The following is a 72,089-nucleotide window of genomic DNA, read 5'->3' as shown; positions in this document are numbered from 1 at the left end:
GTACCATTTTACCCACAAAAAAGGAAGTCATAGGCTTCATTTCCACATTCTGGCTGTGGTCAGTAGCTGCATCTAAGAAAGACACCATATGGAGGCTGCACATTCTGCATCAGGGCAAATTTCCCCTGACGAAATAAAAAGCTATTCCTGAATCGGTCAGAGGCCAGGCTGTACTGTCAGTCCCCATGAGGACTGAAGGAGAAATCAGTCATCTACAGTGGAGCTGTATGAAGGTGAAGACGGTAAACTTAAGGAAAGAAGCCACTTTTTTTTTTTTTTTTTTTTTTTCCTTTACTCCTGATGGAAGCAATGCAGCAGCCAGGGACTCTGAGAGGAAGAGGGACACAAAATGCTCATTATAGGTGACCGGCAATCTTACTTGCCTCCTTTCCAATGGAGCATTGCAACTTCTTTTGTCTCTTGCACATCAGATCAGGTAAACCAAAGAGTGGTGTCTATATGCCGCTGCAGAGAAACATGAAAAATAACCTACAGCCTCACGTTATCTGGAGCCTTTGCTACGGGCCCACCCCATAATTTGGCAGCCAGGCAGAGTAGGGCTGTACCCACCCATGCCAGGGGCACAGTTTTGCCATTATGGCTCTGTAGTTGAGATGTAAGCATGTTTCCTAGATTCCTCCTATTGATAGCAGCAAGATCTCTGAAGCTTTACAGGATCTAACTGATACTTCAGTAGACTGCCGCTCACACGAGGGCATGTCTCTTCATCCCTGGCTCTTCCAATATTTTCTGCTTTCTCCTGGATTTTGCCCTTTAAACCACTTCTGTATTTTTGTCGTTTTCTGAGTGACAGCTGCGTGTTTGCCTTCTGAAGAAATGGCATATATGATCTAAGTGCAAAAGTCTCACAGTGTAAGTCAGTCTCATGATTTTCAGGAGTGCGCAGTTTTGGCAGTATTGATGATTATGGGAGAGATCAGAGACTTCCCAAGACTTTAATATACGACTGCTAATTAGATTCTGCTGCAATTAAATCTAAATAAAGATTTGCTGCCTAAGCTATTTAGCTCTGTTAAGACAGTTAGCCATCTTTGGTGTTAAACCCAAGCAGCCCGTATTGCAAAGATGAAGGAACGCTTGTAGAGTCGTTGTTTCAGCTTTACATCTGAAAAATAAATCTAAATGTGCGCTATTCATCCTGCTGTGGTCAAATCATCATGAGCCTGGGCAGGCAGTACATCTCAGGAACAAGAGCTGAATATTTCTTTTCCACATTTAACAGCACTTCAGGCAGAAGTCATTTTTTAGGCAGATAGTTGCAACGAGAAGCGAGAAACACGAGATGATGATTAAGGCTGGCTGCACGGTAAGAACAAGCACGCTGTCACACTGCTCCTCAGGCACCCCAGAAATAGCCCCCATTCAGATATTTTCAGAGCATAAATATCATGTGCGCGCTCTATTAGGTCCACTAATTTGGTCTAAGTTAGGAGCGTTCATTATTTGTCGATGTGGGCCAGTAGTTCTGACATCCGCTGCAGTTTCCTCCGTGTCCTTGTGACCATCATCTTTCGCCTAGTGAACCGCCTCGAAACTGAAGTGTTGCGAGCCAGTGCTAACCCAAGAATATATAAATATAAAGAAATGTGACATTTCCTGACAAGTTTTGGCAAAGTTTGCTTTTACAAGTTGCTGTGAGAATTCAAGCATTTAGGAGATGAGCCCATTTTCTTGTTACCAGCTGTCAACGTTTTATCTTTAGTCTTGCACCACGTTTTTTCTTTTCCCCCATAAAACCCTCAAGATTGAGATTATGCAAGAATTCCACCTTTTATTTTCTTTGCTGTTAATAATTCCTGTGGTTATGAGGTAACTCTAATGGTTATCTCATGATAGCTCTCAAGAAAAAGAAGAAATTGTACCCCACAAAACATTGGAATTTAGAAAATTAATCAATGCTTAAAGTAAAGTTGTCTTAGCTTTTGGTTTAGAGAGGCCCGGCTTACAGTGACTGCTCACTCTAGCCAGTGCGGCACGTGTCTGCACAGGCACTAAGATGGCAAAGAAGTCATGCAAGGAAGGAAGTTTGCTAGTAAATTTTACAACAGCTTCCAGTGTTTATATTCCTCTATATGCATTTTTTATAATAGCTGTCACTAATTCGTAGGTTAAAGTAAAGTGGTTGGATAACCACGTTCCCAGGAGTTCAGTAGAAGGTTTGTTTGGCATTTCAAGTCACTCCTCTCACAAGCACTCACCTGTGACAGATCACTATGACTACTAATTTATGCCTTCAGCCTGTTTTACATTAGCTTGTCCTTTCCTGACTCCAATAATGATTGTTTATCTAGCTTGTGGCAGATGTGCCAAGTTTGAGGATTAACAAAAAAAAGAAAAAGCTGAAGTCTCCCCCTGCACGCACACACCCCCGGTCAGGTGCCCATGCTGTGGTTATTTATTCTAAGCAACATTGTTCAGTTCTTTTATTTGCTTTCTGCTTTCCGAGCTTGAGGGTGGACTTGACTCATATTTTCCAAGCACTATGTGAGCTGTAGGGCCTGTGTTTTTAGGGTTTCGTTGTTATTGTTGTTTCTTTTTTTTTTCTTTTGGAGAGTTCTGTTCTATTGCAATCCTTTGATTCCTGCAACACAAATCTCGAGAAGAAAAATCCAGTATAAAATGAACTGCAACAAACCCCGCCGAGCTGGCACCTCGTAACTTCATCAAGACGGAGAGCCCAGAAGCAGTATGTGGTGTTCTGCTTGTTGCAGATGAGCACAGCGGCTGTCCGTATTAGCTGCTGTATCGAAATATTACATTCTAGCCAGAAGTAAGAAATTTTTGTTATCGTGTGATTCCAGTTATCACATGAACTCTGGAAAAAACAAGCCTGTACTACTCTATGACCAAGCCAACAGTTCTCCAAGAGCAATTTACGAAGAGAGCAGGCCAAGAAGGCTACCAGCATCCAACCCAAACCCACCGCTCATGCAGAAAAAGCCTCGCAGAAGATGAAGGTAGCTGTCTAATCCTAAATATTTACAGCTCCTGCTTGTTTTAGATCTCCGAAGTGTGACTCCCCAGCTCACTGATGCCTTCCCTGCCCTGGGATGCTCCTTGCGTGCTGTGCCCTCCTCCCCAGCCAGTCTGACGAGGCAGCACAATCGCCTCCAGTCAGCTCCTCCAGCCCGACCGGCCTCATTTATTCAGTAACTGTCACAGTTACTGCCCTTACAGTTCTGGCTGCAAAGCCATTATTCTGTGAAGAATTCGAGAGTAAAAACTTTGATCCAAGTTTACTCAGTGAATTTCCACTCCCTCAGATGAAATAGCCTGGGGGGATTCGTTCCCTCCCTTTCCTTGAGGTGCAAAGGGGAAAAATATATTGCAACCTCTTGCGTTCAGGAAAATTGCTGGAGAAGGTAGCAATTTTCCCTCAACCTGATCCCAGCTACATTTATTTTATATTTTAAATATGACCTTGTATTCTCATAGCACTTCCAGTGCTTAGAGTGCTCTGCCACGGTCCAGAAAAGAGCCAAGTTTTTATGTCCAACTCCATTTTGTGAGACTGACAGCCTTACATATTGGCCCGATTTTTACATGGTGTCAGACACTGAGAGTCTGAAAAAGAAGGCAGCGTTCAAAACCAAGTGAAAGGAGTGAAGCATACATTATATTTGCTACTGTCACAACTGGTGCAGAAAGAAATTGCAGAAATCTTGCAGCTGCACTAGACATGTATGGTTTTAAAGCACCTGACATAGACCAAAACTTGTGGGCACTGAACCCAAAGCATTGAACCATTAAAAACCCATTAGAAGAGAAAGTTTGGGGATGTAGCTGTCATTGCTAAATCAGTTCTTGTTTTCAGTTTTGTTTCAGGTATCATTTGTTATTCTCCTGTATAAAGGCACATTAAAACAGACAAAATACAGCAACAAAACCTATATGTACTGGTCTACACTTAACAGAATCCTAGGACCATCTCAGTTGGAAAAGACCTTCAAGATCACCAAGTCCAGCCATGAACCTGGTGTACTGAGTCCCTTCACTAAACCATGTCCCTTTGTGCCATGTCCACACGTCTCTTAAATACCTCCAGGGATGGGAACTCCGCCACTCCCCAGCACAGCCACGCGGTTATGCCGCACAGCCATGGCATGAGGCATGTGAGCCCATTCGGCATTTCAAGCAGGACCACCATGCCCTGTGGAAAGGGGTGGAAAGTAAAGATTGGCAAAGCTGGAATGTAAATTGTGTCCGTGTCTGCTTGCAGAAACATAAACCAAGTACAATACTGAGCACTGATTACAAAAATCCTTACAACTGGCCTGGGTATGGCCAACCTTCTTGACCTTCTCAGACACTATACTAAAATCTTGAATTACTGCTGGGTTGGGTGGATTAAAACCGATAAAACATGTTACCAAAGACATTTTCCTCTGTTGCTTTTTTTTTTTTTTTCTTTCAGGGCAAAGTTTCTGCCTCTCATTTTCCACCTTTCCCAAAGATCATACACCCCAAGTGTTCTGGTAGAGCCATACTCTTAAAGAGGAGCTGCCAGTTTTAACATCATATGTCACCTTTGTGAGCCCTTTGAGACCTTCAGAAAACCCACGGAGATTCAGATGTCCTCCAGGAAAATATCAGTCATTTAAATTGTTCAGAGGTTAAAACAGTATTTTAGCACACTGTGATGCTGACTTTTTTTTAGTACTGAAAACACTTGCTTGAATAAACAAATAGTGAAAGCAGTGAACTGTGCAGATGAGTGAAAAATTAAGAAAAGAGAAATTATTAATATTCTAAAATACAGCAACAGAGCACATCAAGTAGTTTAAATGTCTGTCAATGTTAACAGATGATAAACAAGATGCAAATACATGGATTTATATTTATTTCTTTAGAAACAGAAGCAATAAATCTAGACCTGTGTGACAACACAAAGGGGAAAACAGAACAAGCTACTGCCTGCAAATCTGCCTTCTCTTCTCTTCCTAGTGCTAAAAGGATTTACCCATGCAGACACATACACACAGACGTGTATGGTGGCATGTTTACAGTGCCTGCGTGTTTAAGAAGTTAAGACCTTATTAGCTGAGTCATGATACCTGTGCATGCCTCTAAGCCATTGCAATAAAACGGAATGGGACTGAAGTATCACAGGATATAGCAGGATCCCCTCATTAACAGCTTAAAAGAGTCCTGTGATATTTGTGAATAGATTGCATTAACCTCTGCTGGGGGGTTGGACTGAGCAAGTCTTGTTGCAATGTATTTTGCCTACAGCGTGTGTAAGAGAGAATATTGGAAGCAATGACTTCTACACAAGCATGTTCACCCCAAAAAATTATGACCCACAGCTACCTCTCCGCTGGACTCAGCTGTGTCCTCCGCCACCCCCTGGGTGTGACTCAGGAGGACTCACCTCCAAGTCCCTTAGCACGGCCCGGGCAGATTGTGCCAGAGCCATGGGTAGAGCAGGGAGGCTCCTGGTTGCTAGTCTGATCTTGCTTATGCCCAGACCCAGTCTGCCCTGCCAAAGTGCCCTGCGATACACAACAGGGAAGCTCAGAAGGTTCCAGCATCATCTCACTGTGACACAGGTAAGGGCCTGGAGCACCACGAGCACTTCTTAATTCCTTTGTTAAGAGACCGGTATTTGCTCTGCACAACATTCCACAAGGGCCAACGTCAGTGTGCATTATAAACCTCGAGTGTTTCCCCTCCAGCAATTACAGCAATCCTCCTGTGGGCAAACAGAAGCCAGCAGGCCAAAGGTTCCTCGCTCTGGCTACCCGGAGCTGAAGTGTCACGGTGTAAGCAACGCAGCCTCATTTCTGAGCTCACTTGGCCGTGCTTCCTAAATGCCAATCCAATTTTGTCAAACACCCAACTTTGACAAAAACCAGTTATCTTTTATAAACTTTAAGCCTTCTCCAAAAGCAAGTCATTAGCTCATCAGCAGAGTCGATATTTTTCTTTGAGCTGGGGACAAGATCGTCAGCAGACAACAGTGCTGAACACAAATGGCACGCTGGTTTAAACTCACTGCTGTACTTTGTTTAACTCAGAAAATAAATTATAAAATTGAGGCTGAAGTTTAGAAGGAGTTTGTGGTGGAAATGACGACACTAGCCCTTTTTCAGTAAGTATACATAGGAAGCTCCAGTAAGTCAGTCGACTTTAATGTGTGTGCTTAACACATGCATAAATACCAGGAATATGGAGCCCTTCATCCTAATGTGGTGACAACCAGAGCCCTTTGCCGCTGCTGATACATCTTTATATCTATGTGATTGGGAAGAGAGAACAACATCATTTCAGAGACCAATATTTAAGACTATATTGCTATTTATAGTGCTATAACTAAACCTAAAAGTGCCCTATTAGCTTTCAAACTCCTTTGCTCCAATAAAGAAAGCATTGTTAAATGTTGAGAGACCCTTTTTTTTTTTTTTTTTTTTTTTTTTAACAAGCACTTGGCAGGTCATAAATAAAGTATGAGAACAACAAAGGAAGTAAAATTGTGCCAGCCCCCAACACACCTTAAGGTTCATTTAATTGTCGGAAGGATTTTCCCAGTGAAGGGATCTTGCTTGCATAAAGCAGGAGGCAGAGCAATTGATATTGGCAACATTCGATTTTCCAATGTATCTTATTCATTTTGTTTTATTCTACTGTTTCACTTTTTTTTTTTTTTTTTTTTTTTTTTTTTTTTTTAATAATGCTACCAGCTGCATACTGGTTAAATTCATATTAGGTTAGTAATGAACACATCCTCAGATATCCTACATTTTTTCCAGATGGAGGGACAAAAATGCATTATGACTGTAGATGTATTGGATAACTGAGCACTTCTAATAAATAAATACTAAAAAAATAGATGTTGCATAACATCCTTGGAGTTTGAAGTTAGGGAAACATACTTTTTTTTTGTGAGAGGGACTTACTGCTGCAATAAGAACTATTAAGAAACAGTGCTTCCCCAAGAGGAAAAAAATAGAATAAAACAAAACAAAACAAAGTTAAATTAAAATAAAACAAAATAAAACAAAAACAACTCTGAGAAACATTTCATAACAGACAATTTAGCCATTTCTGCATCTGTTAAATGTCTGGGTTTTTTATTCATTTTAATTTTACATAAATTCATCTGTTTAGTTTATTCAACCTTAAAGGGAAATACTCAATAAAAAAGATGCTTGTAATAGCCCATCTGTTATATATCACAGAATAATCCAGACTGGAAAAGACCTTCAGGATCATGAGGTCCAACCACCAACCTGATCTTCTGAGTCCCACCACTAAACCATGTACCTCAGTGCCACATCCACACGTCTCATAAATACCTCCAGGGATGGGGACTCCAGCACTTCCCTGGGCAGCCTGTTCCAATGCCTGACCACCCTCTTCATGAAGAAATTCTTCCAAACATCCAATCTAAACCTCCCCTGGTTAAGACTTTTCCCACATCCTGCCACATCCTGTTCAGCCTCCTCTTCTCCAGGCTAAGCAACCCCAATGCCCCCAGTTGCTCCTCATAAGTCTTGTTTTCTAGTGCCTTCATCAGCTTTGTTGTCCTTCTCTGCACAACCTTGGGCACCTCAATGTCCTTCTTGTACTGAGGAGCCCAAAACTGAGCACACTTCTCAAGGTATGGCCTTCACCCGGTGAACCACGCACCTGGTCAAGCCATGAGCAGACAGTTTCTCTGGGAGAATGCTGAAATAACAGTAGTGTCAAACACTTCACTAAAAAACAGGTAAACAACATCCACAGCCTTTCCTACATCTAGTAAGCAGGTCAGCCTGTTGTAGGAGATAACATTAGTCAGGCAGACCTGCATTTCAAAATGATCTGCTCCACAGCCTTCCCTGGTACCAAGGTTATGACAGGCCTGTAACTGCCTGGAGTTTCCCTTACTGAAGCCTGAAATCATATTCACTAACCTCCAGCCAACTGAGGCCTTCCCAGTTAGCTGGGACTGCTGGTAAACTATGCCTTGTAAAGCCCGATTTGGCAAAAATACCAACCTATTGAAAGCAGGCAAAGAACCCTCCATCGTTAGTCCCTGAAACAATGCAAAATGCTTTTGGAGAGTTAGTTTGCACATTTATTAATTTTACAGATTTATGACCCTGGATCCTCTGGACAAAGAATTGGAAATTCAGTTATATAGAACTAAAATCTATCCTCAGGCTACAGATACAAAATTTAGTGGATTTCAAGTGCAATTGAGAGTCAAACTAAAGACCCTAGCTTTAAGTCTGTTCTGTAGACTTGTCTTCTGGACATCTTTCTTACTGTGATGTTGGTGTGCCTTCATTCACCATCGGCTGCTCCACGTCTGCTGTGAGGTATCTGTGTGCTGTGTACCATATCTACTTGTGCAAGATTCAAACCAAAAAACGTGGTGGGACTTGATACCTGCTAATATATATTTTCCCTGTGAAGCCCTGAGATTTGTTTTTCCGACAGTGGAACAGAAATTAAATTAGAAAGAAATCTGAATCCCCGTAACCAACAGTTTTAGTTTCCAGTCTAGATCTCCTGCACACAAAACCTGACATTTTTGCACAGTCTTGGCAAAATCAGTGGGATTAGCTTAATAGGCCTTAAGTGCCTTCCTGCCTTTGAAAGACTGAAAGCGTAATAACAATTTCAATTTGAAAAGGAATGAAGAAAAAAAATTGTATGTATTTTTACAGTTGTAATTTGTTTTTATGACTGCACTGTTACAGACTGCAGTTTCTAGAAGAAATGTATGAGACTGTACATGTATAAGCTTCTTCATTAAGTGTTTTATGAGCAGGTATGACAGACTTGACAAGAAATTAATGGCTAAATATAATTTTATAGCTACATGTATTTTTATAGTTTCCTGAAAGTTAAGGTTTGTACGGACTTGCTTTAATTACATGATTATAAGACAATTCATAATGCCAGCCAGCTATCAGTTGACATTATCTGTGTATGTCAGCATCAGTTTGTTTTGCTGAGCTTTTGCTTAACTCATGACTCCCTTTAATTATTATACTCTGCGAATCTATCAAAGGTGAGTACAGCTTCTCACACTTGATAGATATTCTGATACTTTCTGCACATTATGATGTTAAGAATATAATTATAAGAAGCAGCCACTTCTAAAGAAATTCTTATCTAAAGAATTGGATTCCAATCTGAGGATTTCCTTGGCAGATTTAAGATCGCCCAGCTTTCCGTGGCTCTGTTTGCCATGGCTGACTCATACACTTGATACCTGAAAGTTGCCATACCACTTTGCTTTGTGAAATGGAGAATAAAGGACAGCGAGTCTTACCCTCTGACCCAATTAACGAACAAAAACCTGGAGTCCTTTGGATTGCTGAGATGACCGTCAACTGTCTTCTCTATGCATCCCTGTGCACTTGACAAATCCCATTTCCCTCAACAGAGAACCAGAGGAAGCATCGCAGTACATGCCAACGTTTAGCTGACAAAACACTATTTCCAGGCCATTTTCATGTTCACACACCCAGTGTTGCTCTAGGTTTTGACCAGGTTTCTCTTTTAGCTTTCAGCCTCTCTGCTGTTCCGCCTCATGAATTTTCAGAAAGGAATAGACATGTCAAATGGAAGTGTTGCCTGTTCGAATAAAAGGTAGGCATTTGCTCCAGATCAAGACACATAAATACATGCATCTACCCATCTAAATGGGGTCAGTAAGCCTATAGAGTGATTCTGTTTACCCTAAAAGAGACTCAATAATGTGTCAGCTAGATGGTTTCTAGCCTACATCTCAGCCTGAGCTTCCAATGCAGTGGGGGTAGTGACTAGCTCTCTACTGCGTCTAATGGACAGATACCTCACATATAGATACCTGCATTTTGTTCCTTGATGTCAAACCAAACTACAGCCTATGGTATCAATTCAGTATTTAGGGTCTCCAAAACATCCATGTAGGACTGGCAAATACAATGCAGGATCTTTGAGTCACACATGCTTCTTGACCAGAATTTGAAGGTCAGGTCAGATACCCTAAAACATCTGAAATACCCGTTTGGACAGCTGAACTGAGCAGTAACTCCACTTGAAAGGGTTTTCTTTTGTAGTCATTAAACAAAGTCCAAGTGCTTCCTGGGCTAAGTTCTTCTTGTTCTACAGTAGATGTATGGAACAGAAGAGATGAACGTAGACAACCAAGGTGAGGTGAGTCTCTGATGCTACCATAAATCCTGTACGTGCCTTCGTTTAGGTGGGAAAGCATGCCTGTGTTAAGGCTAGCGATTATTTATGAATGTTTCATATACGTCATCATAAATTAAGACTAGGAGCTGCATTCCCCAGTTCTGATTAAACTTCACTGTTTTAGTGAAGAGCATACGACAGCATGCAATTAGGTTTCTCTTCTTTTAATTAAACATGTTGCCTGCCTGCATACTTTTGCTTTGTTCAATTCACTTAAGCTGTTAAGAAGCTTGGTGTCCTCCCAGAAGTAAGTTTTGATGCCTCTTCTGACTGCACAAGTCAGAGAAAAACACAGCATTTTTATTCCTTTTTTTTATTTTATTTTATTTTTTTTTTTTTAGCAGCAGGCAGAAATAACATCCAGCTGAAACTTGGAAAGGGTGACAGCCATGCAAAGGTTTTAGGTACAGAAAATCAAACTGTCAAGTATTTAAATATAATCCTGCAGATAGCACCTACCTTTGACTGTCACAAAGGCATTTTAAAGGCATTTTTTAAGGATAAGTTTTGTTGTTAAGCTGTGAATATTAAGATCATTAAGTACAGAGAGGTGAAACTGTTTGAAAATAGCCTATCACAAGACAAAATATCAGAAGGCACTCAAAATTCTCTGGGTACTGTAAAACTAAGGCATGCCCTACTGGCTCAGATTGAAGCTGTATTCCTTGGTGTCATGCTCCCCAAAGGTGACCAAAGGCAGTTGCATAGATAGGAGTGCTAGAGCAATACAGCGTGCACCATAAAACCCTGAAATCAAATAGCATCTTGGGGACTGGAGAATCAGAGACAACACTGAACGTGAGGACCACAACAGCGTGATTCAACAATACAGTTTGCTTAAAAATCAATACTGGCACTTGGTAAAAATGTAGATTAAAGGTAAATGCAATCTTGCCAAGGTTTTTTATTTAGGAAAGAAAAAAAAAAAAAAAAAAAAGTGAAGGACAAAGTATTGGGTCTTGCTGCTACTTGACTTTGGTCAAGATTCCAGGCAAATCAAACCAAATGTGCTTACATCACCTCTTGACAAGGATAAAAAAAAATCTGAGGCAAATCTGAGGCAACACTTGAAAGGGAATGGTGGGCCTACAGGGAGATATTTCCTCTCTAAGAAAGAACTAATTGTTCAGTGAAAACTCACTCTTAAGAGTGACTTAAAAAGAAGGCTAACATTCTTTGACACATTCTAATTTAACTACAAACTCCATTGTGTTTTTACTCCTCTCCCTCTGATTTTCCAAAATGTTACTCAATATATAAATTAAAAAAGAGAATACTTTGTGCCAACCTAAAGAAAGCAGATTAAAATCTATGCAGCAGCTATCTGGATGATTGACTATTTTACACAATTGCAAATGGTAGGAAAGTTGTTGTTAATGGAAGATGTTACAAGGGTGGTGGTGGCTGATATTTCCATCCAAGACATTTCACAAAGAAAACAAATACCAGAGGCCCTGCAAGGACTACACAAAATCACTGACATCTTTTGGAAAAAGAAGCTAAGTGATATAAGCTCTGTACCAGAATGTAATTCCTAACTTTGACTTTCATAGCGTTTTATGAGTTGGAAATAGGATGCTCAGTTTGAGGTTTACCAGCCAACCTAATTAGAAAGCACATGGAGAGCAATGGCTTTCACTGCTGTGCTAGGTCTGGCTGGGATGGAGTCACCTTTCCCTGCAGCAGCCCACACAGTGCTGTGCTCTGCACGTGTAGCTAGAGCAGCGCTGGTATCACTCCAGGGTTGTGTCTGCTGTTGAGCAGTACTGGCACCGCATCAGGGCTCCCTCTAAGACCCCCAGAGCCAGCAGGCTGGGGGTGGGAAGAGGTGGGGAGGGGACATCATCAGGACAGCTGACCTAAAACAACCGAAGGGATATTCCTTAACACCTGATGTCACACTCAGCAATAAAAGTTGGAAAAGGGGAAGGCCAAGGGGTGCTCTTGTTATGAAGACATCTGTCCTTCCAAACAAACGTTACACGCACTGAGGCCCTGCTTCCCAGGATGTGGCTGAACACTGCTTGTTGATGGGAAGTAGAGATTTTTTTTTTTCTCTCTGTGCTTCCACATAGTCTTTTCTTTTTTTCCTTCTCCTTTTAATCAAATTATCCTTATCTCAACCCATGAACCATTTTTTTGTCTCTCCAGCATGTTTTCTTCTTCTCCTCTTCTCTTGAGGAGGGGGAGTGAGAGCAGTGGTGGAGCTCAGCTACTCAACAAGGTAAAACCACCACAACTGCCCCCTTTGACTGATTTCTTTAGCTACTTTTTTCCCCCACTAGATTTGTTGTTGTTGTGCATTTGCTTTGTATTATGGCCATTGCAAACTCTTAAGACTGTCAAGAAACACCCAAAGCTCCAGCTGACTTGAAGTAATAAGTGTTTAATTAGGAGTTCGGTATTTAAGTTTATACAGTCGATTTCTTTTGAATTAGCCAGTATTTTAGCATATTTAGAGTGATGAGTAGGAATGCATCAGACCCCAAATATTTACATAAATTAAGACCTAGATTTGTGAAAGAGCTCAAGATAAACATTCTGAAATAGTTAGGGCCTAAATGAATTGGGGTCTATAAACTGAACTCAAAATTCAGAAAGCAGTTGATTATGCTTCTTCAAATGAAAGAAGTAGCATTTTAAGAGGTTAAAATGAATGAACCAGAATTAAATATTTGTTTTGGACAGTTTGTTTTGAAATTTCCAACTGTGAAGTGTAATTGCTAAGAGCAGTAGGTCTGTGTAAGAGTGTACATGGCCAAACAAAACAACAATGGCACGTAATGAAGGGCTACCTGGTCAGAGGCCAAGCCATATCTAATTACATTAATTTGGAGTGAACTGTTGCAAAATCTTACAGGTCTATTAAAAAGCACTTAGACTTAAGTGTTAGAAAGCCACTACTAAGTGAAAGAGCTCAAGATCAGGGTTGCTTTTTCAGAACATCTCTTTGTAGGCCCTGTGCCTGGCCCTCACTACTTTAAGGTGATAGCTGCCTTTCACAGGCTTACAAGGGAATCACAAATTAAATTCTGTATGTTAAAAAAAAAGTTAATGGCACAAGCTGAAGCTGGGACTGAAATTCATCTCCTGCATTCATAGCAGGGGCCATTGCCAAGAAACAAAAGTACTGGTTGCCCCATTCAAGCAGAGCTCAGTCTCAGCCCCGTGTCTTTGGGAGGGCAGAGGCTGGTGAAGAGCTGTGAGGGGCACTCCCACAGTTACTTTCTGCTTGCACTTTCAGTCAAACCTGACAGATGGTGCACATCGGCTGGGGGGAAGACACCTCACAAATACACCAACCGAAGTGTTTTGTGTCATGTCACGCATGGCTATTAAAGTCTTGACCTACAGCTCTTGGTTTTTCTTTAAATTACACCAGCTGATGCTGTGCAGGTAGGAATAAACTCCGAACTTGGTCTGTTTTGAATGTTATGCCCCTAAAAATTGCCTCTTCCCCGCTCCTTCTCCCACCCTGACTAAAGGTGGCAGCCTGGCCAAAGGCACTGACTCGCTTCCTGCAGCTGGAGGCCTTCTGCCCTTGGTGAGAGGGGTGCGATCGCTCCCTGCTTTGCATTGTCACAGCACAATCAGCATCAGCCCCGGAAGGTGGCTGGGTTGTTGCCACACATTTAGAATATGTTTATAAAACTTGGTTGCACGCTTTGCATGATCACGCTTTGATTTATGAATATGGGAGTCATTATGACTGGTTTCCAAGCTAACCCTAGCCACGAGCACGTACAATTGTATTGTAAGACATTGTGTGCAAGAAAAACCAAGTATAGCTAGGTTTTTCATATTTGTTTTCCACTCTGAATAGGCTTCATAAATTTTGTCAGGCTCTCATTAATGTTTAACTTTTACAAACTTGATGAAGATTTGATCAGACTGAAGTAAGATTGCATTCAATGTTACTATGAACACAATGTGATGGAAAGATGGACAGGAGAATGTTTCTGAACAAGCTTTACCGTATATAAACATACTTTTTATGCCAGGTGACAATTTATCAGAATACCTACCATCGTTTATTTGTTCTAGGGCACCACCTTGCACCTCCCAGAACAGTAAGGAAAGCGTCCTCACTGGAGCAATGGTACTTTTCCCAGGGGAAAGAATATAAAAGCCAATGGCAACCTTGATTTCTTCAAGAGAAAATAAATAAAATTGATTCTGTGCAGGTTCAAATTCAGGGGCCTGAAAAGCTGCTGAGTTTCGGCACAGAGCTAAAGCAATGAGATTTACCATGCCAATGTTTCTGCCCACCTGCCCCAAACTGGTCTGTGACAAAGTAGGCACTCGAGTCACGTCTGACAGCTCACGTGTGTGCAAATCTCACCTGGGCGTTTCTTGCACAGCCAACAGAAGGAAAAAACAAAGCTGTGGTTTGCACCAAAATTAGGATAGCAGAGTGTAAGGAATTTGGTCCAATGTTCAGTCAGCACAATTTCAAGAAGTATTTAACACACAGTAGCAGACAATGGCTAAATAAGTATTTCCAGCATGGTGATAGCTGTTTCCTACTTGTCAGCCTTCTTCAGCAAGATGCTCAAACTGAACATTCATCAGTAGACAGGTTTGTGCCTCAAGATTTTCAGAGGAATATTGGGAGTCCCTAAGAGAGCAGAAGCATCACAATACCCTATGCATAGGAATGAATATGGAAAGCTCTAAGGCAGTGGCTGTCAGTTTTCCTCCTCTGTGATGTTAGAAAGAAGTCACATTAATCACATCCACAATTTCAGAGAGATAACGCTGAGATAACCATTGCCACTTGCTTTCCCCCCCCCCCCTCCCATCCTCTCCTTTCCTCCATTGTCTGTCTCCACTCCTGGAATAATAAAAAAAAAAAAAAAATCTTAAAAAAAAAAAAAATCAACATCAGGATATTGAAGCAAAACAAAGAAAATAGGTGAGAATGCAGGAGACTGCAGGGAGGAGAAATACCCTGCTCGTTCACAGCCTGTGCAACGTCTCTTTGCTCATCTTTTACAGCCTTAAGCACTGCCAGCCAGGAGGAAGCTCAGAGTTCTCTTTTAAAGCACGTTCATTCAGACAAAGCTGAGAAAAAAAAAAAAAAAGGACTAAAAAAAAAAAAAATGGGTTAGGATTGTTTTATGGTTTGCTGAGTCACAGCTATGTGAGAAAATGGGCATGGGTAGATTTTCAGAAAATTGTTGTTATTCTGAAAATAATGTCTGAGTACAGTAAGTTATAAACAAGCTAGAGCTGGGAGTAAAAGCAGACTTGTCCTTTTCACAGCATACATGCTGATTCTCTCATTATTTCTTTTAAACCATGATGACCTAAGAAGGTTGATTTGTACTTCACTTAGATTTAACAACAGTAGTAGCAAACTGATAAAGCTTAAGAGTAAAGTAGCTTATTAGCACTGGGAGCTTAGCAGGCAAACATCATAAAAAGGATTTAAATCAGAAATTTAATCCCCGACCCTTGCTCTTTAGCTGATAACAGCAGAAGATATGGGGTGTCAATAAATCTATCATATCAGTCACCAACTTCTCTAATAGCGATGAGAAGCAATGGTAGTACAGGCTTGACATAAAATCTGTAAAGTTGTAATCTGTCATCCGTATCACCTACATGACGTGATCTCTATTAAAGAGAAAGCTTGGTATCAAGCATAGAGAGCTGAGCATGCAGCACCTCTCATGACGCAGAGCTTACTGAGTGACTGAAGTCTCAACACTGTCATGCTCTTCCCAACTTTATTTCAGGAAGGGAGCGAATTAAGGAACACAAAGCTCCAAGGAACAACTCTCCCTGAGAGGAAGCAAGAGACCTGATGTACATGGGGGTTTGCTCCTCAGAGGGAATACTACAGCTCTACAGGAGGGGTGCGTTGCTGCCTCCTGGCAAAGAGCAGGCACCACCAGGCTGTTGGAAGAGCCCTTCATGCCACAAGGCCATTTGACAGTGCTTCCCATCTCGGTACCTCGATTTCCTCCACTTCACCTGCCCAAAAGATCTGCTGCACTTCTGTCAGACGAGTACACTGTGTCGTGTTTTATTCATAATTGCAGTTGTGCCTAAAGGCACGCATTTTGGCACAGAACCACCGGAGATTGCTTTCAGGCAGGGCTGATATTACATTAATATTAAACGCATTAATAAGCTATTGCTGGGGCCATCCTGAACACTGAGAGGTCAAATGTCCAGCAACAACCTTTTAGCACCTGAAAACCAGCGTGGCTTTCTTTTTTTCCCTAAGAAATTATTTACAGCATAAAATTCACCAAATGCAGTATGAGGAGACCGATGGTTGATTTGGGACAGAAAAGTCAGCTGAGAGGTGGAAAGCAGCTGCATTTCAAAGAGAGTTTCTGAGCTAGCCTCTGGACAGGAACAAAGGACAGCAACTTGAGGTTAAGCTTGCTTATCTGAAGAAACAACTGCGGGATGAAAGCCCCTGTTGCATGTGAAAAGGTACCGCGTATTTTATCTTTTTAATACCAATTGCATTAAACATAGGCTTCACCCAGGGTGTCTTCCATTTGAGTGGACTCTCAAAAGCAGAGTGGAAGCAGGTTTTTGTTTGGCTGTCTTTTCGTTCATTTGCTTTTAAAGTTTCAGATCTGGAATTTAAGTCGGGCGGTTTAAAAACAAAATCTGCCCCTCATTGCAACACCAGGTTGCAGGCAGAGCTACAGCGCAGCAACAAAGCTCTCGTGTACTGTTCGAAGAGAAGTGGGGTAAGCTCAGACTTGAAATATCTAAGCGCCCTAGCACAAAAGTTCAAATTCCATCAGGGCTGACTCAGTCCTTCCGCCTTCCAAAGTACATAAATCTAATTCCATGCAGTTTTACTCTGAAAGGAATTCTTAAAAGCAGGGGTTCTCCTCCCTGCTGTGTAGAAGCGAAGGATTCCCTCTCCTCTGATATTTGCAGTTGCTTCCTGCCGTTCTCAGGCGAGCTGACTGGCAGGCTCTGGGTCAGGTCTGGCAATCACGTGCTTACTTGCTGTCATTAAACACGTTGCTCTGAGAGCTCGGTATCAAGTTATAGAAACACAAACAACTTGCAGAATTTCACAATTAGTGCAATATGGTTCCAAATGCTGGCTACGTAAAACCCCCAAACTATATTTTAAGATATTTCCCCTAAAATGTTTTAAGAGTTGCTCAAGAAACCCAGCATCAAACTTAAATTAAAAGGGATCATTTCCTCCCAAGTTATTTATTAAGAACTGCAGCACGTTAGCCATCTTCAGCATTCAAAAGATCTGCGGATGATTTTCAGTGAGAGTTGTTTGGCCAGTGTTCAAGGCCACTATAAATATTTACTCTAACTTTTACTTCTGGTAGATATGGGGAAAGCAAATCATATTCATTAACGTGAGCAAAAGCGAGGCAGCATCACACACACACACACACAAAAACACCCCAAAACAAAACAAAAAAAAACACCCATCTAGCCCAGTGGGAGATAACATATGTTACAGAATATTATAATTCTATTCTTTAATTCTTCCTCGATGCAATCATATTATTTAAAGCAATGAAGTTTTGCAGCCATCAGCTCACATCAAGCATTACAGACCCAGTTCTCCCTAATTCCACTTCGGGTTCATCCTACAGAACTCCTTTCCAGAGCATTTGTCTCCATCTCCAGAGAGAAAGGAAGTATGTGGATCTAAATGGGCAATCGCTTTAGAGATAGCTAACAGAACGAGATAAAAAGAGATGGCTAGGAGCAAAACGGAAGAATTCCAACCTGTGAACAGAAATAAAAGTCTTCAGTGCAAGATAAACACATAGAAGTGTTTCTTAGAGAACAGTTGGTTGAGATTTTAGCCTGCGATGATAAAGAAATGAGTCATCATCCATCACAATGATGAGACTCTACAGTTAAACCATTTGATGTGGTAACATAAAACCACATTTAGTTTTAGATTCTTTTCAAAGTGTACATCAAAGAGGAGCCACCAATAATTCTCATTAGACGCCACAGATTTGCACTGGTGCTCCAATATTTGGGTTGTTAAGCAGTGTTATTCTCAGTACTCGAGAGCTTTATGAACAGAGACGACTGAGACACCGACAGCGCTGCAGAAAGACGTACGCAGGAGTGAAATAACTTCCCCAGGACTACCCAGCAGGCTACAGCACAAATGGACAATAAATGGGCTTTTAAGAAGCCCTGTCAAATACTGTAATCAGATCATACCATTTAGGCAGCTAATATTATTAAGGCAGTGCAAACAATGATAACTGCAGTTAAGTCCTGCATAGCGCTGCAATGAGATCCTATTTTTATTTACTGAAGTGGCGTACAAGCACCAAAACCAGCGTATCAGCTCGGACTAGTGGTTTCTTTATACTACTATTTAGGGTCCAAAACTAAAATGCTTCAGAGGAATGTACAAAACCAATTCCAGGGGGAAAGTCTGTTTCTAGTCTGAACACATGCCTTTCCTACAAGCTAACAATTTTTTCCCCATGCACGCATACACCGTGTACCATATCCTTTCCACGTCTTCCAGAAAGGGAAAAACAGCATTCCAGGAAGAACCCGGGGCAGAACAACAACACCTTCCAATGGAAAAAAAAAAAAAAAAAAAAAAAGTTATTCCCAGCTGCTTTGTGAACTTTATGTGTTTGTACCATGCTGTTTCTAAAATGTGAGTAGATGCTACGAAGTTGCAAATTATGTTAGAGGAATGAAGGTAAAAATGACCTGGGGGTTAAAACTCCAGTAGATTTGGAAGAAATAAGAGTTAAATATGGCAATGGTAACTTTTGCAAGCTTCTTCGTTAATGTTACATATTCCATGCAGTTTATAAATATCTTGGCATAATGAGTCTAATTAAGTTTTAAAAGCAAGTGTCTCCCTAAATTACAGTTACTCAGAAATTAAAGATAAACCTTCCACCCCCTTTTCCAATTACCTGTATTTCTGGGCAAAGAGATGACATCTGCTGTCTGCACAGACATATTAATATTAGATCCTACGACCTCAATAGTCTCATTTTTCAGGTGGATGCAGAGAATAACTTACAGAGCAGAGTTATGGCAACACTCAAAGAGCACATGCAGGTCACTCATCAAATTAGCATTTCTTAACAAAATAGATACTTAAAGTAAAAAAATCTTTCAATACAAGTAGTACTTCAGAAACATTCTTCCTAAATTTCAGCAATCAGAAACGAGAAAAAACATCCCCAGGTAGGATTCCTTTCTTGACACATTTCTTCACTGATAATATTTTCTGATCTATTCCCAGAAGGAGGAACTCGAGGCTTGTTCAAATGCTCTGGCATCTCAGGAGACAGTGTCTTGGGAGGATGCAGCACACACAGCCTGGTGACAAGCAAGCCTTCTAAGCTGCAGGCATTTTAAGGATAAGAAACGTTAATCACATCTCGCTCCTCTTACGAGGTTTTCTGGTTCTAACAAATCACTGAAATGACAAAGTGCTTCTTGCATCTGAACATGAAAATTACACATTTTCCATTTCATTCTATGCATATAAAGACGAAGTTGTCTGAAATAAGTTTTCTCTGTACAAATAGTACCTTGAAGCAAATGCAGCTCCAATATTTATGTTACAACCTCTCTTTGAAAAACATGAGATTTAGAAATTGACAGTTTTGGCATTCTTTATCGATAAAAACCTTGGAGTGAATCTTTGGATGAACAGTACTGTGCCTCTGCTGTATGAACTTGGAAAATAAAGACTTTACGATGACATAATCACTCACATTCTCAAAGAAACCTCTTAGTTTGATTTGAAAATAAGTTGGGCTGTTTCTCAGCACAAGTTTTAGTACCACCTAACAGCCTGTCCTTTAGGTGTTTCCAAGGCAGAGGGCTAAAACAAGGTTGACTGCTTAAAAATTTCGTGTAAAAATCTATCCTTTTCAGAAGGTCAGCATTTAACAAGTGAAGAGTTTTACAGCAACATTAATCCAACCGTGCTGCAGATCTTTTCCTGTCCTTGATGAATGCAGCTAGAGTTTATGTCCATTAAGAAAGCTGCTAGAGACCATTTCACTTAGCACCAGCTCTTTCCATGATCTTATTGCAAACTTTGCAGTTCGTCTTCTACTGATGCTTGCTATCCTGATATTAATTCCTATAAAATGTGAGTGAATTTGCTGCATTTTCAATTTATTTTTTTTTCCTTTTACTCCTTTCTAGCTAGAACTACAAAGTTAATGCTATTGTGTTGAACCTGAAGCTCTTTTCACACAATCACAGGATGCCTGGGGTTGGAAGGAACCTCTGGAGATCATCTGGTCCAAGCCCCCTGCCAGGCAGGGTCACCTAGTACACAAGGGTCACCCAGTATATTTTCCTAACATACTTATGCAAAACAACAGTTTACATAAATTTAACAAGAAAATTTCACATTATTACACAGCACTTAATTCAGAAGTTGAAAACATATTAAAAGCTTAAAGCAAATCCCTGAAAAACACCATTAAGACTTTAAAAGTAATGCAGAAGTTTGTTTAATGGCCTGCAAGCTACTTTCCCAAAAGTAACCCAAACCAAACCCCAAACCAGAGCTATTCATTCCCATAATTTCCTTAGACATATTATTTGCATATCAGATAGAAAGCTGTACGGAGCTAGCTAATAGGAAACGCTCATCAGAGAGCCCTCATAAAACCCCAGCATCCAAGTCAAGAGGTGCAAGCAGACTTACCTATCCAGGACACAGAACTTAACATTTTCTCTAGAGGGCAAACAAAACACTGAAATTCTCAAGTCTTAACCTCTCAAGTACTTAAGCTTATTTTATTTTCTCTCTTTTTTTTTTTTTGTCATATTATCCTTCTGACAATATATAAACATGAAGCATTTAAAAAAGCATACTGAATTATATATATGATCTTCAACACCTCAAAGTCTTTGGTTCACCAACGCTCCTGCCCCTGTATTTCAAGCCCGTCTCTTCTTTGTTACAGAAAGGCTTATTTTATTACAGGTTTGTTGAAAGTTTCATGGAAATCAACTTATTTCTTTTTACCTATTGTGTCAGTATTTAACCTTTACCATACTATTCAGTGCAACTCAGTAATGTGCTATTAAATCGCAAATAAGGCAAATCTCAGTTCTAAGGAGTGCATTTATCAAATTAAAAAAATGATAACAGATTACATCTATAGTGAGGAAGGATACTAGGACTAGAGTATATGGTAAGTACCTCCAGAAAAACTACTCAATGGTACTACTGCTGCAGAGCCTAAACCATGTCCTGGAGATGACAAAATCAGAATTGGGTTTCTTGCATAGCTTCTTCATCAGAAGGCTGTCACCAAATTGTGCATTTTAAATATTCCTGAAAATAACTGAATGATACTACTCAAATAACTCAAATCCAAGAGCCTTTTTCTTATCACATCGCATTCAACATTTCTCTCCTTTTTCACTTTCTTCTGGCATGGCAAGTTTTCCAAAGGGGGATGGGGAGGCAGGCGTCAATTATCTTCTTTTCATTTCTCACATTAGTTTCCACAGCCATTTAAATACAAAAAAGCAAAAAGGACCACCCAATAACGTACAGTCTTGTGAAGACAACTCTGCATCTGCACAGTCAGCACACTACACAAATATTATAGAATAGATGGGAACCTTGTGCTACCAAGCTGCAAAAACAGGAAAAGTGGGAAAAAAAAAACAACTTCAAGAAAGCAAACCACAGAGATTGTCCACATTAAAGAATTAAATCAAAAGCCTTATCAACAAAGCTAGGCAAAGAAAGCATCTTCTGCTAATCAGAATTACTGTGATGAACCACACAACTAGAAGCCATTCAGATTCCAGTGTCCTGGCCCCAAAGGTTTTTTTTAATCTGATAACATTCATTCTTTTCAGAAGGAATGGGGACAATAAGGAACTCAAAACTATGTTGGCAGAAGTACATGCATCTGCAAAGTAACAATGTACTTATTAGGACCAATAATTTTAACCCCTGTTTCTTAGGGTGCATCATAGTACAGGCAACCAAGCATCATCTTCAGCTTTGAAAACGGTTTTCACTTCAGATTTTTTTTTTACTAGATCTGTTTGTTGGTTTAAATACATAAATGTTACATGCAATTGAAAAAAAAAAATGCATTTTGCCTGCAAGCTGCGTCTGACATTGCAACTGGAAAATGCTTGTAGTAACTAATTCCACATAGGCGTAAGACACATTCTTAAGTTGTTTGCCTTCCTTCAATTATACCTACTTTGACAGGGATTTCTAATCATGGTGAATTTACTTCATGATTTCATTCAGTCTTGCATCATAACTTCCTGCCAGAAAGTGCTCTGTGCATTTCTTTCTAGAAGACAGTCACCAGAACACAACAGAGAAGACCCACCACCTTCTCCACAGCGTTTCTTTACAACAGAACAGCCACAGAAAGGGGGGAATCCCAACACCAGGGTTCTGCATTTGTCTGTCTTTAACATGCGGGATTCTGTTCAGAAACCTGTTCTTCTATGGCATTGGCCCAAACAAGCAACTCTCATGTTTGGTTTGAGAAGTATTTCATCAGAAGACAAAAAGCAAAACTAGGTATCTTTCTAGATGGTTTAATATGAGACAGGAGACAGTATCAGGGTACTACCCTTTTTGCATCTAATTTTAAAATTGTCATATTTACTACAGCATAACTCCAGCATTTCTTAAGAGGAAGATGATTTCCAGTGCAAACAAAATTCTTCCTACTTTTTACACCAGTAAAAAAATTTGAGCTACCCCCTTTAAGGTAATTATTAGGAAATTCGTTAATTTAGAGCTCCCCAATCAAAGTAATATATTTAAAATAGCATCTGAACAAACAGATCAGGAAATCAAGACAGCAGATAGCAACTTTTTTTTTTCTCCAGCATGAGAAGAGCGGATCTCCATTAAACTCTTTCACACCATTTCCTAAAGAGCTAGCATCACATTTCAGTAGCCATCCCTCTCCCTCCAACCCTATGAAGAGCCATTACATGCAGCTTCTAAAGGCAAGCAGTTAAATACTACCAAGGAAACAATGATTGTCACAATGCAACAGTGTATTAAGGCCAGTGAATAAAATATTTATAAATAACACTGATTTCTAATAAACCCTGCTTTTGCAAAGGTAACCAGAATAAAAGCACAACAATTCTGTAGTGTACCAAGTGTATATTTCAATTTACTGTATGCAGTCTAACAACAAATTTGGTCATAATTTACCAGATATACATAAATGATTTAAGTAGTAAAAGAAGATTCAGTTCCAAGAGAAAAAGTTCATACCTCAAGGGAAAAAAATAAAAATAAAAAAACAAATGAAAACAAACAAAATAAACAAAAACAAAAGGAAGATACATTAAAAGTGTAGAGCCAGGTCCAGTTTCTAAGCATTAAGTGAGCAGTATTCTAATAAAGCAGATTTAGGTGAATTTCATATATATATATATATATATATATATTTATATATATAGACAGATCTACCAATTGTAAACTATGGTTTTAAAGGGGATAAATGGGATGGAAAAATCTTTATGCTATACTTACATATTCACAAAGCAGAACATTACTTTAACGTTTAAAATACTTTTTCATTCATATCATCTTTGCCCAACTAATTTCTACTTTGGACCCCACCAGAATTACACATTACTCATTTCAGTCTAGAACAATAAGATGTATTCTTCAGTGTAAAAAATAAAATAAAAGGCACCCCACCCACCCACCCCACCCCCAAAAAACTAATCATTTGTCAGGTTTACAATAATGTGGAAACTAACAATGAAACAAATTGAGGATAAAAAAGTATTTTAATTCCCATATAACTGTAGTTCAAACTTATCTCAGCTTCAATCAGCAAAAACAACGTCTTAACATTATGTTACTGTTCTACTGATGTAAAGGACAACAGTAAAGCTTGTCTCTTTAAATACATACCAACTTTGATCAGATGGAGCACCATTAAGATTCTGTCCGTCAAAGCATAGTTCAAAGTTATCCACACAACTAGCATAATTTAGTTACCTGATATAAAATAGGAAAAAAATATACTCATTTTAAAATTAAACAAAGCTGAAGAATATGGTGACCCTCGATTGGTTTTTATACAGTACTGTCACACTGGCCTAGCTATGTGTTATGATAAATGCTCTGCATATTTACTCATTGTGACATAATAGCACATCAGATGTATTGTTCCAATGATTGCCTGAATTCATTTGCCTTACTCTAGAGAACACCAAAGAGTTTAAGATAAAGATGTAATGCCCTCCCCTCCCTGTGAAAGAGGCCTGAAATCATTGGTACAATATTACAAACTTAAGAAAAAAAAAAAAATCCACGTGGCTACAAAAATTCAAGTTTAAATGCCTCATAGAAAATTTGAAACAAAGAGTATAGGGAGCATATCATCCTGAAAAAGACAACTCAAAGAGCATTATTTTGCTTTGGACTTTGTTTTGTTTTCTTTAAAAAAAATCCAGCAAATTAAGTCAACAAGTTAAATGTAATTGATTTATATTAAACGCTAGCAATATCCCATTAAATACAAAAGAATAAAAAATAGTTTGTGTTCATTTTAATGACAGACGATGGGCACAATAGCCTAGTGTCCAATTCATATCACATAAACTAGCCAAAAAGCGGACAAGAAATTATATACCAAAAAGTCGTTTAATATGACACTTTCTCCATTTCTTGTATTTTCATTTTGTGGGACTGAGGTATACAGCAGGGGAGTCAAAAAGTGTGGGGAGTGAGGGGAACCTTAGAGGGAAAAGGAAGCTTTATTACATCAGATACTTTTTAGCATGACTATCTCTTTTGACTAAGGGGCAGAAGAGTTACCCATGCTCTGATCAGTCTATTAAATTAATAATTGGTCATTTCTTCTGCCAGATTATTTTGGAACTGATAAGTCAATAGCAACTTTCTTGAAAATTCACAATTGTGAAGAAACAGACTCTAAATTAATGCCATCATTAACATCTCCAGTGCTTATCACCTGTACCACCTGCTGGCTTAGAGCCAAAAGTTTTAAAACCAAATTTCAATAAGGTGTTGGCATTATCTGTGATGCATATTTAAGGAATTGGCTTTCACCTATCGGAGTACGGGAGAGGTAAGGTTTGTATGGCAAAGACATGCTTGTAGGAACAAAGCCACTATCCCAAATTAGCTTCACTGGTTCATTAATAAAGTATGAGTGGAGTTGGGGAAGCTGTCTTTGTATTTCCATACCAAGTTGCAATTTTCTTCATTCATGTTAACAGATACATGAATGTGTAACATAAGTACAGTTACTACTATGTCTGAATAGGACCCAAGTAGCTATATCCTATAAATAATAAAAAATACATTTTTCTTTTGATAACTGACTGTAGATGTGAGGACTCTGTATAATTCAACCAAATGGTTGTATGCTGTACAGTCCTGTGCAAATATCATAAAAAAATTAATAATCCTTTTTTGCTATAAGGCTTTGACCCTACATTTTTCACAGCAACATAACTACCATCCAGCCTGTACCATATTTCGCAAGCCTTCAGTCCAGAAATTCAAATAGTCAATCCGTAGAGCGTCCATTTCCGGCACCCCGAAGCCATATGCTCTTGTCAGTCATCTAAAGGCATACAAACTTCCCCAGATTCATCCCATCGAGACTGGTCATTCTGTTCTTCTACATCATCACCAAGCTCCTCATCACCTTCTCCCACTTCATTTTCCTCGTATTCTTCATCCCTAGGGAAATCTGTGTCCTGCACCTGGTCTGCTCCCTCTTGCCCTCCAGGCTGAGATTTATCTGCACAGTCTACACAAACTCCATAGCGTCGAGATCCATGTCTTATTCCAACGCTGGCTGCTAGCATAAAGATCTTCTTACACACCATACATTTATACTTTTTATCCTTTTTATGCACCTATGGAAGAGAGATTACAGGGTGAAAACACGTACATCAGATTATCAGATTATGCTTGTATATATTAAAAGTAGTATTCTAGTACTAATTACTAACAAAAAACATTTTTAGTACCTCAACACTGTTCAGAGGAAGAGCAGTGCTAGAGATCCATTCTCACTACATCAGCTACTTCCCTAACTAAACCACCTCCTTACTGCTCAGTGGGTAGCTGAATAGCTGCCCACTCTGTAAGGAGGTGAGTGTTCATTTTTACAGCTGCTCACTGTTCAGACCAAGACACCAAATGGCACCAAGAACAAGTATAAGCACTTATGTTGCACTCAGTATCCTACCAGATATGCTCATTTAGAAAACTGCCATTACAATTTTAAGCCCAGAAAAATTATAAACAAGCAGGAGTTTAAATTCAGTTTGAATTGAAAGATCAGGATCCCTCTTTTATACCCCCAACCCGACGCCAGCCAAGCAAAACCAATGCTGACAACACCTTTTCACTCCCGTTTGAATTTTGTCCTTGAGGTTGAGTGAGCCTGCATGCAGACTTAGAAGACCACTGTTGACTAACTTGACTGAACATAAATTTTAATATTTAGCCAACAGTGCAATTCTAACAGAGTAGTTGCTGTTATACATTTTAAGAACAGGGAAAAATTAATTCAAGAGTACGTTACTCTTACAAGTAGCTCAACTGGGCAACAATAAACAATAGTTACTGTCTTGGAAAAAAAATGAAGTTGAAGGCTTTTTTCTCGTATCTGTTGTCCACACAGCAGGTTACAATTATGCGCTTAAATAACCCATTTGAGGTCACATTGAAAAAGTTGCTCTTTCAGATAAAAGAGAAAGTACCACCCAGATGAGGAAAAAAAGCAAGGTCAAGAAACAAATAGTTACTTCAGTCCCTCTTAATCTGTACAGTTGCTACAACTTAGCTCCTGGGACACATGGTATCACCACCAATAAGGCAATAACCACCTTACTTCCTCTGCCCAGCCAAAAAAGCACCACATATCTTCACCACATCCATCACTGCAGTCACCTACACATACGACAGAACACTGTGTCCTTCAGACTCAGTAACATCATAGGTACTCCTGTCCCTTCAAGCATCTAAGCCTTCACCCAGTGGCTCATACCAGCAGGATGAGAGGGAGCAGATTCAGACTAGAAAGGTATATTTGAACTGAGAGAAGTCAAGCAGGATGAAAGATTTTTAAAATTTTTAAAAGAAATTTACTTGCCTTGCCTACCTGTACAACAGTTTCAGGAAAACTGAAAATTACTACAGTGGTCTTAGGCATCATCTAGAATTACATTCTTATATATTCCCATAATCATTTACTTTTAAAAATATTACTGGCTAACAGAAAGTCTATTTTATGACAGCACAGGACAGAAAGGAAAGTTAAGACGACTTGCACCAACAGCTCTTTACTGCATCCATATGAAAACCTGGAAACTCACAACTAGACTTTCTACTCATTCAGGAACCACAGGACAAAAGCCAGGAGGCTACACAGACTTTGTGGAAAACCTTTATAAGCTGACCCACTGGTTCTCAAAGGCCTGAGGAAAGCCATCAAAACGGAGAAAAAGCCCAAATTACCCTATTCCACGTAGTAGCCTATTTTGAGTATGTGCAAAATGAGTTTGTTGTTGTTTTCTTTTGTTTTATTTTTGAGATCACAGCTTGAAGAAATGCTACCACCTTCTCTCTACCAATATGATCTTACTTCTGTTACCTCCCTAAAACACACCTTCGATTTTATACAGTAAATACTATCACGAAATCTCACCTGTTTCCTTACAGACTAGAAACTACCTGCAATGTACCCAAGACAGATAATAGGCTCTCTGACCCTTCAGATAAGTAGCACTCAAATCAATTCCCATTTATGCAACATACAAAGGACAGGGTAAGCTCAACTGCTGAGTAGATGGTACTTGCAGAATGTCAGTTCAGAAGGATATTTACTGTCTGTATATCACGTACTTCTCATTTTAACCAAAATCTTAAAGCACATAATACACTACAGCACTGCCTAGTTGTGAAGTATTTCAGAACTACCCCAAGACGTACAATTCTTGTTTAACATGGTGTCCTCACAGAAAATGGTGGTGCGACATTATAGAATATGCAGACGTGCTACTCTACTGCTGTAACACTACAGCAACATTTCCTTTCATTATCTACAGGATACTTACAAATCCTGCAACTCTCATGATCCTTTCAAAGTAATCATCAAATTAGCTATCAGAGCTCCAGAGACTGTCTTAATTGGTACTGCATTCTACTGAATGCACTTACTGCATGGAGTACGAATGTAAGAGGCAGTTATGACAGACATTTATGTTCATCCATTTTAGATTAATATAAAACAGTTTTACATTTGTCACAATGTAGTAACGACCCCACTTGTACATGTACATGTGCATCACACACACAAACAGATGTTACCTACCAAGGAATGTCTCTTTACGTGCTCTCTTCGAGTAAACAGCTTCCCACAGATGTCACAACTGAATGATCTCACGCCTGTGTGAATGAGCAAGTGTCTCTTTAGTGTTCTTCTGTATTTGGCTACATAATTACAGTGTGGACACTTCAACTTGTTCATGATTAAAGCAGAGGAATCGCCTACAAGAAAATAAGCCATCAGGAGAAAAGATGATGAAACACAAGATAATTTCAATATGTTCTGCCTGGTGCACAAAAATAAGCAGGTGCCAAAACAATAAAGCACCCACGTGACTTTTCATCAGCCAAATCAGAACAATGCCTGCCTGCCTGCAGAAAACCACAACTACCGGTGGGTCCAGCACGTATGATCTCGCTAGAAAAATACCTAGCTGTAAACAAGGAATTTTAAGAACAGGAGTACAGATCAATTCTGTGAAAAAGTAGTATTATTTCATGAGTCAGAGCGAGTTAACTGCAAGTTAACAATAATTCCATTTCCCAGAAGTCATCTATACCAGAAAACACTTTAAGATTAGAAACACTGTAGCTGCGACATTTAGAAAGTTATGATCTTCTCTCCCAATAATTTATTTAGAACTAAGTGCAGGAAGTGCCTGCCCTAAGATCTAAATCTATATCAAAGGAAAAAAAGGTATAACCAAGCAAGAATGAATATTATAAAAAAAGAAAGAGGATAGTAAAAAGGTAGCATAATTCTGGAATAGCTACAAGGGTAAGATATTGGTTTAGATAACTACTCTATTAGAACTCACTTAGCCTCTCCCCAAAATCAAATTCAGTCTAATGGCAGAAGAAATAGAGCATAAAAAACTTCTGGAATTAGCAATATCCCAGTTTTGTCTTCTGAAAAAGGGACCTATTAACATCACTTGGCCAGGGACAACACAGTTTGCTCAAAGGTTATCTGCAAAACCCAGGTTTACTGCAGCTGCCTATTGCTATATAACATAGAAGGGCACAGGATGCTGTGACAGTTATGAAAACAGCCACACAGGAATACAAAGATTTTGAGAAAGATGAGGTAAGAATTTATGAACATGATTGTAACCATCTACAAAGGAAGCATCCGAAAAGCTCTACTGCCACGTGACTATGTGCGAGAGTTTCTAACTTGCAAGCTGGCAGGAAGAAAGCAATAACTCGTCTGTTATGTGCACACCTCTAAGATAATGCCTCCCAGTTAAAAAACTTCAAAAATTAACTTCCATCATAATGTGGAAGTTAAATTTTGCTAGCATTCAAAAATTGCCTTGGTGTATCTGAGCACCCACGCAAACTGCATGTCACCATAATGTCATGTAAGGGGCTATACGGAAAATAAAAGTTCAAAAAGGGGTTTGAATTGTAGTTTTATATACTTCAGCAGAGGTACAACAGACAGACACACAGACATCAGGGCTGTAAGATGTATGGGAACTTAACAGACTAATAACAGGCAGACCTCAAAAGACCTCAGTTTGAATCCCTTACCCACTAGTGAGTTTCACCTTCTGATGACCCAATTTCTTCCATTTGTAAAACCAAAAATATCTGAAGTAAACCATAAACCACATACCAGTAATATCTCAAAGTCGTACAGAGGCAGGAATTACCATTACCCAGTCTTATGCATCCTCAAGGTCCTCTTTTTTTAAACTAAAGACTGCATATTTTGATGATCTAGCAATAACAGTTTAAGATGTGGTGTTTTTTTGGTACATTCCAAATGTTTTCAGACAGAAAATAATTACAGGTAATTGCTCACTTGAATAAATAAGACACAGAAGCTGCAAAAGGGTAGGCTACACACCACAAAGTTGACTGAAGATGGCTTTAGTTTTTACTGTATTGTATGCAAAGCCGATATTGTATTTTTTTTTATATTAGGAAGTATGCTGAGATCTACTTTTAAAATTATAAACAAAGATACAAAGTTAAATAAGTGTTCAATTTTAAAGCCTAATTAATCTGTAGCTAGCTTACAAAAAAGCTATCAGACAACTGAAGACTTCAGGTACCTTCATATTCATGCACAATACAAGAGTCAATATAGGTCATGTTCTGTTTTAACTTTCCCGTATGTTTGAATTCCTCTCTCTCTCTCACTCCAAAGTAGTCTTATTTACATTATGCAAAAGGGCAAATGAAGTGGGAGAAGATTATGTAAACACACAATCTAATAAATCTCTATGGAAGTTAATCAAATATTACCTGCAGCGACACACAAGAACTGCTATCAGCGACAAAAAACAACCTGTTCTGTATCAGATATACTTGCCATTTTCCCAAGCTTCTTTTGGCCAAGATTCTGGCAGCAGTCCATACTTGAAGTCACTTGAAGTACCCGGCAGCAATCCATACTTGAAGTCACTTGAAGTACCCGGCAGCAATCCGTACTTGAAGTCACTTGAAGTACCCGGCAGCAGTCCATACTTGAAGTCACTTGAAGTACCTATTACAGACACAGTATTACTTCAGCTTCCCTCCACCTAATCAGTCAGTTTGTATCTTAAAATATGCATCTTTCTTTGACTGCGACAAAAAAGTTCAAAACCTTAGAAGCGTAATGGTTATCAACCTCTTTCACATCATCTTCAACACTGAAATGAAGGAAGCTGTGTTCGTGTTTTAAATTAAATTAGATCTTTGCCTGCTCTCCATGGCATCATTTTTTCAACCCCAACCTGGGAAAAATTCAAAGCCTTTTTCAGACCATGAGAACTTTTATGGTAAGGATACTTATCCCCTTGCTATCATCACACCAGTGCTAAAAAGTTTTCTAGTGCTTTCTCTTTAGAACTACTCAGCGCAGTGACTCCATCTGGCCTACCACAGGCAGCCTACCAGTTGGTACAAATATACCCATTTTCTACTACAGGTGTGATTTGCTTTATTGCTTTAAACGATCTCAGTGGTATTCAAAGTGTTTTACATACCTCTATTTATACTAAGTATCCTACAGCTATGTCTAAATCCTTTTTTGAATAATCACCCCCATTGCTCTATAACCACATCAATTCAAGAGACCATAATTACTAGAAATACACCAGCTTGAAACACCAGTTTGTGTTTACATTTGGTCTTTAGACGAGCTCTTCCTGCAGTTTGCATGGCCTTTGTAGTTTTTTTACCCTCCTTTAAAAGAACAAAATTAGTCAGAAGCAAACAATGCCTTGAAAAGAAAAAGATATTTGCTTGTTATACATCTACAATTTTGTAACAAGTAATATTTGCATGAGTGAATACAGAATCACCGTTATATATCACACAGAAAAAGGACTATAAATAGCACACCAGAAACTGCACTAGGCATTTGACAGAACTGTATTTGTAGGTCAAAGACTCTCCTGGCAAGAAAGCGAATCAATCTTCCCCCCCCCAATCCCCAAGACAGGAGTTTGCTGGAAAACATGAACTCATAAATCCATTACTTTCTTCACAGGCACATAATTGTTAAATAAACAAACTGCAATGGAAACTGGCAGATTTCCTTTTATTTGTCTGGATGTTGCTGAGATCCTCGCCACACTGGATTCCCAACATCACTGCTGTCAGAAACCTTGAGAAGGACTTCACAGCAAATGGATCTATTTTTACTTTCCACCCTGAGACTGTAGGTTTTAATGGTCCAAAGCCTTTTCGACTTGTCCCCATGCTGCTCATTCCAAGGATTTTTCTAGGAAAGGAACTTCTTTCTCTCAGTGTAAACTACAGTTTCGTACAGCTAGTAGTGTAAGCAGCACACTGAAACACCCATAACTTACCGTTTTATTGGAGAAAAGTACCAATTATCTATCCTTGCAGCATTAGGCATAGATATGAGTTTTATTTCTCACTCACGCAGTATTACAGTTGGCAGCAGCAGTTGCAGCTGCAACACGAGAAGACGACAGTTCAAAAGGACATCAATTAACAAATAGGAAACCCAGAATTCTGCCATATCCTTTACACAATGGCAAATGATAAGCAAAGCTGTATTGCGACTGCCAAACCACAGAGTAAGCACAAAGCTATTCCACCTATCTGAGCTTTTAAAAATCACAGCTTGAATGGATGAAGTAAGAGAAATGTCAGTATTTTAACTTACCCACCTAGCTATTTCAGCAGAGAGAGAGAAGGGGGGGGGAAGGGGCAGGGAAGACTAAACCTCCCTCCACCTTAGAAAAAACAAAGTAATGAGGACAACATTTTACCAAAAACCTTTTAAACCACAAACTCCAATAGCCGTCATTATGTCCAAAAGAGGCAAGAAGTCCTCCCGCTAGCTCGAAGCTGTATTACTCCTACAAAGCCATCTCAGCAGCTCAAGCAATAGAACAGATACCCTACAGGCATGCCAACTACACATTCCTTTGAGGTGAGCACTAAACCTTCCTTCAGTAATATGCAAGAAAGGATTAGTGAGGAAGCAGAGCTGTACAGCTCCGGGCAAAAGCTAAGATGATGACTTCAAGGCTAAAAGCCTCCAAATTAAGGCAGACTTCAGGAGCTAATAGAAGAGCAAAACACCTTTTATAATTTAAAACATTAGACCTTTTCTTCGTGGTTTTATTCCCCCCCAACAGAACTGCCCTGTCTCTAGCTGTACAGTGGAAGAGCAACAATTAAAGCAGTTTACTCAGTCCTCGTCCCCTCCCTTTTTAGGAGAAGGACCTGCAAGATAACAGACCGAGGCCTTGACTGTGTAACGCACGTGCTGTGTACAGGCAATAGCACACAAGATTTCAAAATAAACATACAAAGACTGACCAGAAGTAAAAAGTCCAGCATGCACACATATAACACCATCACTTCGATGGTTCTTACACATCTAGGAGAATTCTTCTGGATCTAGGAGAGCACACAGGGAATTTCACAAGGAACATCTACGCTCGCAGCTGGTATCAAACTTTGAGGGAAGCCAGGAGCTCAAATCCCTCGGGAGACCTAGATCGTAGCATAAGGCCCGGCACAAAGCCAAAGAGACTTCAGAGCAGTAGTCTAGCACAGATAAAAAGCTACTAGGTCTGTCTACCTCCAATGTGAAGAGAAGACCTGCTACAACATGAAAGAACACTGGTCTAGATACCACAAGAGATAAGAGGTTGCTACAGACATCTCGGTCTCTGCAGAACACAGGATTAAGCAGATCATAATTAAACCTAATGCTTATTCCTTCTCATAATAATGTGTTGACCTAGAAAACCTTCTTTCTAGACTGTGCACACACCTCACAGGCTTAAAACACCGAAAATGAGTTTGTAGCATCTCATGGCTCATCCACACACAGAGGACATGAATTACACGTAACCGAAGTGCAGCCCAGGCTCCAGCACTTGCCCCAAGGTGGACGCGCAGCCGACAGCCACATCAGCTCCCGACTGCTGCTGAGCCACGTGTAGGATGCCCCAAACCCCAGGGGCTCGCAGAGCTCTCTCCCAGTCCTCCCACCCAGGCTACAGCTCCTCTCACACCTGCAGCTGTAGTCACCACCTAAGTTGTTCCTGGCAAGTTAACACAACCCCAGATTTTGACAGGAGACTGAAAGCAGCTCCATACACAGCTGTGGGGGCAGAGCAGGCAGAAGGAGTGTGGGGGGGGAGACAACAGAATCCACACAGTAATGAGAAAGACCAAAAAACAGGGTAATCTTCTGTATCTTCAGACCGGTTCATCTGACCACAGCTTTCCCCTCATCTAAGGATAGCTTTTTACAGCTTTGTTCATTCCTAAAATAAGCGTAGGTTAATCATTCAAATGTCAGCTGGCCTCCAACATCCACCCATGCTTCCATCCTGCGTGGAGAAGAGGCTTCTATTAGCAACCTGATCCTTCTTGTTTAAGAAAAAAAAAAAAAAAAAAAAAAAAAAAGCAAACCAAGAACCAAAATAATACCACTAATAAAACAGAACACAAACTGATTAACTATCAGCATTAAAACTCTCACCATGTCAGTCTGAGAGGAGATTAAGGCCGTTCCAAATACCATGAAGGGGTCGTGTGGGCTTTTACGTGACAGAAGAACTTAATGGAAGGCTTTTACATTTTAACTTGTGCTCCTTCTCAGGCAAAAGGATAACCACAAGCCAGACGCTGAATTTCAGTTTTCAGAGCAACAGGTAGGGGAATATCACCACGAAGAACACATGAGCAGGCACATCCTCAGTTGGACAGAGTTTTGTTTTTTCTGTGACCAGAAATAAGCTGAACTTTTGGGAAGGAAAGGAGAGGGGAAAGACTGCGAAGCTCAGTGACAGAAGATGTTGAACAGGTCGCTATAGAAAGGGGTATGGCAGCAGGGTGCAGGAAGGGAAGGGATACAAACTGCACAGCAGACACAGTTCCCTGTAATGAATCCAGCTTCTGTTTTCTTCATACATATATTACCACCAAAAACAGTGCCAAAGGAAGAAGAAAAGGAATAGGACTGCTTTTCTCCCCAACTTTTCTGACACTGACTGCTTACTCAGATCAATTCAGAAAAAGCCAGGAAGTAGATCAGATAAGCGATTAGGCCAGAGCTTTCAAGGATCGTAAAGAGAGCACTGGTAATCTACTGATACAATCTGGTTTGCTCTTAGAGAGCTGGATTTGTTGCTTATGTTAAGTAATGTGACAGGAAAAAAAAACAGTGCTGCCAAGAGTTACATACTGGCAAGGTAGAAGAAAGAAAATATATTGTACTGCTTGTTCCCAGAGCATTACTCACTCCTTTAACCTTGCTTCTGAAAAGGGGTCAAGGCAGATTACTTCTCAACTGCCTCTTGCAACACAAGTCTCAGACAAACTTAAGATATTTTGCCAGTGCAATCTTACAAATACTCCCCATACCACTCCCAAGTGCTCTTAATTTTTGCTAGCTCCCATTCATGAGAACTTGTTTACTGCCTTGATTATGGAGGCAGAACCATCATCAACTCACCCTGACAGATAACCGGCAATTGTTGCCAAATATATGATCTGTTTGTACAACTCGCTTATCATCACCCCCTCCAAAAATCCCCCCCAAGAAGGGGGTGCCACTCAGTCTGTCACTGCTTACAAAGCCAGTTTGCTGGTGTCTCCAGAAAGGCAACAACAGTGAAACACGAGAGGGTGAGAGCTATCCCCATCCACATCAGTTATGGGGGGGAGCTACTGGTCTCAGGGAACAGACTCGAGGAAGAGCTGAGATCAGAAGGAACCTCTGAAGGTCACCCAGTTCAACCTAGCTCACAGCAGGGCTAGCTTCAAGGCTGGATTATATGTTGCTTTGAACCCTACCAAGTGTTAAATATCCACAAGGATGGAGATTCAATAAACCGTCTGAGCAATCTGCTCCAACCCAACTGCTTTCATGGTCAACAACTTGTACCTGGGGAATGCCTCTTGCTGCAACTTGTGACAAGACTCTCGCCCTTTCACTGTGCACCTCTGAAAAGCAGCTGGATTCATTGTCTCCAGAATCACCTTAAGGCAGTTACAGACTGCAGGTAGATCCCCCTCGGGCTTCTTCGTGCTGAACAAATTCAGTTTCCCAGCCCCTCCTTCAACACGTTCTCCAGCCCCCTAACCACCTTAACTACCCCTACACTGGGCTCCCTCCAGTTTGCTGACTGACCTGGGCTGCCCAAAACTGGGCACGATATTTCAAGCATTGCATTGCCAGTCCTGAGTACAGGGGACTTGCCAGTCCTGCCAGTTTCTGCTAGTTCTGCCAGCATGAGGCCAGCCTTCGCTGCTGCTAGGCTGCGCCACTGATCACAGCGTTACTTGTAGTCATGACAAATACACCAAGAACCAGTATGTATTCAATTGCATTTATTCTTATGGAAGGACATAAGCACAGGTACCACTGCTATGTAAAGTGTTTTGAACAGAACAACTTTTTATGCTAAATAGTTGAAAGGAAATGTTAAGGAAGGAGTGTTTCAATTTGTGCTAGCTTCTCTAATTGCAGGCAATCTAAGAAGCAGCAGCACCACAAATGGCCAAACTGTTGTGCTAAACAGGTATCTCAGTATCATTTATTCCAGACAAACTGTGCCGAAGTCTGACTTTGTCCAGGAATACCGAGAGATTTTGTCTTTACACAGAGCTTTGAAGAAACACAAGGTACAAGATCAAGGCACAGATCTGTAAAAACACCGATCTATTTAAAAAAAATCAAACAGGAAAACCCTCCCAAACAAGCATGATATAAACTTGCTACGCCATAGTATTCTACTCATAGTATAAAGTTTCTACAACATGAACACATTTCTGGTTGGATATATTTACTGATACCTGAACGGGAACCAGCACAAAGAAGAAATGCTGCCTACTCCTCTACCCCACAAAACTACTCCAAGTCCTCTACAGCTCCAGAATTCACCCAGCACACAGAGCATGAGCAGCTGGGCAGCCAGAACTTAGCAGCAAAGAGAAACTGAAAACAGAGCTGAAAAGAGTGATTTTCGTTCAACTACATGCCACTTGGAACTTGCAACCTATTACACTACAGCTACCAACACTGAGGGTGACCTACCCCTTCCCTCAAACAACTAAAAAACAGCAAGCAACAACAAGAAACAAGCTATACTGGAGGAATTGAACAGCAATTGGTCAATTCATACTTCTACAAACTCTGATGTGACACGGCCACACTAGCACAAAAACTCTCACAGCGCATTATGGTATTTTAACTGAATCGAACAGCCCCATCGAGGCAGAAAACCTGCAGGTAAAATAAGGAACTTGTTGCTTTTCTGTACCATGTCAGCAAAGACAGGCATTACTGAGAGTCCTTTGCTTCATAAATGTCATCTGGGAGCAGGCAGACATGTGAAGACAAGAATGCAGGAAATAGTCTTGTTTTTATCCACAATCCCCCCCCCTTTTTTTTTTTAGGGTAATGGTTATCTGGAGGAAAAGAAAGTGCTTTTTAAGGGAAGTTGTACTCTTTATCTTCATGATAGTTCAGAAAAAAGCACCACAATGAAGCCATCTACAATCAAAGAGGATCTGAAACTTCTGGATCAAAAACACTTTCACTGCTCAGCATATGATTAAGTTAATTTGGTGTGACTTCCTGAGCTACATCTCTGAGGTGCAGGAGGGAATGCAGTTGAAGGAATAGCAGGGCTCACTTCTACAGCTGGAGCTGTCCCCCAAACAAATCAAGAAGATATGCAGCCCCTGTTTTTATTTATGTAGCTGTTCCCAGCATCATCACTATTTCATAAATAGTAGAGGTAGTGAAAAGATCAAGTCAACACTTCAGATCAATAACTTCTTAGAAGTGAATGTATTGCCTATGCTTCACTTACACTGAGAGAAAAAGCAGCTCTCCAGGCAGATGGCAAAGGCAAAAAGCAGAACTTGAACAATCTGTGCAATTAGATGACAGTGCAAATCTTGATCTGTATCCAAGTGCTCGTGGACACCACGTAACCTTCTTCCCCAACCCACCTGCCCTGACTTTTTTTTAATTTAAAAAAAAAAAAAACAATATATGAATACACAAAATATTCCTTAAAGTTATGAGGTCAGCGGTTGTCCATTCCACGAGAATCTACTCATCTTCAGGATCATCCCGAGGAGAGGTAAATTTACTGGGTAGGGAAGCAGTTGACTCCCAGGTGTTGTATTCTCTTTAAATGCCTTTCAAAACCCCTGGGGCCTTCATTTCCAGCTTACACAAGAAATGAAGCAAACAGAGAGGTTAAGTGTCCATTAAGCGACTTAAATCTTTCAATCAGGGCATCAGCCGGACGTCTGATGAAGATCTGACTGAGAGTCACAGAATCAGAAAAGAGGGGGAGAAAAATAAGCTTAGTTCCCTGTTAGTATACTTGTTTTCTTCCTAAATCAGACAGTCAAATGGGACTTACCTCTACAAGAAGTGTGTGTCCAGATAAGTCCCTCAGTCTCTGTTTCTTTAAATACAAAGTTACCCATTCTTACTGCAAAGTCCTGATCAAGTTATGACTTGAGGGAGCAGCATATGACAAGAACTGTGACTAGCACCACGTTTTTGTAAGCAGCTTGAGACACCGCTTGTAACATACTGGAAAAATAGTTGCTTTTATAGCAAACTGAATTCAAATCCTTAAGACCTACGAAATTATCCAGAAAACTCCTGTTCCACAGAGGGCTGTTTTTATCCTGTCCTTGTTATCTTTTGCCTTGAGCCCTGTCCAATCCAATGCATAACACAGCATTATATGGCCTGAAAATCATGCTAACAAGCGACCCAGTGTTAGCGTCATAACGCTACTGGAATACTCCATTAAAGTGTCTGTTAGAATCAACACGGTCAGCTCTGGAAAGCATAAGCAATACTTCTGTTGTGTTCTGAAGCCTAAGAATAGGACACACACTCCAAAAACCAAGCCCAAATGAAAAACAGATTCAAGAAGTGGTAATAAACTCACAAACAGACACTAAAAATACCAGTCAGAATCACTGAGCTTTTAAGAACTGCAAACTGACCCAGAGGTACTGACTGATTGCACGGTTATTTCCACCATGGTAAATGGTTAATTGTAGGATGCACCGTGGCTGTAAACAGTGCAGGCGTTTTTAAGATTATCAGCTAGAACAGAAAATAGCAAGATGGATGGTACCTTCAGCAGGGAGAGGCTCAGCTATTTTAATTAACGTAGCTAAAACTGGAGAGTGCTTGAAGGCTTCAGTAAAAGCAGATCAATGAAGAAAAATGTCACAATGAATTTAAAACCCATCTCAGCTTTATAGAGTTATTTGAAGCCCAAAGTGCTACTTCTTGCAGGAAAGGTGTTAAATATAAACTCACTGGCAACGCAGGGTGAGAGGAGGGAGAAGCTGACATACCCTTATGGATGGATGTCTGCAAGAAAACTCACCTTCAGCAGGCAGCAGTTTAGCACGTTTGCTTTACTGGGACACAAGGTGACAGCTCAGAAAACTTTTATTGTTGTTTATCTAATACTTACCTAGCAGTACCCAACTGGAAAGTCCATCTACTACACGATTCAAGGTAGTGGCTTTTGTTTTTTATCCTGTTCTAGTTTTTGTTTTTAAGTTTTTGTAATGAGAGGAATGTTCTTATATTGGCTTCCCTTCCAGTAAGCCTATGGTATTTCTCTCCCCTCACAAAAAAGCCAAACAACCTAAAACCACAGTCAAGGACACAGCAACTCACTTTGCATGTGATCAGACATCTAATAACCACAGCTGGTGTTAGTTATCCCAGAAGCACACTACAAAGCGTAACAGAAGCAGCTCATTTTCTCTTTTAGCAGCCAAAGGGAAAGTGAGAGTGTATTCCTTAGCTTGCATCACAAGAATTCACCATTCATTCTTTTTCTTCTAACTTCGTTGTTTTAAATCTGTTCCAGAAAACATTTTTTTGTGGATTTTTAACTTCCAGTGTCTTTTTTTTTTTTTGGTAGATTTTCATCTCCACAGGAAATTTAATCCACAACTGAGAAGTTATCATATAACCTGCAGGTTATTCTACAACCCATTCTTGACATTCTTCCAATTCTCCGTTCTTTATCCCTCTTCCTCCTCCCTCCTGCACCTTTTCTTGGGGCTGGAAGGAGCCATTAAAGACGAGAGCATTTTACAGAACAAATGCACTTAGCACCCAAGTAGCGCACAGGAAAAGCTAACAAGCAGCAGAGGAGGAAGAACGCTGATTGCTGAAGTACTGAGAACAGCTGAAAGTAAGCTGTACCAAGCCCTACTTCCAGCATCTCCTCATTTCAAACAACACACATAACACAAAAGAACTTCATTAAAGTAAAGGTCTTAATAGAAAAATATTAGATATGGCTTCCAAAATAGAATTAACATAAAAAAATATAATTACATACTTGGGATCACTTACGTTGAAGTCACAGTACCAAGGAGATCATTAATTGACACTGTTTCTTAGTTTAATAAATAAATTTACTTGTCCCCTACAATCACAGAGCTTTCAACGTCTGTCCAAAATTTTGGACAGACACCTCAGCACAAATTCACCATGATCCATGCCTCCACCACAGTTCTTTCCATCAAGATGTTGTGTGGAACATATTTTGTAGTTTAATTCTTCAGCACAATGAACGACTGGAAACCTTGGTATTTCTGTCCAAAAAAACCTGAGCAAGTTCAGAATTCATTTGATTGTTATTGCACTGCCCCCATCACCCCTTACTCCTCCTACATGAAAGGTCCAGAGCAGCTACTCAAGTTCTGTAGAATGTGTACAAGCATTTCAGTTTGTTGCAGGAGACACCACTTGTTAGATGTATACTTATTCTCTGTGATATTTCCAACAGTTAAAAAAAAGTTGACTGTCTACCCCAAATAAATCAGAAGTAGAAAAAACACATGCTAAATTGTGTCAGGAACTTGGTATTTGTGTAATTTATGGCACCTCAGGTCCCCCACTCCTGCTCCAGACTTTCTACTGCCCTTTCTCATGCCACTCCAGCTAAACGTGTTTCAGCAAGCAGCGTGGCCCGGCACAGGCAGATGTGTTATGTGGGTGCTGAAGACCCAGTATCCCCACTACGCACAGCTCTAGCTGCTTTACTTAAGGCTGTATCTAACCTGGTGCTGCAGACCCAACAGCTGTTTGTGGTTGACACACAACAGGCATGTTTCTCAAACACAGCTTTCATTTTCATTTCACGCAGAAGAAACCCTGTGCAGCCCAAGAATGCTTCACAATATGAATCAAAGTACATTAAGATCGGGAAATTCTCCTCACAAGTGTGTTCCCAAGCTGAACTGAACAGCTAGTGAGGACCTACCCTGAGTTCAGAGATTAAGGTTGCAGATAAGCAACCACCTTTTACACTCACAGAGCCAGTGTTAGCTCCCCAGCACAGCTGCTCCTCCAAATCTGCTCCCGTAGTGCCACTTGCTGACAACAGACATCTCCTGAACTGCCCGCTGCTGCTCCCACCAGACAGAGCTCCCCATAGGTCCTGTCCACACCACTCCACTGTCACATGCCATCGCGGTGCTCACGCATACATGACACACGGATCCGTTCTGGTACAACGCAGCACAGGCACCACGTGCCCTCTGCTGGACTGCTACCCACCCACTGCCTCTTCACACCTCAGCAGCTGCCAGCACCAGAGAAAGGCTCCACAGCACCGCGGGCAGAAGGGCTTCAGGGCCCCAGAAGATCTCATCTGGATTTCTCCAACCTTGTTTATCAACAAGACTGGGGGTACAGCAAGAAGCTAAGGCCATGCCTCCTTCCGCCAAACTGAATGTAGGTTTCTAGGCCTTCCTGAGAACTCAGGTTGCTTTCAACTGTGTTTTGTCACTGGCTTACAAAAATACTCTACGCCCACAGGTCTGAGTGACTTTCTTTTTCCTTAAGTTATTCTCCTCTTAATTCTACCTTGTGAGCCTGGGAGGCAGAGGACACCTACAGTCTCTTGACATGCTTGAAGGGGCCATTCATTTTAAAAGGCTTTAGAAACAGACGTGTCTAAAGAACTTTGTTCCAGCTATTTCTTAAATCTACCTTTAATTTAACTCTATTTGGGAGTCAACTCTGAAATTCAAGGTTCAGAGTCACACTTTCAAAGTTGCCAATCTGCCTGGAAGTGACACAGGTAAACAGCAGTATTTTAAGTATGTGTTTCAGCTACTCATATGATATAAAAGTAATTAAAAACTACACTACCCTGAATTCTAAATACACTGTGAACTGTCTGCTTAGAACTCTGTGACTGTGTTTATCTTTACATACATTTAATTTTATTCTAGCACTTACATTAACCAATATTCTTAAAAGAAAAAACAACGCTGGGAATCAAGTCACATTTCAAGATTTGCTTGAAAAACAGTTCAACAGTAAGATATTCTCTCTCCTGTAAGTCATCGTGGCATCTCTTTCCCATCTGCTTCTCAAATCTATGTGCTGTAAGAGTCAATATTATACTAGCCAGGATTACTCCTTGTGCATTTTCCCAGATATCCTTACAACAAGCAGTAGTGGAAGGTTTATTTCTGTTTCTTGTTGAGACTCAGGGACACGACCACAAAAATCTTTTGCCAGTGAAAGAAAATTATAAAGATAATCTCCATGCAGCCAGCTAGCATTATGACCCATCAGTTATTGCTCCTTGATTTTGTGCCTAACTGTAGCTACAGATCAAATATAGATGTGAAGATTTCAGCTCCTACTAGTTGGCAGGGATCTGCAACCCAACAGTCAGTTGTAAAAAGTATGTTATATACCACATGGCATGGGCTAAGGCAATTCTTTTCTCTAGCTGAAGACACATTGCTGCAACCCAAGAGAGAGAATCAGATTGCTGAATTATCCTAATTGTGTGCTAATTTTTAGTAAAAGACCCTAACACAGCCTTATAAAAATTACATAGTAGCGTACTTTATTCAAAAAATCAGTTTTCAAATAATGACTGATGCTACACGATATTTACCTGCTTCTTCTTTAATAAATGACAAATCTTCTTCTGGATACGGGACTGATGGTTGCAACACTGAGCAATCTTCCGAGTTCTCTTCAGTATTAGGTGGTATATTATAAATAAATCTCTTTGCAGTTTGGTTTTTCCTTCTTGCTTTTCCGGGTTCTTGAACTGATTGTCCCTGTGAGCCCATGTCATTCCACACAAAAACTTTTCCCTCTCCTTGAGATTCACTTTCAGCCATTTCAGGTGAGCTGTCCTGGACCCAACTGCAGTCATTCATTTGGTAGCTTTCAATTTGGGCCTCATCAATAGAGTAACCATCGTTCTCAGTTTTTATGCTGCTTGCCAAGTTGGTAAGGTTTCGTGTTGCCCAGAAACTGGCAACTTTCTGATCCCTTGGAGACATACCATCCCTGCTAACAGATCTTCTGTTATAATCCACCACAACGGTCTCTGGAGCTTCTGATTTTATACTTATGTTTAAGGCATCTTTAATGAAATTGCGGCAAGACTGGACAACCTCCGTCATCTGAAGGTAGCTGGCCACTGACATCACTTCAATGGCATTTTGGCTCGTAAGCACGAGGTTCCCGGAATACAAGAAGTCCAAGATGACAGAAAAACCTTGAACAGCAACAACATCTAAATAGGTAACAGTGGTTTGGTTACGGCTTTCTTTGTTTGTAAAGCAATACAGAGTCTTAAAGAAGCGGCTGCCTGCAACCAGGATGTTCTTGTGAGCTCTGAAGACCCTCCCACTCACCACAATATTGACATCACAAAGAATGCCTTTCTTCCTCTGCTCGTTTAGTTCTTGCAGGAGCTGATAGCAGTAAGAGTTCTCATTTGGCCTGCTGTTAAAATCACAGTATCCTTCATTATTCAGTTCCGACGGTAACTCTGACTCCTGGAATCAGAAAAAAAACATAATTAGCTCTTAATGAATGTTCTTAATCATACAATGCTATTATAAGGATACGAAACTAAACTTAGAAATATATACATATATATATATATCTATAAATAATCTTGGTCATAAAGACAGGCTGGAATATATAATTAAAAAAATACTTCTGTAAACTGAGAGTCGTGTTCTCATTCCACCCCCCACTCTCCCATTTGGAACAAAAACAGAACTAGCAGAATTGCCCTAAGGACAAAGGAAGTAAAATTGGGGCCAAAAGTAAGGTAAGATTTAGTTGAGCACTAAGTACTTGTCTTTGTTAAGCCATATACATTAACGATGTGGAGTTCCTTTCCTAAGATTTAACTACGTGGTTCTCACATATCCAGTTCTTTGTTTTTCCTTAGAACTCTCCACTTTAACAGGTCAAAAGACAACCATGATAATGGATTCAACATTTGCTTAGGCTGAGAGATGAATATATAACGTCTTATCTCCCAACCTATACCTGTTTTATATGTTCTAAGGAAAACACATTGTCAGAGTAGTTATAACAACAGCTAGATTTCTTCTACCGTTCTACAAATTAGGGTGCTTTTAAAAATTATTTTCTCATTGTGCAGGTATAGTATTAAATAGCTGTATTAGAAGACAAGTGGACAGAAAACTGCAGGTGACCAAACCAAAGTTAAGCAACATTATCTAAGACTTTCTTGAATCAAACTTCACTGAAACTTCCTAGTAGCAACATCTTTAACTGCTAAATATTTCATCATACAGACAATACATATGTGTCTCTCTACAACCTTTCCAAGAAGAGATCTCAGAAGTGACTTCAAAAATCTCCTAACAGTAGCATCAAACAATCCAACACCAAGAAATGAGTTATTAAAGATTAGTTCAGGCAGAGGCTGATGAGTAACAAGAAGTCTTTACAGCACTTGGGCAATTTGTAACTGATGTTTAGACAGTGATGATTCAGATGTGGTACAAAGCAGCAGCTAGAAGCAAGCAGAAAGTAACAGGCTGGCATGTTTGAGACCATACTTATACTGATTGATCAGTGCTGCCATCAAGAGCACTGATGATGACAGGGTTGTTTTTGTGCTGGATCTCTAAGACTCTCTCCTCTTTTCTAGCAAAAAAAGAACAGTTCAGAACTGTCTGGTTCCAAAATGATTTTGAATGAGAGAAAAGTATATTTTGCCAGTGATGTCTTTTGTTTGTTTCCTCTGTTTAAAAACAAAACCAAAAAAGAGACTCACAGGTATTAAAAAAGGTAGGGGTATTAAAGGCTCCACTGCCTCGGTATTACAGGTCTGATACAGGTAATGGGCTTTCAAGAACCCGTAACGTATACTGGGGCTGAAATATATTGTAAAGCAAAGTACTCCCCTTATTTTGGGGCTACAGCAGCTACATGTATATCAAAAAGCTGCTTTCCACTACAGAGGAATTAATGCATTAAATAAGTACTCACATCAAGACACAGCCCCAGTGCTTATCACCGGGATGCCAACCGAGCAGCTGAGGTTGAACTACCCCCTCCCAAAAGGGATTTTACATCTACAAGCAGCAAATAATGCCCAGAGTAATCAAGAGAGAAAGTTTTCAGCATTTCGTGCAGACAAAGTTCAGTTTGCTGTCGCATTCAAGTTGTTTCTAAATCTCTTCTTAGAAAGTACCCAGCAGCAATTAGGTTTTTACATGAAAACAATCAACAGATCTTTGTCCAGCCTCAGCTTTTTTTTTAATATATACCTTTTTACACTTTTTTTTTTAAATGTGTTTCTTTAAATTGCTCTCTGACAAAAACAAATACTCTCCCAGATCAGGGCGCAGAAACAGGAATGACATCCCAGATGTGCAACAACTAAGTGTGACATTAAGTTCTGGGGATTTCAGATCTGGACCAAGTTGCTGTCGCCAGGTAGCACTGTGTAGGTTCAAAGTGCTGATCACCCTGACTTTGGATCAGATTAAAACAAAAAAGATGATACCAAAGCGTTGTCACTCTTGTCCAAACCAAGCACCAGTGACTTGCGTCGTACACAGCAGACGTCGGGTACAGGCTACAATAGCTGATAGAATTTTGTTATTTGGGAGCATGTTAAACACCACGCAAAGCTTAAAAATAATCTGCAGGAGGCAGATTACAGTGTCTTTTTTACAATGTCTGATTACAGAGAAGTGATAGAGTATGTTTTAACTGAGGATGTGTATGCAGTCAATCCAGCTGAAAAGTGAGATTTACAATGCAGCTTTTCTTTAAGAAAATGACAAGCCAGCATGGTAAAAAGGACTTGCAGATTTATGTGCTACGGAAAGAGGGCTGAAGTCTTCATTATGAAAATGGAAGGCTGAGTGGAAGTAAAAGACATCGTGTAACTAACATCTGAAATACAGATGGGGGTGTTCAGGCAAAGAGATGTGCTTACCCCAGGCACCCAGAGCTTTACAGAATGGGGTGCATAAAGATTTTTTTCAAGCTGACTGTAACATTGATCACAACTGCCTAACTGCTGCTATGGGAGCAGCTAATCTTAATGCTGCACCGCAAAAAAAAGCAAAAGCCCTAACATCCCAACAGTTAATAAGTCTATGGAAACCAAGCATTAGCATTTACTATGAGAAAGATGGAAGAAATGTAATAACCCCCTTGGAGAGTTTCAAGCATCTCCTCTCTGAGCAGAACAGGTACAACACACTCTAATATTAGAGTTACAAAAATAATTACAGAAAAAAAAAATCAAAGTTATCTTCAAGATTCTATTACCCCTGTTATGTTCATAGCAATCATCATAAGGGTAATGTTTTTCTGGTGAGAAACACAAGCTAATATTTCCTTAGATGCCAAGTTATATTTTCAGAATGCAGACAAAAGTATTCCCTGGCTGAAGTTATCTCAACCACTTTACCTTTAAAAACTCGTAAGAAAACTAGAAAATGAAGAATTGTGTTCTCATGTGTGGAATTTACAGAGTAAGTTTGAAAAGCTTCAGTCTGCGTGCAACACAAAGTGGTCTAACAGAACCCAAACTGCTCAGAGAAACTAATATTGAGCTCATTTCCAATTCACATGTCTCTGAATATATGCATAGATAAATGACTCTTTCATATGTACAACTCACTAATTAAACCTGCCTACAAGCTAATAGCTGAAAGAGACGATCAAAAACTGCTACTAGAAACTGGCTTTTCTTTCCCTTCTGTGCCATCAGCATGCTCTGCCTCCTGGGAGAAAGAGCGGGGGGAGGTTAGCAAAAACAACCCCAGCAGATTCCACCCCAGCTGTATCCATCCAAAAAGTAGTTTTGCCACATTTTTGTAATCCCTTTCCCATTACCACACCTTGCTCTATGCTATCTTTTCTATACCCCCAAATCAATTCGCAACCTGAAAAATGGACCTTGTAACAGAAGCGAGCTGTCAGGAATTTCTCCAGCACATGCAGCTACAGAGGAAAATTATCTCGTAAAACGGTCTTATCAGCTCCACTGCTGTCTGACGTGCTGCAGCATCACCCAAAACGCAGCGATTCGGAGTTGCGACGCCCCTGCCCGACACCCGGTTGAGCAGCTCCATGTCGGGTGGGAGCACTGCACAAAGCTAGGGCAGGCGGGAGTCCCTGCCCCGAGGTCCTGACTCCCTCCTCGCTGCTCTGCTCTGCTGTGAGTAACTCAAGAAGTTAACTTAGACCACTACAATGCCACTTTTGCATCTGAAGCACGATGACTTCTATTCATCACCGCTCACACAAAGCAAACAATTACAGTTCACATGGAAAAAATAACACATCAAAGGCCTTCCTCCTCTTGGAGAGCTTCTGCTTTAAACCAACATGCCTGTTAGGCTGGAGAAAGCTTTTCTGGCAGTACTGCCAAAGCTCAGCTTCAAATTATGTCCAGAGAAAAAAAAAATGGTTTAAGAAACAGCTTTAAAGAGAGGAGCCGACAACTGCCGATAAATCTGCAACTCATGGATCTAAATTCATCACAGAATTAAAATATTTTGCTGTCATTTCCCAGTGTCTTTTTTTTAAAAAAAAATAAAAATGGAACTAAGTCCATTTTCTAAAAAACCTGAAAGTAGTTCCTTGCTGAATTTTATCTCTCTCTAAACTTTAACACGGAGAGAGATTATTTTAAAAACTAGATGAGAAAGAAAGGAGTTAAGATTTTGGTCTTAGGACGAAGCACCAACCCCTGACAGTTCCATACCCTTGAATTACAGCAGCTGCAACCACTTGTGATGTATTTTGGCATTCCAAATTAAACGTATCCCAAAAATAAACTGAAATCATCACTCACTTCTTCATGTGTAATATCCAGCAGACCTATAGAAATTTCCACTGCTTTACTGTCTCAACACCTACAATTTCCTTCCCGCTCTCCAAGAGTGGCACTACGCCATATGTTTATTAGCAGCTGCTAAACATGCCCTGCAGTTGAAGCTTGTCAAGTCAAGAATACATATGTGTTGTCTCTAAGACAAAGACCAAAAGATCTCTCCCAAATTTCATTAAATTTCAAAGGCTTTGCTGCCTCATTATGCGCGTTGGAAATATGGTCAGGGTACACATTACCTACTTTTGTTCCGAGTATCTGGCAGCGAGGCATTAAGATAAAAATTATGGCGATTGTTTTGGTATTAAATTAAACATATGGATCAAGATAAGTGGACGTGCTATTAAAAACGTGAAAGGATATGAAAACTAAACAAACCGTGCAAAGAAAACAGTTATTCTTAATCATATTTGCAATAAGGCAAGTGTAACCCAGAAGTGCACCACAAAAAAAAACAACTACAGTAACTCTTGAAAAACTGCAATTCCTCCCTTGTAGCAAGTTTTTCACTGCAGTGGGATTGCACAGGGATGCATCCAGCACTGTTTTCTACTCAGAATCACCACTCTCTAGAGGTACTGAAAGCTTACTTTGTCCAAACCTTATCATTAGTAAGTACAAAAGAACCACTGACGCATCTTACCTATCCGTTTTCATTCATTATTACAGTTACTACCATTATTTTTTCTCAAGTTATCAGTGGCAGAAAGGCAGAGGCTCATTTTTATGAGGATTCCCATGACAGTGAAAGGTTAATCTTCAAATATAAGCAACACATTAACTTTTAGGCTACCGTGACGTGCAAGATAAGATTCTTCCCTCCTCTCCAATATTAAATGTTGTGATACAACAGGGATGGAAGGTCAGAAGGAAAGAGCATTAAGTCTAGTAGGAAAAAAAAAACAACACCTGGAATATGTTTTATTTACACATAGCTAAGGGCTGTAAGAGAAACCTCCAACTGTGCCACCAAGTAGCATTATCTAGTGAGATGGAGGCTGCACAGCGACAGGACATACCTTTGCAGGGTAATCATTCACAACAGGATGGCACAGAACATACCACACTAACACTGAACAAAAAGAATGTTTTTGAAACGTTAAGAGATAAAAGAAATCACAAACGAGAGCTTCAAAATAGAAGCTGAAGGTATTTCAGGCAAGTCAGGCCAAAATACTGCAGAGAATAGCAAAACTCAGATTGCAGGAAACTGATAAAGCGACCTCCTGCCATGGGACGTGCGTAACAACAGGGGCCCTAGAATTTCAGTCCGTGAATGCAGTAACTGTAGAGGCAGCATTACTCATCTTAAACGCAAACGCTGCACTTCTAGACCCAAAATACTGTCTTGGATAACTGGTATTACTTCGTAACTTTTTTTTTCTTTTTGAAGTGCTGCGGGAGTTTTAAATTAGATCTGTATCCCTTTTCTGACTGGCTCTAAGAAAAGCTATGCTCACCTAACTTTTTATCCGTTGTTCTGATGCCCTACCCAACCCATGAGAATAGCAGCTCTTGTCCAAGGTACCCTGAGCTCCTTAAAGTGCTCGAGCGACACGCTCAATTTAAGTGCTGCGCTGTGAGTCGGAGCCCAGATGCATCAGTGCAGCCACGGCGGGCATTTTAATGAAAACTCAGCTCTGAACAGCGAGAGCAGAGCAGTCAGGGATTAATTCCGGCTAACAGCTCGGCTTCGATCTGACAGGTCAAGCAGTAACCTAACCTGGAGCGCAGCAGCTTGTGCCTGCTGGCAACTTTACTGCCAGTTAGCCAATCTGAGCGAACTTCTGCAGTGCAGACATCCTTTGGGAGAAAGGCTGCAGGCGGCTAGTGATTCGGCAAGGCTATTCTTTAGAGCATACGCGGGTGAAAAGCTCTCAGTTAGCCCTGCATTACACAGAAGAGAAGCCCAGAAATGCAGTAATTTTGAGTTCGGCAGGGAGCGCGAAGAGTTTCACCAGTCCGAAAGCACCGGAGGCGAGCTGGCATATTACGGTGGCTTTCGGGAAACCACATGTTTATCTCAAACAAACACCAAGTTGCGACTGCAGATTTCTGGCAAAGTAACTCCAATCTAAAGGACCGCGTTCGGCAGAGAGATTTACAACGGGGAGGCGCAGCCCGGAGTCACCCGAGCAAGGCACCAAGCGCAGGGCGTCGGAAGGGCCCCGAAGGAGCGGGATTTCGTGCTGCCGAGCTCCGGCCGCTGCCCTCCTCCCCCGGGACCGCAGGAGGAAGCGGTGCCCGGCGCCTTCAATCAGTGCAGCGCCGCGGGCTGCCCTGGCTTACCTCGGCGGCACGAAGGACGGACAGACGGGCTCGGCAAGGGGCACCCACTGCCCCCATGCGCCGAGGCCGGCCGCAGCCGCGACAAACACAGGAAGCCGCGTCAAGGAGCCCGTACACGTGGGCAAGCGGGGATTAAAAAAAAAAAAAAAGAAAGAAAGAAAACAACAAAAGCCACAAAACTGGGCGAAAGGGGAGGCCGTCCCTCCCCCCTCAGCCCCCCCCGCGTCCCCTACCTGCTCGGCGCTGCCCGGCTCGTTGAGGCGATGCTCGGCGGAGAGGTGGTGCCGCAGCAGCAGGGCCCGCTTGTAGTTGCGGGTGCCCTTGCAGAGCTCGTCGTGGCCCCCGGGGACGGGGCCGCCGGCCAGGATCAGCTCGGGGGGGGCGGCGGCGGCCGCGGCGGCGGTGCACCAGGCGCAGGACATGAGGCCGGTCTCCTGGCAGTAGTAGAGCCATGGGAACTCCTTGAGCCAGGAGCCCTGGAAGGAGATGTGCAGCTTCTGCAGCAGGGACTTGGGCCGGGCCAGCGGGAAGTGCTTGATGCTCTCCCCCTCCCCCGCGCCCACGCTGCTGCCCTCCGCCTCGTCCCCTCCGTCGCCCCCGGACCGCCTGCTGCTGCTGCAGCTGCCGCCCTCGGCGCCGCTGCCGTCGCCCAGGCTGCCCCCTTCGCCGTCCTCCTCGTCGTCGCTGCTGTCGCTCAGCGAGCCGCCGTCCTGCACCAGCTCCTTGCCCTCCAGCAGCCCCTCCGGCTCCAGGCCCTCGGCGCCCTCCAGCTCCAGCTCCTCGTCCGCCCCCCGCCCGTTGAAGTGCTTCCGCGGCCAGGCCGAGGCCTCGCAGCCATTGTTAGCGGCGGGGGGGCCGCCGAGCAGCCCCCCGCCGCCCCGAAAGGCCAGCGTCCGGCGGTTCCGCTCGGCGAACATGGGGCCGGCGGCGGCGGCAGCGGCGGCGGCGGGGGGCGGCGAGGCGGCGGCGGCGGGGGGCGGCGGCAGCAGCAGCAGCTCCTTCTCGTCGCCGGCCGCCTCCAGCTCCTCGGCCTCCAGCCCCTCCAGCTCCACTTCCTCGTCCGCCCCGCGCCCGTTCAGCGCCTCGGGGGCTTGCGGCTCCCAGGCCTCGCCCGCTCCGGCCCCACCTCCTCCTCCTCCTCCTCCCGTCGCTGCCGCCGCCGCCGCAGCCGCCGCCGCCGCCGCCGCGGTGAGCAGGCCGCCGCCCCGGAACGCCAGCGTCCGCCGGTTCATCTCCGCGAACATGGCGTGCGCCCCCCGCCCGTCGTCGTCGTCGTCGTCGTCGTCGCCGCCGCCGCCGCCGGGGAGGAGGCAGCGGAGGGTGGGAAGCGGAGGGAGGGGGGCGGCGGCCGAGGGAAACAAAGTCCGGCCCCCCCCCGGCTCCGGCCTAGCTGGGCGCCGCCGCGGGCTGCCCACAATGGATCCGGCTCGGCGGCGGCAGGCCCCGGATCAGGCCGAGCGGCAGGGCGAACAACGGACCGCTCCCACAATGCACCGGGGGGCCCGCCGCAGGGGAGGGGGAGCGCGAGCGGGGGGCGGCGGCGGCGGCGGGAGGGGAGGGGAGGGAGGGGAGGGAGGGGGGGGGGCGGGCGCGCGACAGCTGGGGCGCGTCACGCGACCCCGCCCCGCCCCCCTGAGCCCCCCCCTCCTCCTCCTCCTCCTCCTCCTCCTCCTCCTCCTCCTCCCCCCCAAGCCCCCCGCCCCGAGCCCCCCCCTCCTCCCACTGCGCACGCGCAGCGGGATCCCCCCTCTCCCCTCCCTCCCTCCCTCCCGTCCCTCCCTCCCTCCCGTCCCGGTTTTCTTTTCCCGGTCCCGTCCCGGGATAACGGCAGCGAGCACCGAGCGCCCGCCCGCCCCGGCCAGCCGCCTGACGGAGCGGCCGTTAGCGCCCGTTAGCGCCCGTTGGGGCCGTTGGGCGCGTGCGGGACCGTTAGGCGCCCGGCACGTGCCGCGCCTCGCCGCCGCCGCCGCCCCTGCCCACAGCCCCGCCCACAGCCCCGCCCCGCCCCGCCCCGCCCGGCGGCGAAGGGGTTAAAGTCGATAATTAAAAACCGTGAAGTGGAAATAAAGCTGAAATGAAATTAAAGCTAAAGTTAAAATAAAGCTGAGATCAGTAAAAAGGAAGCACCGGGCAGGGGGAGGGTGGGTGTGGGGGGCTCACACGGCCGGCAGCTGGGTGCCCCACAGAGAAAGGGGAGCAAATATGTGAGGAAAGGCGTTTTGGGGCAAAACCAGACAGTTTTGTGAGGAGAACTGGGGCAAAACCAAGCGGTTCTGGGGCAAACACCAGTGAGAAGAGACAGCAACACCACAGCAGCAGAGGCACCAAGGCCATCACGGGGCGCCTGACCTTGTGTGGGGCATCCCACCCATGGCAGGGCATTGGCGCTAAGCAATGTTTGGAGTCCTTCCCACCCAAACCATCCACGGGTTCATGGCACCACACGTGGGCAGACCCATGGCCGGCCGAGCCCCCCACCCCCTGTCCCACTCGTGGCGTTTCGGGGCCTGCAGTGCCCCTTTGGCTGGCGCCGCAGGTTTTGTGGCTGCACGTGTTCAGCGACACAAAAGCTAATCCTCCGCCTCAAAGCGCTCCGAGAGCTCGCTCCTTTCAGTACCGTGAAAGGCACGGGGAGAGAAATGACCTAAAGCTCTGAGGAGAGTTTGCCGTAAATGCTGTAAATGCTGTAGGTGGTGCCACAAAGCATGTCACGTTCCTTCCAAAGAATTGAGAAAAAGGAGACTTTGGGTGGAAAATTAGTTTCCACTGGTTAAGAAATTCGTCCTACAATTGCAGGGGTGAGGGGAGAGCCGCCCATGGATAAACACCGAAGCCGTCAAAGGCAGTGTCGGGTTTCCAGGAGGGATGCTCTAAATTTAGGCGAGGGGTGAGAGGAGGGACGGGAGATAAAGCGTTATGAAATTTGCTGTGCCTCGGCGGGGCACAGGGTGGAGGTAGCGATTCAAACCTGGGTCCACCGAAGCGAAAGCTTCCCGTGGTGCAGCGTCCATACAGCACGGAGGGGACTGGTGGCTCGTCCACTTTAGGCTGTGCGTTGCGTCCTACAGCCCTACAGCTCACAGTCCTTGTCTGTACACATCCATCCACTTACAGCTGCCTCAGCACCTGCCTGTGTCTGAACTTCTTAGCCGTTTGAAAATTGTGTTGGGGTTAAAGAAATGCGTGGTGCTATGGAGTATTTCTTACTGAATGTAGGTTGTCGGCAACCAGTGCAGGTTGCTGTGAGCTTACACGAAGAATCCCTGCCTGGACTCATGCATAAGGTAGGGGGAACGTACCCTGAATCCCTCATGAGGGCTTGAAATGGGCATCTCGGAGTGAGCTGGGATGCCCAGACAGCACAGGAGGAGCTGGAGGATAACAAGCTATAGGTCCCAACGCTGGACTGCAGGGATAATCTGCATTTAAGTGCAGTGGGTAATCTAGAATGCTAATAAAATTGATAGAGAATCATAAAATAATTTAGATTGGAAGAAACCTCTGGAGTTCAAAGCGGGGCCGACCCCAGCGTTGCAAGAGGCTGCTCGGGGACAACATCTCAGAGTCTCCTGGACTGTTTGCACAGAAAACATTTAGTAGCACAGCTCCTCCCAAATCACCTCACCGCTGTCTTGCTTTGCCAGCTCTCTATGAGGGGTTCCTCCTCCATTCAGAGTGCTCAACATGGGCAACTTAAACCATTGTGGCTAATTTAATTGGTCATTAATGGCCTCATGACAACAGACTTTATATTGTAGTGGTGAATTTGATACTTTTACTCTGTGTCTTCATGGACACAGGTCTCACCAGGTAATCTTAACTTTTGCATAGCAGTCTTGTCACTGAGTAAGTCACAAAAAAAAAAAAATCGCTTATCTTTGCTGCAGAAGTTTTTATTTTTAGACTGCTTGGGTGCAAATGCGGTTTTATATTATATTCATGATGGGACTAAATATTTCAAAAAGCATCCCGAGATGCTGTAGCAAGAATGCATTTATTTTGTAGTAACATTAATTCACTGTTCCTTCATCAACAGTTTTTCAGTTCCCCTATCAAACCCATGTGCTACGAAGGTTCCTAGGTAGAAACGATCACTGATGTGCAGCTTGTGGTGATTTTTAGCACACCTTTTTCCCCTGTAGTCTCTTGAGAGTCAGTGGTGTTTAGTACCAAAGTTCATGTGTTTGGACAACAACTAGAATCTCTTTCCTGTTCCATTTTTTGATGGGACAGTATAGGAAAGAACTCTGCAGTGGTTAACTGCCCTAGTCCTGCAGACAGCAGAACTGGTTTGTTCAGTCTCAAATCTAATCCTACAGATAAAGCATGCAGCTTTCTTATTTCTCTGATAGCCCCTTGGTTCTTTCTGCTTCTTTCTCCTATACTGCAGACAGGCATGCAAGTCTCCCACGGTTCGTTGGTTTAAAAAAAAAATAAAAAAATCATAAACTGATTCAGCTTCCTGTAAATGAAGAGCTCTCACGCCTCACATGAGAGAGCAGAATTAAAAATCGATGCATCGTGTTGCATATGCTGCTGCTGCAGCGTGCTGTCTTGCATGAAATCCAGAATAACCCAAATCCAAACTATGCCACTGCCAGTCACTGGCACTGCTTTGTTTAAAAATAATTCAGTGGGCATAATGCTATGGAAGGGAGTAAACAGCGCATCCAATCCCACTTAGCATTCCAACTGTATGTAGATATATCTGGGGAGAAAGGTTTATAGAGCTACTTAGTGGATGAATGTCATGGCTGATAAATTCCATATATAATAATACTTAAAGTCCATTCCATCAAAACATTTAAAAGCGTGTTTGTACGTTCTGCTGAATTAGGGTTTCACTGAACAAATGGCAAGCTCCTACACAAAGAAAAGGATCTCTCACTCTTAGAGGATAAAATTCATTTTATGAGACCCTGAGAATTAAATTCTCATACTTGTGTAACCCACGATGTAGAATATCCTGCTGATTGGGACAGTATGCAAGCCACGGGGGGAGTGAGCTTTATACACACAGCCAGTGTTTCCTTTGGTCGCAGCTGAGAATATTTAACTTCTGAGTCAACTCTTACAGGAATCAGCGAGAAGCAGATCGTGCCATGGGAGACATCATGCCAGTCCAGGGTATACTGATCGTGGCATTTGCAGCAAAATGCTGCTGATACCAACAGCATGTTATTTCTGGGCAGATTTGTGTCCCAAAGTTCCTGCCAAGACCTAACAACCGTTTTCACAATGAGGCTGGCTCCTCCAAGATATCTTCAAAGACCGATGGGATGTTATCCGATTCCTAGAGCACATTTCTGCAACGGATATCCATACAATAAAGTAAAGAAGATTCAAGACTTTTTTTAGAGAGCTGAAACTCCACTAACATGTCCTTTGTATTATTGGAAATCTATGTTCCCAGGCACATGAAAGTTTCAATTCAAATACTTCTGCATGTTAAGGGATTTTTGAAGCTAGAAATTCACTAATAGGAGAGGTGCTTTTGTCTCGCAAATAAAAGCATTACTCTAGAGAATGGGATTATTTGCTGTGGGGATCACACAACGCAGTGAGCATGGCTGAATTGGAGCCTTATTACTGTGGCAGAAGCAAATGCACATTTGTCCTGATACGCCGAAAGGGGAAAAATAGATTATAGCTGAAAATAGATAGCATAAGCAGACACCCTGTAGTATGAGCAGCACTACTCCACAGAACAAGGACTAGGAAGAGAAAATAATGCTCAAAGCTCACGGGGAAGAAAGGACTCACAGACCTTGATGCCATCACCTTGATGCCATCATCTGTCTGTGCTGCACATCCAGGTGCAGCTGAAGGAGATGCACCCGAGTGGATTTGGGTGGCACGGGCTCAGCTGTCTTGGGAAGGAGCCTGTGCTGAATTTTCATTGCGGTTCCACCTGACACGGGTGCATCTGTTTGTGCTGCAATCCTTGCTTCCAGATTACCATCAGGGAAGACCTTTGGAAGTGTAAGCCTCGTTCCCAATAACAGAACTTGTAAACTCCCTGAAGACTAGTTGGGTTACAGTCAGCAGCAGTTTCAGTGGTAAACTGAACTCAAATTGAGTTTGTGCAGGTATTCCTCTTGGAATACCTTGTAAGTGATACTGGGAAAAGTAATTTACAACCTTAATCAGGACATGCAGTGAAGTACTTAATTCTGCACAATCACACCTTGTGACCACAGACAGGTCAGGAAGGTATCGTGAATTAAAACTTACCATCCACCACTTGGTAACTGTTGCTTTGCGCATTTATCACGGAGCAAGCAGGAGATAATGAGTCAACCTAGTCCACAACACAAGAACTTCGCGTAAAATTGCATTTGCTGCAGAATAAAGCATACACATGGACAAGCATTATACATACGAGATGCTATTGCTTGTGAACACTCGTAAGCCCGTGGACAGACACTGAGCTCCAGATCTAACTGTGCCATTTTCCATCTCGGATGCCGCGGTTAGCACTGCCATAGCTCTGCTGGTAAAAGGGTTTGTTTAAGAGGTCTTTAATTTGCTCCAGGCCAAGTGAGCAGGTTCGTTTAAACCCTCTCACCAGCTAATCCATGTACTCTTTGGAAGCTGGTGAGGGAGCACTCACATCATTGCTTTTGCCAGCAGAGCCGTGGGGGTGGAAGCTCTCGGCAGAGGGCTGTTCAGGAACAACTGGAAGAATGATAATGTCACCGACTGGCACACCTGTCTGCGAACTCAGTGCCAGTGCATGACTTAGTCCTGCGTACACTGCTGGATATTTTAACTCTTCCAAACATGTTCATGCCTTTTCTGTTACACATTCTTGGCTTAGTTCCCTCTTATACTAAGTGCTTTTGTATTGGCCTGGCACTATAAAACAATTTGAAAGTGTTCGGTGATGTAATTTATACACCCCTTCCCCTCCTTTTTTTTTTTATGTTCAAAGATGGAATTTATAACCCTTTTAAAGCCTTCTTATTCTTCAAAACAGCATGAAAAGGGTCTGACGGGTGAATATCAATAACTGTAGTCTTGCAGAATTAAATCCGTAATGTTTTATCCAGAACCTCAGCCCCGAATGTAGGGCATCTGTCAGCCGAGTGACAGCCCATTTTGGGGTTTGGTGCCTCACAGTTTTTATACCACTGATGAAGCTCACGTTGCAGTACAGGGCCCAGTGTTTTTTTTTTTTCCCATTTTTCGCGTTTTCTCCTGCTTGCTGTGTGCATGACTCCTCTTACTCTTAACCCCAGAGGGGCCCGGTGGCACACAGGCCTTCTCAAAGAGCTTTGTCTGGCTGGCTGTGAGCAGCTGTCCTCATCGCTGTCTTTCCAGGTTCGTCCATCCTGTCGCAGAGCCTTCCCCTCTGGCTGCACCCTCACCTTGATGGAGCCAGAGGACACGTGGCAGCTCCACTCCTTCTGCAGATTCCCCTGCTGTCCTTGGCGAACGGTCGCTGTATGGATAATGAGATACATTGCAGAGTCTATTTTCCACTTTCTGTTTTCTTCTCCCTTTTGATATTTTCCTAATCTCCACAGCTCTCATGAACACATTTTCCTTGCATTTGCAGGCTGGGGCTTTTAGACACCCTTACCAACAGCTTAGCCATAGCAAATGCAATGAACTTCCTCTTAGTTTCAGCCCCCTTTTAAAGTGATGTATCCTTTTTTTAATCATTTATTAACATTTATTGATGCTTTCTTCTTAAGATCTGATCCTTTTTGTCTGTCTTCGGGTCAGGCCTCTACTCTGGATGTAGGTCAGCTCCTACAACCATAGGATCTCACGTTCTGCCTCACTGAAAAAATAGCCTGTTCTTGGTATTTCATGTCTTGTGTTTCTTTGACGGCTCTCCTTAGCAGTCCTGCATTTTTCAGTGTGCAGCTCGGACAGATGTGCTTTATCAGGGAGTGAATGAGCTGTGAAAGATGCACTCTAATCAAGAGCACCAAGCTCCTGTTCTGGGTGTTTAAACAACAGCACTTTCCCCATGGCTTTGATCAGTGCTTGTTCAATCAGGGTGCAGCCTCCTCCTAACTTTCTGACTGCAGACTGCAGGTAATCCAATTTAGTCATCTCTTTGTTACAATATCTGCTTTCCATCTCTTCTTTGTCTAGATAACCTTATTCATTTTCGCTGATTTCTAAATCTGCCAGCAGGCCAGTGGTACTCTGCCTTATGTTACCAAAGTTCCTAGAAAACATCTCTCTACCTCCATTAATTTGTCCTCGTATTAATTAGGGAGCAGTTATTACAGTTATCATGGGCTGCAGAACCTCATCTGGGTGGATTTAGTCCATGCAGTAATGGACGGGAATGAAATTTGGAAATTTTTCTTATTAAAATGTCCTTGTAGGATGATCCTTGTGAATCTATGTCTCGGGAGAAGATAAGAAAACAACACTAAGCAAACACATTTATTATGGCACACTTCGCTAATTTTGCAATTCAGCTGTAATTATATTTGCTGGTGGGAATTCCAGTGGTTCTTAAAAATGTTTTTATGGGATATTTATTATCACTCAGAAAATCAAATGTATAGCAAAGTTCCTTATACTGAGTGAAATCTGTCAGCGAGGATGCTAATGCCAGGTCAGTAAGGAACAAGGACAACACTCCCAAATATGATTAACGACCTACTCATTATAGGGTGTCTCAGTTTCTACCATTGGAAGTTTATGGCCACTGCCAATGCCAGACATGGACACACAAACATTTTATTCTCTGAATCTCTTGCAGGCGATGCACAGGCTCAACCGCAGTGCAGCTGCAACACAACTCGGGCAGTGATCGAGGGAAGTCTCCACTTAAAAGCAGGTCCTAAGGAAGGAGTAAGGAAGGAGGGGAAGGAGGGACAAGCCCTTGCTGAGGCCTCCCGGCAGAGCTTTTGGGAAGAGTTTTCCCCAGGGTCACCAGCTGCACTGTCCCTAAAGCTGGCCCCGAGCCCAGGCAGCCAAACCCCCAAGGAGGATGGGAGTGGGCTCAGGGCCCTGAGGCTCAGTTTTGCCTTTACTTAAGTCCTCATTCCACTTTGCAAGTCATTCTCTGACTCAGTGCTGCCTTTTCTCTTTTCCCAAAGCACGCTAGTGCAAGAGAAGCAGCCCACAGCAGAGCCTGGGCACTCTCGTGCCATCCCTCTCCCTCATCTCCATTTCCAACCCCATAAAAGCTGTCAGCCATACCACCACGCTGAAGTGCATACCAACAGAGTGCTGCATGGGCTCCCACAAAGCAGTGTTGATGACCTTACACCCCCTGCACCTTTCTATTTAATTCATAATTATAGTAATAATACCCACGGCTTTCCTGACTGTCCCCTTTAGTGCCTGGCAAGGCATTGCCCAAATATTTGTGCCTGTTCCCTTCACTATGGCATGGATCTGGAGCATGTCCCAGGAGCTCTGGGTGCTGATATCCTTTTCTCTATCACATCCTGCTGTCAGCAGACAGCTTCTGTGAGCTATTGCTGGTGCCTGCCTGAAGTATTCTTGTTTAACATCTTATTTCCCTCCTCCCTATGGAATGGACAGGCTATTTAATTAATAATCAATTAATCTGTGCACCTGAGATTGCAACTTCACGTTGCCACCAGGAACACAGTTGTTTCCAGAGGATGTTTCAGAAGGCCTTTTCAGGAAGAAAATCTGTTTTTACAATAGTGCTAAAATGTGAAATCTAATGGAAATTAGATTTCCATTAGATTTCTAAGTCAGGAAGGCTTCAGGCTTACCTCCGTGTAACTATTGAGGTATTTCTGGATATTGTAAGTAAACTAGAAAGCATTTTGTTGTTTTTGTGTGTGAGAGAGCAGATGAATTTACAGTACGACCTGCATTAAATCAGAGTGCCTACTTGGCTTTTGGTAAGTTTATTTTGTAAGTGTTCTTAGGGATAAGGCATATGGCATAACTGAACTAATTGTGTCAAAGCAGAGTAAATAAAAGAGCCCTGCAGGCACACACACAAGGATGTTAAGAATTACAACCGGCACCTCAGAAATATTTTGATTTAATTTAGGAAGGCAACACTTTCAAAAGCTAATGCTAGATCACTTAGCACTGGTCACCCAACTGCATTCACATGCTCATTTAGGCAATTCAGTTGGGTTTTTAAGGACACAACATGATGGCATCAACTCTCGGGTCACAAATCTCAGCGAGATGGAGTTGGTGCTCATAGAAAATTTCTCAGAGAATTTACACATCCCCTCTAGCTTAATTTGTGTGAATGCATAGTCTCTCAGTTAGTTAGTTCCGTTCACAGTTTGTGAGAATTTTATTTTTTTTTTTCCCTGATACCCAAATAGGAGCTCATAAAGCAATCCATGTTTAATTATCTCTATCTGAGTGGGAGACTCTTGTGCTGGCAGATCTGTATTGCCATCTTCTCATATTCCTACCACCTCTTGGACAGACAACAGTCCCACAATGTATCCTCACAAGACTCCTGGCACCAGGAAAATCTAGAAACCGTGATCTAGGTAGAGGTATCCAAACCTCCAAACTTTTTTGATCGAACACCCCTATCAACAAAAGAGTTTGAGCACACATTCCCCATTATATGTGTATTTATTTACGAATTATATACATGTATTACTGTACTAATATACTATGTACATTATAAAACATAAGCAGAAATAGAAATTATAAAAGGATGCAATAAGGATGTAATAAACACAGTGTTTAAAACATTTATTTATGGCACAAAAGGTGTTTTCTTCACAAACTCTAGCAGGCTGTCTTGCACACCCCATGGGGGGCCTGCACCCTGCTTTGGAGATCACTGATCCAAAAGATGGGATAAAGCTCAAGACAGAAAAGCAAGGCAAAGATCAATAAAAAAAAAAAAAAAGTTTACTCGTTGGCCTCAATGTGCTCCACTCAGGAGGTTAAAGGCTTTGAAAGTCTGGTCCCAGAGTGTGGAATGAACTCCCTCAGGAGCTGAAGACTATCACAAAGATCATCGTATAAATGCAAACAGGATTTCTTTAACCAGCCTCTATGATATAAAGGCATTGCAACATATACATTAAAGAAAAGCACCCAAATTATCAAAGCAAATCATTCTGCAAACCTCTCCCCTGGGGCGGAGGAAGGGAGAACAAACAATGCGTTGCTTAATGCACTACTGAAAAGCAGTTGGGTATTGCTGCAACGAAGAACGTGTAATAGAAAACTGTATTTCTTACTGTTTCTGCTCAAAATTAAATATCTACACCAATGTGAATGAAATAATGAAATGTTTATTTCAGGTCAGCAGCCATTATATATTCATTTTTTATTTGTTTACTACTTATTTAGGATCATTCTATTGTTTTATTTCTTCCGCAGCGGATGCGGGCTGCGGAATTGTGAGTGATTTACTATAAATCGTTGACTCTAGCTGTGCCTGGCTGTAAAATAGGCTAATTTACCAAGCTCATTTTAAGAGCCTTTTTTGGGTCATATTTCAGTACAGCTGGATTGCGTTGTTGGCACAACTCTAAATATAGATCAATCTGCAAATTGCTTGCTCCTGAAATTGGTTCAAAGAAGTATTCCGAGTCAGACGTACAGCTAATACACAGGGCGGTGAATCCCAGCCCTCCTGGAGTAAGGTAAGGTAGACTACTCTTTTACTGGAAGGGTGATGTTTATTTCATCTTAGGTGCCAGGCTGACTCTCCTACTTGCTGCATGAGTCAGGATGAACCTGGAGTCAAGACTTTCCTTGCCCTTTCTTTGCAAGTCATTCACCCAAGGTCTAGTCTGAAGATGCAGGTAGGAATGGGAAGAGCCCAACTTGATGCTGCATGCACCACTTTCCTGATTATGACAAGAAAGCAGCCTAGGGCTGGCCAGAAATTTTGTTTTACATCAGAAAATGTACTTTCAAAAATATATATATATCTGAATTTTTATGTGATTATATTATTATTATTATTATTATTTTCCACAAATTCTCCATCAGCCTGAAGTTCACTCCATAGCACGATGCTTTCCCTCTGACTGCTCTGGCTGTTATGTTACAGAAGATGTAGTGTGACCAGCTTGCCATGCCTGTGGCAAAGAACAAGGCATCTTTACTTGAACTGACAAGCTCTTTCAAGACACGGAGCGGTGGGAAATGAAAGTTTAATGTTGAGATGACTGGAAAAAAAAAAAGGCTGTTAGCATTGTTTCAACGTGATTCTCTACTGTGGAATTCTTTGATTAAAAGCTTTGGAATTTGTGTTCTGTGCTTTTCCAGGACGTACCTTTAAATAGTGAAATGCATCTTTTGGTATCCATGAGTGTGGGAGAGTAACCATTGGTGAAAAATACTAACGACTTGGTTGACTAGTGTAACAAGAAAGAAAACTGCAGCAGAATTTGCATCTAGTGCTGAAGTCTGATTCTTGGTGATGAATAAGTAGTGGTTAGTGCTGGTTTCATGCAGAAAATGTCGAAATGCCAGCTTTCCTTGGGATGATAAAACAGGATGAAAATGGAAACTGACACTTCTTAATTTCCCGGGGGAAGAGGGTTCTGCATTTAGCCTGATGTAAAACAAGATCTTCCTTGACAAGTTTTGCATAAACCTATCACTTAACTTTTTCCAGGTATTAAATGATCTTTCTGAAGCTGATCTGAGTTTGAGGTAGGGCATTTTAGTTAACATTTCTATGATATTTTGAGGAATAGCTCAGTAAGTGTGCTAGCAACTTGCCCCTTGTCCAGTATTTCATAAATAATGCATGTTTTGTATCAAAGCCAATGTTTTAAATCTACAACAGACATAGAAGTCACAAACAAATGTTCATGCGGGAAAACAAGATTAATTCTGTTAGTGTGAACTATTTGAATCTTGAATGTATTAATCCTCATTTCTGAGCAACTGTTAACTTTGAAAGTAAAAAGCTATCAAATTATGATGTGATGGAAAGTATACTGAAACACTTGCCATTAAAAGAAATATGACATTCTACTATTTCTAGAAGTATGTCTGAAGAAATTAGTAAATTTATTTCAATATTGCTCAAATGTCTGTTTCAGATTTATTTATTTCTTCTTTTCTGAAATTCTTGGCAAAAACATCACCACTACCCTTCTTTGGTTATATTTCTCAATTAACAAATGCACTTAACGAGTTTTTCTACTCTTCTGAGTGACATAATTAATTCTTGACTGTGCAGTGCTTTGAAAACAGAACTATCAAATGTGAACTAGAGTGAATCATGACTGTTCCTGAAAGTCTAATAAGAATTATATTGGGCATAACTAAGCTGTAAGTGGCACTCCAGTGTAATATGTTTTTACACAGTGGAAATTTTGCTTCAGACTTCTGGAAAAGAATCATTGCTGAATGTTTCTGCAAGTCTAGCGTAATTTTGGTTTTATCCTCAACACAAAAATAAATAAATAAATAAATAAATAAATGTATTGTCAAGTTATAAAGGAAATTAAAATCACCCAAGGTTCTCCTACTCTTGTTCCCCCACCTACCAGCAAAGGTGGTTTCACACTTATTACCAGATGGCTTTTGGGCCAGTGTGTGCAAACCAAAAAACACAGATGTGGACTCAGTCCTTTGAACAGAGGCTAAACGCAGCTGCTGTCTGTGCTGGAAGCGGAGTCACAAGAATGTTCTAGTATTACATGGCCTGGAGTGCATGCTAAACCAGATGATGCTAATGGGAAGAAGAGAACTACAGGCCCCTTAGGTGCTCCCTGCTTCCCTTCCCCTCCAAATATATACATACATCCCTGGACTCTTCTACTGCTGCTACTACTACTACTCTACTAGTAGTAGAGTGGACCTACCAATATGTTCAGGAGAAATAAAAGTGCAAATTTGAGTGTCCTGTTCCAGTTAAGCAGTCAGTGGCATGAAGCACAGACAGATGCTCCTGTTATTGCAGACAAGCTGGGTTATAAGCTGGCAGTGCCCCAGCTACGCTTCGATCCCCGTGTGTATATTCTTACTCTGAGGTGGATGTGAAGCACCTTCATCACTTAGCTTGTGGACTCACGTGGTAGGTTTGACATTCTTGCTCAACATTCCAGTCTGTATTATAGGTTAAACCATATTTACGTGGTTTGAATTTATTTTTTTCAGGTCTGTGTCTTTAAAAAGGGACTCTGTAGTACTCCTCCATAAACCCACAGCTGCCCTGCCAACACTGAGCTGGTGAGCCATGGAGCTGTGCCTGTTCAGCAAGCATTCAGGGAGCAGCAGCAACCTGCTTCTGAGTCGTTGTGAGGGTGCTCCTCATGCCATGCTACGATGAGTGGGCCACACACTTCACCTGCAGTTTCTGGAGATGCCACTGACTCTTTCAAGGTTGCAGGAATGTGGAGTTGCACTTCTTTGAGGTTATGAACTTGCATCAAAGCTGGGAATTAGCATGGACAAAAATCCCACAACCTGCATCAGCTGTCTTCAGTCTGCCACATCACCAATGAGCCTACATGACCGCATCATCAAAGCTTGCTTTCAGAGGTCATTTATCATTGACGACGTCTCCTCTTCAGCATCCTGTACATGTGATTCAACACCTTATGAGTCAACAGGGTAGCTAAAGGCAGGAACAGAGCAGCCCCTTGTTCCAGATCATGTGGGGCATCAGGGAGAACAGAGAGATGGGGTGAGTCTGCAAAGCACTTGTAGACTGGGATCAGCAGAGGTAGACAAGCTCTCTCAGAACATGAAACGTACACTGGTTTAGTGCTAGTGAGCATGGCTGTTTTGTCCAGAAATCCCAGCAGATGCTGTGACTTGGGGCAGACACTAGCTCCTATGCGGTTCAGTGAGGGTAGGTGCCTGTCAGCCTGCCCCTTCCACAAGGAGGAGGGTCCCTTGGTCACATCCTATTCAGAGAAGTCTGGAAAGGGATAATTCTGTGTGGGAAAAAGGCAGGAGCTCAGATGGAAAGCAAATCTCTTCCCCAACACTTTCTTTTTTTTCACTGCAGGCTCTTGCAAAATGCTGGCAAAATACTTTTTATCTGTGGTATTCAGCTTATGGTCTGCACTGGGGTCATGTGGCCTGCAGCATCACAGACTGAATGCCAAATTTCTTCAGAAAGTTATAGCTTTGGCCACTGGATCAAACCACATTTGGTTCAGCTTCTTTTAGGTTACACCACAGGCTGGAAGAGCTTCTCTGTGAAACACTCTATCAATTTCATCGCCGTAGCATTTCCTGTGAATAAGACGGTGATCTGAGGTAGGGAGTGTTTCCTCTCAGCTGGCTGTGGACCTTGTGTCTCCTACCTCTGTAATTCTTTGTCTTCACTCTTCTTGTTTCACGTTCTGGCATCTGGGACACTCCTTTGCTTTGACTGGTTTCTGTTTTTCGTCTTGCTCACACCTTTGGCTGCTGAATGGAGCTGGAGAAAGTCCAGACTTCTCTCCAGTGCCTAATTCTTCAAATCAAACCCATCTTCACAGGTTTGGTTTTGGCTTTTATTTTTGGCTAATGACTATAGTGATACGAGCCTTGCTCAGCAGTGATACTTACCTTTGCAAGATTGTTTCTTTTTATTTTTTTTTATCTCTTTTTCCAAGGTCTTTCTCTTGTTTTCACCCTCCTGTTGTGCAGATGCATTTTGCTGCATTTTTAACTGTTACTCCACTGTACGATCCCTCACCCTGTTTATGGCCTATGCCATAGAATTTGTCCTTTGTACTTCACTGCGTTGTCCTGGTCCCATGCCCGACATCACCGTGTCAATAAAGTAGTCAAGAAACAGCTACAGTTGCCTAAGAAATTATTCTAATAAAGTCTTCAAGAGGCAGAGTCAGGATAGTGCTTTCTGTAACAGTCTACCCCTTGCAAGGGATCCTGGCACAAAGACTTTGGTCAGGAAGAGGATCCTGCCTCCCAGAGCAGTGGAGGGACTCCCCAGTTACCTCCTAGTTTTTGTGGCAAGCTCAGATCAAACACAAAGATGAGCTTGGCCATGTGTCCGGTGGCAGTTTTTCTTTGCCATGAATAGCATATATTTTTGCATCTTTCACTTTTTTCACTCTTGCACTTTACAAAATTTATATTTTATTATATACGTATATCTGAATCTTTTCTGCCCTGAATTGAGTTCCTAACATAGTTGGGTTATGAGTTCCTTCATTCTCCAAAAATCTATCAAAGACTGAACAATCATTGCTTAAACTCTCTCTCCACGCCCCCCAACCCTCATCCTTCCTTCCTCCCTCCCTTCCTTTTCAGGTTAGACACTTCAGAGTTTTCAATTTATTTTCTTTTTATTTATTTTTTTTCATGCCATTTCCACTTAGAGATCACCCTGAGCAAAACTTTTTTTTACAAAACACTTCACTAAAGATGTGATCACATCTCCTTTACACTTCCTCAAATAAATTACCTTCCTCATTTATTTATATCCTTCTCAATCCTTCAGCTGTCACCATTTGTTACGGGTTGTTTATGTCCACCTTTACCTTAGCTAGATAATAGTCCCTTCTCTTTTAGATCCCATCTTACATTTCTAACCAGTCCTGCATGGCCTGCACTGGCAAGGCTTTCTCCGTGTGGTTATGTTCCCTCTCTTTTCCTCCCTTCACACACATTCCTTTGGTATAACTCAGTCCAGATTTTCCTTGGGCTATTTTATAGGCTGCTGGCATTTGAGTGTTCCTTTCTTTTCTATCATTAATATGAGCTTTTCTACATCTTCTTAGTTATTTTTCAAACAACATCTGGCTTCCCTAAAACCTGCATACTATAATGTCCATAGATGATTAGCTGTTTTAGCACCGCTACACACAATGCATTTAAACTGTGAATAACCTGCACTTGAAATAAGATGTTTGAACGATTTGCAAAGGCTTTGTTTTTTAAGCTTGTAAGAATCAAGCTGTGGTCCACTGTCTACCACTACCATTACTGGTGTACTATTTCTGGCAAATATCTTGACTATGATATCAATTATATGCTCATCTGCTGTGTAATGTAGTTTGGGAGAGGAGAAATACTAACTTAGAGACAGTATGTAGGTGTCACAGTCACACAGTCACACAGTCACAGAGCTGCTGAGGCTGGATGGCACCTCTGGAGACCATCTGGTCCAAGTCCCTGCTCAAAGCAGGGCCAGTGAGCAGGCCTGCTCAGTACGCATACTTTTTCTAGTACATCATTATACAAAATGTCATGAGAGCTCTGCTAATGACAGCCTGGGACCTGGGTAATTTTGCTGGACACTGGTAGCTGGTACTCCAGCATGTCTTGATTGGCACTGTTGCACTGGAAGAGGTTTAGATTGGACATTAGGAGGAATTTCTTCATGAAGAGGGTGCTCAAGCACTGCAACAGGTGGCCCAGGGAAGTGGTGGAGTCCCCATCCCGGGGGGTATTTATGAGATGTGTGGATGTGGTGCTGAGGGACATGGGTTAGTGGTGGGACTTGTGAAGTCAGGTCAATGGTTGGACTTGATGGCCCTGAAGGTCTTTTCCAACCTAGATGGTTCTGTGATTCTCTGAGACATCCATGTACACTGCTGCGTAAAGCAGAGGGCCTACAAGAGACCCATGCCCTCCCTGATTAGCAAACGGGGTCAGACAGGACTCTCCAGGGCACCTCGAGGACAGGAAATGATTTCTTTAGGAAACTGAATCGAGCCACTATTACTAAGCCCATGTTTTTCTGCCCTCCCCAGTAGCTGAATTGACTGCAAACATTTTTTGCCCCCTGAAATGACTTCCCCCTGCTGTAAAAGGGGAATACCACCAGCCTCTACTCAGCTTAGATTTTCTTTGTGAAGTGCAGCCTGTAACTGCAGATACCACATCAACCTGACTGAAGTTTCTGCAGAAAACAATTTCAGTCTTGCAAACATAGCAGCTGTGTGGCGCTGGGTGCTTCTGGTCCCAGCTTCTTCCCAGGCTGGAGGCAAACCTTTATCCTGCTCCTGGCAAAATTCAGACCTGCCTCCTGAAGCCTCTCCCTCAGCTTTCACTCTTGCTGTAGCCACGCATGCTGTGCATCAATCTGTGGTCTGCTAATTTAAACCACTGTTTGTTTAGTTTCTTTGTCCTTCAGAATTTGCTGCTGGTCTTTTGCCAGGCTGCAGAACACACATGGATGTTTTGTCGGGGGGGAAAGGGAGAAGGTTTAAGAAAAAAAATAAAAATAAAAATTAAGTTAAGATCTTTGTCTTGATTCCCTCCTAAGTATTCCCTAGATCTTCTGAGGCTACTTAAAAAGTATCAAGTCTACTATAAATCCCCTGGAAGTGTTTCCTTCTTGTATATTTGTATATGTTACAGAAACATACATATTTTGGACCCTCCAGGCCCTTCTCCCAGGGAATGGATAGGATATGATGGCCAACTTCCAGCCTTCCTAGGAATGGCACGAAAGCCCTCAGTGGCCAGAAAAGCAAAAAAGCAAAACAATAAAATGTGGTAAGTCTCTGGTCCCCTCCTTCTCTTATTGCAGGTATCGGCCATGGAGTACAGCCCTGTCTCAGATCATATGGGAAGTCACAGTGGCATTTTGCTGTGAAAAATCTTTACTTTCACAAGAACTGCTTTGATAGGAAGCAAGTTAACATAAGCCTGAAGCTGACACTTGGCTCTCAACAAAAATCAAGCGATCCAAAAGCTTTTTGCATATTTGTGTCAGAAGGACTCATGTAGCCAAAATGGAAAGAAAAAAAAAAAGAAAAAAAAAAGCTTGCGTGACCAGCACCCCCTTCTGTAAATAGAAAAGGTAACTGCTTGTATAATTATAACTGAATACAGGACATATGTTGGCATATGCAGTGCAATATGTCTGAGGGGAATAATGCACATTTAGTCTAAATCTCCATTAATGAGAGGGGATTGGGGCACTGGCTTTGCAAGGTCTGAAGTGGTTGCTAACAGATCAGAAGGGCGCAATCATTTTGTTACCACACATAGCCACGTTTTTGTGCCCCAAGGCAGGTGTCTCCCAGTGTTTCTGTCAGCAAAGTTTCCTGATCTCTCCCTGGGAAAGGTGCCGTGTACGGCCCTCCAGCCTGACTTTTCCTCCAAGGCCCTGTAACTCCACAGGGAGGGAGGAGAGGGGCAGGGAGCCAGGCCCACCCCGCTGAACAGGCTCAGTGGTGACACTGCTTTGTATAGCAATCGCACACGACTCATTCCTTTCATCAGCAGCAGCCTTTCTGCTGCTTCAAGCTGTGCCTGCGAGGTCCAGGTTGTGGGCTGGTGTTTCAAACCCCCGTCTACGTTGCCTTCTCCTAGCATGAAACACATGCTGAGGATGAAAGGCCACTCCCCTGTGCCACCACAGGTTTTTGGGTAGAAAGACATGAGCTGAGCTGTCTGAAGCGCTGAGGTGACCTTCCTCTGCCCTTCCCTCCAGCAAGATGTCCTTGCTCTGAGGTAGTAGTCCTAGAGTAGGACTTCTAGTCCTACTGCCAGGCAGCCGACAAGGTGTAGGTCACTGAGACACAGGCTGCATCAATGCTTCTCCAGAGAGGAAAAAATGACTTCGACATTTGGGCTCAATGGCTGAGAGGAAGAACCCCTGTGCCTTTTTCACTGCAGCTTGGAGCAGGCCCTGCTTCTGTCCCACACAAGTGCTTTGCCCTTGCTCCCATCGAAGGCAGGTGCTCAGAGAGAAGCCAAGCACCAGCGTCCAGCTCCATGGAGAGAAGGCATGAGGCTGTGTGTTACTGCTTTGCTCCCGAGATGACAGCAGAGCCTGGAACATCTCAGTTTCTCTCTGTGTATACACTGCACGGGTGCCAGCTGGAGACTAAATGCTCTTTATAAGGCAAGGATTTGCAGCTTGCTGTCCTCTGCCCTTAGCCTTTGCTGTGGCTATGTACCTAGTGGGCAGTGCAGGGCATTAATGGGGCCATTTTTGTTCTGGGTGGAGCTGGACTGGTCCCAGCAGCAACAGGCTGCCGTCTTTTCTCAAGTGCCTTTGGTGCCAGTCCTCCCAGGGTTTTGCCATTCCTGGTGCAGGGACATGTTTGCTCTCCATGCATCCATGCTCTGGAGCAACATCCTCCACCACATCCTGAGGGCTGCTTTCTGAGTGCAGAGCTACAGACTGCGTGGTTTATTCCCAGAAAATAATACATGCCTCAAACCTTAATAAATAGAAAAAAAAATGCATACTTTACACAAAGGTAGCAACATTTTCACTGAACTGGGCTGGAAACCTGTGGAACAGGTATAAAAATGTTATAGAAATCAAATTAGATAATTTTCTTTATTTTGTGAGGTGACATATAGTACACACACACATTGATCTATAAGCACTGGAAATCATGCGTATAAGATTTACTTATATCATTGCTTCTCAGCTTTTTGAAATTGTGATTCAGCAATAGTTGACTAGAATAGATACTGTATAAACAAGTGGAGGGATTTAATCTGTGTGTGATCTTCACCCTTGTTACAGGTGGTGAAAGCCTCTTGTTGTGATGTATCTGTCCATGGGAATTGAAAAATGAGCACATCAAGACTGGTGACCTAACTGCTCTCCAAGTGAGAAAATCAAGTCGTTGACTTGGGAAACAGATTGGGTTTGGAAATGTTAGATCTGTGGGAGTCCCTGAAGGAAAACGAAGAGCAGAAGTGACTTTTGTCACAGGAGATTGTAATGGTGTTGAAAGTGGCTGGAGAAAGTTCAGCTCCTGTGAGAGTGGGTCTGGGGTGTTTCATTACTGGGAAGGTTTGATTCTGCATTTACTCAGCCTGGCTTTGTTATTAACTTCAGGAGCATTAATCCTCATCTACTCCTACATGTGTGGAGGCAGAAGCAAGCATTTTTGCAACTCCTGAGACTAACAGGGTACTTCCGAGCAGATTGATAGAAGTGAATTAACACTGAGGGGCTAAGACTTCTTTGGGTGATAGCAGTGCTTCCCATTTGTCATCCATATCTCATCACACAAGCAAGTAATTATCACTCCCATTTTGCAGGTAAGAAAGGGGAGACAAAGAGATTCAGTGACCTGCCAAAGGTGAAGTACACAACTGTTGAAAAAGCTTGAAATCAGACCTTATTTCTCATGACTTTTGAGTCATTTGCATGTACAAACACTATTCTGTATATCAGGGCATTGCTCTGCTCCCATCAAAGCTGGGTAACTACCCATTACAAACCCAACCCGGGTCTGAAGTGAACTCACCATTTTACTTCTGTTGTATAACGCAGAACAGTAATGTTAATGCCATCTGGAAGAGGGTGGGTTGCACGTGACCAGAAAATAAATATATAAATAAAGTCTTTGGGGACAAAATCGCCCCTTCAAACTTCTCCTGAACACATTTGAACTGGCAGAAAGATTTTGCAGCACTTCAACGCCCTTTGTCAGACGGCTGTGATGCATGTGGGCTGACAGCAGGAGCCCTCCCGCTGGAATTGCCACCCTGCAGTGTCACTGCTGTGTGTGACACACCTGCAATCAGGAGGATTCAGGAGCAATCAGATGTGAAGCCTCTTTGATGCTGTTTTCCTTCTGTTTCTCTGCCAGCATGCAACATACAACTCACCGTCATTGCTAGGGAAGCACAATTGTGTGCCCACCTCAATGTGAGTGTGTTCTTTGCATTAACATCTTTCAGTCCACAGGCAGCTTTGATAACAGTTAGTACAAGCGTCCATGTCTTGAAATAAATTTATGTACCTGAATGCCTTGTATAAATAATTTACCACAAAGAGCAAAGAG

The 72,089-nt window shown here is 42.3% G+C and overlaps 1 protein-coding gene across 1 annotated transcript; it reads right to left on the bottom strand.

The window, feature by feature from the left end:
• Window positions 1-23,948: 23,948 nt before the first annotated feature.
• On the bottom strand, window positions 23,949-52,022 carry ZBTB10 (zinc finger and BTB domain containing 10). The gene is made up of 5 exons (XM_084511221.1): window positions 50,685-52,022; window positions 42,922-43,819; window positions 30,819-30,992; window positions 28,542-28,717; window positions 23,949-26,076 (listed from the first exon to the last, which is right to left on the bottom strand). Exons 1-5 carry the CDS (start codon window positions 51,693-51,695, stop codon window positions 25,771-25,773), a joined length of 2,565 nt encoding a protein of 854 aa, XP_084367347.1. The 5' UTR covers window positions 51,696-52,022; the 3' UTR covers window positions 23,949-25,770.
• Window positions 52,023-72,089: the final 20,067 nt, after the last annotated feature.

The sequence above is a fragment of the Aythya ferina genome, assembly GCF_964211825.1.
Source record: "Aythya ferina genome assembly, chromosome: 2".
Classification (NCBI taxonomy): domain Eukaryota; kingdom Metazoa; phylum Chordata; class Aves; order Anseriformes; family Anatidae; genus Aythya; species Aythya ferina.
This window is presented reverse-complemented; position numbering and strand designations above follow the sequence as displayed.

Coding starts and splice junctions, on each gene's coding strand:
- ZBTB10 (XM_084511221.1), bottom strand. CDS start 51,695: ATGTTCGCGGAGATGAACCGGCGGACGCTGGCGTTCCGGGGCGGCGGC. Junction 28,718..30,818: donor AAAAGAAGCTTGGGAAAATG/GCAAGTATATCT, acceptor ATTTTCTTGTAG/GCGATTCCTCTGCTTTAATC. Junction 26,077..28,541: donor ACGTAAAGAGACATTCCTTG/GTAGGTAACATC, acceptor TCTCTTCCATAG/GTGCATAAAAAGGATAAAAA.